General features: G+C 35.3%; 3 non-coding genes across 3 annotated transcripts; all 3 read left to right on the top strand.

Annotated features, from left to right (window-relative positions):
- Nucleotides 1–9,557: 9,557 nt before the first annotated feature.
- On the top strand, nt 9,558–9,630 carry Trnav-uac (transfer RNA valine (anticodon UAC)). The gene has a single exon. It is a non-coding gene; the product is annotated as a tRNA-Val (tRNA).
- Nucleotides 9,631–39,530: 29,900 nt separating this feature from the next.
- Nucleotides 39,531–39,603, top strand: Trnav-uac (transfer RNA valine (anticodon UAC)). The gene has a single exon. It is a non-coding gene; the product is annotated as a tRNA-Val (tRNA).
- A 30,508-nt stretch (nt 39,604–70,111) lies between these two features.
- On the top strand, nt 70,112–70,184 carry Trnav-uac (transfer RNA valine (anticodon UAC)). The gene has a single exon. It is a non-coding gene; the product is annotated as a tRNA-Val (tRNA).
- Nucleotides 70,185–72,089: the final 1,905 nt, after the last annotated feature.

Below are 72,089 nucleotides of genomic sequence, written 5' to 3'. Positions count from 1 at the left end.
TTCCATGAAATCGAACTGTGAAATTTTACCACGGAAATATATTTGATTTTATTAACGAAATAAGTAAAAACGATCCTGTATCAGTGTGGCTATTTCAACGTTCTGATGATGAAAACAATGATCAGTTTGTACGACCTAATGGCGTTATTTATCGTACAGAATCTCTCCACGAAGAAATGAAAAATCTTGCGTTAAATATACCGATGATGCTGAACGATTACCGAGTAATTGTTTTACTGTTTCGTCAGATGCGGCTCATTTTGCTAGAGAGAAAAATTCGTGGAAACCAACTCGATTTGATTTTCTCAATGATATAATATCGAATTGTGTCGAATACAGAAACGATGGATTGTGGAATAGTTAATATGATCACAGAGATGTTATATCGGTTGATATGATTGCCTGTTATCCCATATATACTTGATCAGACATTAAAGGTATCATCTGCACCGTCAGTGTATGATCCCGTAGCTAGACATAAAACAGTTTATCTTAATGGGCCTGGGGTTCTTGTAAAACAACTCGTGTGATTGAACTATTTCGGAAGTTTGATATGATCGTTTTAACCCATACACACAGACTTGCAAGGGAAATAAGAGAAAGAAATATTAGATCATGTACTTATCACAGCTTTTCTCGATAGAAAGGAGAAGCATGGACTCCTGATCGAATGGGCGAAAAATACATTCCAAATATTATCGTTTGTGATGAAATATGTACAGTGTCTAAAAAAACATTAAAAACATTTCTTGATTGGTTATTAACAAAAAATACTGCTGTTATAATGTGTGGCTATCATGGTCAACTGATAACTTTTGTTGAATTGTCTCCACATGAATGGTTAAAGAATTTTGTTGATTGTTATGAAGAAATAGCTGCTGATCATAGATCTCTTGATCCAGAATTAAGCGAGTTTAAGAAATTAATCAAACTACAGCCGAATAAAGTTCAATGTGAAATAATGCGTGATATAATTTCAGAAATCCTATGAGCAACGTTTGGAACTTATGGAGACCAAATGATTTGATAATGGCAAGTAGAAAGATAGTTCGTGATACACTTTAACAACAATTTTTTATGCTACATAAAGAAAGGTTTTCAAATCTACCCGTACCATTATGTTATCGACCGGTTGATACGCGATGGCAGAATATCGACGTTGATATACCAGGATCGTCAGAAAAATAAAATCTTGTATTAATTGATATTGTTTCGGTTCTTGTCAATGATGTTGAAGATGCGCTCAAAATGGAAAAGACTCCATGGACGCTAGCATACGCAATGACGATTCATTCATCTCAGGGGTTAACCATTTCTGATACGCGAGTTTGGATCGTCGATGATCGTATCGAATTGTCAAATTTAGTTTATCTCACAGTGTCTAGAGTTAGACAAATATCTCAGTTGCGGACGGTTATTATAGACGTTACAGAAACCACTGGCGATGTTATTGACAAAAATATAATAAGAAAAAAAAAAATAGTTATAAACAGTGTGCAAATAATAAGCGCGAATTTGACCTTAGTACTGAATTTATAATGATGCCGAAACAACAGCAAAATAATCATTGTGCGAGCTGTAATACAATAATGTTGTGGCGATACTCGAGTAATGATCCAAGACAATTTACCGTAGACAGAATTAATAGTAAGTTTGGTCATAAACGCGAAAATGTAAAGCTGACCTGTCTTGAATGTAACCGACGTCAAGGTGATAGTTTACAAAAGTGAATGCGGTGGTAATTGTGTGTCTTCAGGAATTGCTTGTAATTGTTCACTTTCAAATCCACGTTGAGGAGCAGTTGAATCTAATCTGTAGATTGCAGGTCTACCCGTTGATCGTACCACGCTAGATATTTAATGTGTCGTTACACTCAAATAGGATCAGTCGCTCTTATTTACCAACTTCATGTTCACCAGGTTCATATAAACATCTGACAGTAACCTTACCTAATACTGGTTGTTTTGAAAAATCATGTCGTTTTATTGGTATATTTCTCTTTGTAATTGCATTAATAGGTTTCATGGCGCTTGTTCGAATAATTTCATTATTTAATGCAGCTATCACATATGGTAATCTTGCAACCCATTCACGAGAACTCGTATCTTGAATTACTTCCTTCGCATACTGATATCCATATAACCGCTCAGCAAGTGTTCAATTAAATCGTTCAACAATTGCCTGATCACGATGAATTGCGGTATGTCCTCGTCTACTCTCGTATCGTGAATTACTTCCTTCGCATACTGATATCCAAATAACCGCTCAGCAAGTGTTCGATTAAATCGTTCAACAATTGCCTGATCACGATGAATTGCTGTATGTCCTCGTCTAATTATGGTATGTTCTTGTCTATTATGTTCGACATTATCTTTTTTCATCAGAGATGAGGAAATTCCTTGCCAGGATCAACCTGTAATAGTTGTGGCCATCGTAAGGGTCCTCGTTGATAAATTCGTTCAAAGCAGCTACAACTTCAGCAGCTGTTTTAGCTGATAATGGCTCTGCTTCCTTATATCTACATGCAAAGTCAACGACAGTGAACGCGTATTTGTATGTTAATTGACGTCTCCCAATTTTTGATAGTATCGTGTGGTAAAAATAGAATATCTGCTTGAAGAACTTCCTTAGGAGTGCTGACATCAAAACGTGCATGCTGATTTAGTTTAGGTGGTGGTATAACAATTTGCCATATTGCCTGTCGTGCTAACCATTTTGCAGCAGCAGAATGCGTTTTTCTCCTGGGTATTTAGCCCAAGGAGTTCCTGAAAATTTTGACAGCTTTTGTTGAATTGTCTCCATATGAATGGTTAAAGATGAGCTCAAGTGTGCGGATCTAACACCCACTCTTACTCCATCAAGTCGTTCCCTCGTAATTCTCGCGGAGGTGGAATTGCTGTCATCACAAAGAACTCCATGATAAAACGTCTTAACTACACCACAACATTTAATTTCGACGACACATCGTTTGAACTAGTCCAAACCACACTCACACTTGAGCAAAGGTCAGTCCATTTTGCTGCTTGAGTGCTTAGAGCCATTATTGCCTTCACTAACTGATGTTATTAATACCTCTCTCTCATCCGGGGAATTCCCATCATTTTTCAAAACTGCCATTCTAAAGCCTCTGCTGAAGAAACCAACACTAGACCATAACGATTTGAAGAACTACCGCCCAGTTTCTAATCTCCCAGTCATATCAAAAATCTTAGAAAACGTTGTTCTATCCCAGCTTGTATCTCATCTAAATTCAAACAGTCTTGTTAGCAATGTGCAATCTGCATGTCGCCCTTGCCACAGTACTGAAACTACTCTTCTAAAAGTGGTTAATGACATTCTCTCTGCTTTGGATAGCGGAAAGATTACAGTCCTCACCCTCCTTGATTTGTCTGCAGCATTTGACACAATAGACCATGATATATTACTTCACCGTCTCCAGAATGCATTTGGCATTCATGATACAGCCTTACCGTGGTTCAATTCATACTTGGTCAACAGGACACAAATTGTATCTGCAAATGGGATACACTCCAGCCCAGTTGATCTATGTTGTGGTGTTCCACATTGGTCTGTTCTTGGACCTGTTCTCTTCATTCTGTACACTCAGTCGCTCTCAAGTGTCATAGATCATCATCCAGTGTCTCTCCAATTGTACGCTGATGACACCAAAATGTACAAATCTAGCCATCCAACTGAAGTTGATGCTACCATCCAAGGTATAGAGAAGTGCATTTCTGATGTGAAATCATGGATGACATGTAACAAGCTGCAGATGAATGATGATAAAACTGAGGCCATTCTGATCACAACAAAAAGACTTTCTCATTCACATCCTTGACCTCAAACAATAAATATCAGCAAGGCCAACATTAAATTCACACAATCAGTACGAAACCTAGGTGTTACTCTGGACAGTACTCTCACATTGCACCAACATGTCATGAACATATGCAAGGCTGCATATCTTGAGTTGAGACGCATCAGCTCAGTTCGCAAATATCTTTCAGTTGATGCCACTAAAACACTTGTGTGTTCATTAGTACTTTCAAGACTGGACTATTGGAACTCAATTCTGTCTGGTTCATCTCAATATCTACTCCAGAAACTTCAAAAAGTTCAAAACACAGCTGCTCGGATCATACTTAGAGTATCACGATCAGAGCACACCTCCCCGCTGCTCTGTACCCTAAACTGGCTATCCATTCGATCCAGAACCAAACACAAAATTTGTTCTCTGTGCTACGTTTCACTGTCGGACTCTAGTACAACATACCTATCCGACCTCACCCATGTGTACACACCAGCAAGATACTTACGTCCCTCTTCTGACAATCGTATACTCATTATTCCCACTATGAAAACAAAGTCATATGGATAGCGTTCTTTTGCATACCAGGGCCCAGCAACGTGGAATGTATTGCCCACTGAACTTAGACACAAAGACACAGTGATCACATTCAAGAGGGCTCTCAAAACTCACTTATTTCGACTGCAAGAACAAACTTAAAGACCTAATAATGTTTCCTACTTGAAATATTCTCAGCATGTTTTTCATTTTTTAATGTTTTTCTAATTTCACGGTGTTTGTTTTTGTAATAATATTATTATATGTTTTTTATCTTATAGGTGTTTTCTAATGTTGTAAAGCGCTTAGAGCTTTTAAAGATTAGGCGCTATACAAAGTCCTCATTATTATTATTTATTATTATCCTTACGTTGAATTTTAGGTAAAAACGAAAAAAATATTCTGTTACTTATTGCACATTTTCTACCATATTCTATTTTTTCCATTTTTTTTGTTGTAACAGTGGCCAAATAAGTGGTTGCAGTTTTAACTCTACAACGTAAACAATATAGATTCATGTATATTTATAATATGGATGTAATTGATTCTCAGCGACACGAAAGCAAGAGCCAGTAAAACATATTTCAGCATTACCTTATTCTATCAGAATGATTATAATAGGTCCATCTGGGTCCGGTAAAACGCAATGACTGCTTAATCTTATAATGAGATGGTTAAAGTGGGACAAGTTGTATTTAGTTGCACCATTAGTCGATGATAAGAGATGTTATGATGTACTTAAAGATTTTAATGAAAATGCAAAATTGTTAAATGAAGATGGTGACGACATTATTAATTTTATAACCGATATTGATGAAGCGCTGAGTGTTGACAATTGATGAATTAGATTGATTTGAGAATTATCTCGTAGTATACGGTGATGTGATGCTGGATAAACAATCAAGTCCAGCTAGAATATTTTCCAGAGGCAGACATAAAAATACGGATAAAATTTATGTCACTCAACGATATACACAAATACCTAAAGTGATCAGAGATAACTGTAACATTTTAGTTGTATTTAACGGAGTTGATACACATACTCTGAGAAATATTCATCAGTGCAGACTATGTACACACACACACACACACACACGCGCGGCATGAATGTCTTTCGTATCGTCAATCTGTGACATAAACACGATCAATACATGAAAGGTGCGTGATTATTGGAATTTAAGCCGATACATTATACTGACTCAAAAGCGCACACTAAATATGTCTGTATTTATCGCTAAAAGTAGGCACAAAATCTTAATATATATTATGGTATATTAGGATATAGATAGTGTATACATACATACATACATACATCCATACATCCATTCATACATACATACATACATACATACATGCATTCTCTAACGCATGATCGGTACCATGTACTGTATTCTCAAATAACCCTAAATACAATGGTTATGAAAGCAAAATGTGTTAACGCATACATGTACAGTATTAATTTATGTGTGCTTTTGGTGTTCATCAATTAATAACTTGTGGTCCCTATGGTCACTGAGATTTTCTCCTGTAGCTGATTCGCAAACATTTTTAGAGATTACTTTCTTCGAATCTTTTGCACTGCATCATAACACAATGGAAGCCAATCTGTTTAAACAGGTGAGTTATCTCATCTTCAAACTGTGCAATTGATTCATCTAAATTGATTTAGATAATCTTAAACTGAAACTTCAAAATCACTATGACGATAAACAATCAATTTGTCAGGAATGATTCATTGACAGGCATCATATATATATATATGTGTGTGTGTGTGTGTGTGTGTGTGTGTGTGTGTGTATGTTTAGCAATAGCTCCAAAACGACAAGCTCAATATTCTAACAGCAATTGGCCACATCCAAGCCAGTAAACTGAGCGTTAGATACTAGTTGTACGTCTTTAAAAATTCTTAGAGCTGCACGAGTATCATTGTGAAACAGCCTTTTATTGTCACACTTACAGCAGCAGTTCTGATAGGTCATAGGCAACTGTAAGATTCCTTCATATTTGACCAGTTACACATTTCAATGTACAATTAAACAGAAGCTTAAAATTGTTAATAACGCTTTACAACAAGTAATCTATAATCTGAGGCAAATATGTCATAAATGCCTGACTAAATTAGAAAGGAAAATATTTTTGATATCCGAGATGAGTTATGTGAGGAAAAAAATCTCTTTAGATCGTCAATGTTTAACAGCGACCAGGAAAACCTAGCATCTACCTTAGAAGAGAGCACACCTTTTCATGATAACATTGCTTAAGTAAACGCTTCATACATCTAATGATTCCTACGTCAAATTATTCAGCGATTTCAGATATAAATCTATTTTCTGAGCATATTTTCAAATTGAACCAATATTAATATTTGACATATACAGATTCCCAGTCGTGGCTATCATATCGTAAATAGCAAACTATTAATATTCTAAGCAGGATAGATAGAAACGTCAAAAGTGTAAAGCTCCAAAAATTGCATTCCATAAATGGGTATCTGCTTCATTACCAAACAAATCCTACCCAGGCTGACCCCATTATCTGTTCTATTATTGCATTTCAAAATGGAAGAATGCTTCATGACCAAAACATTCGGTAAATTAGAAAATATTGAAACATTATGTAAAATAAAGGTAAGACATAATCCACGAAACTTTCATTTAAAAAAGGCTTCTATTCTTCACACACAGGCGCGCAAAAAGTACATCCATATATTTCCGGAATTTCTCACCATACCAATTCCCCATCAACTCACACATAATGGCTAAAGATGACAGTACTCCATAGTGAGTCATCAAACACTCAGTTTTACTTTAACTGGTATAGTTGTGACTAATACAACGAAAAAGCTGGTGGCGATATAGCTGGAAATAACCGTCTCAATGTTATTCCTTTATTGCCAACACTTTTACGTGTTACTTTCGCCATCTTGAATTTTTCCACTTTTATCAGCCATTCATCTGTGCGTGCCTGGCCTCGTGAGCGGAACATTATGGGAGGCCAAGGTAGCACGCTATCAATATCATAACTAAATTAAAAAAGAAAAGCCGCTGCATATAACGGCTTGTTGTATTTCTATTAATATTTCATGCATGGAATTCAATAGTGTTGGGAAACTCAAGATAAACTCGTGCCTTACATGTCCAATACAGACAAATAAATATACGTCATACAAAATATTACGTGAAAATTCCATTGAAAATAAATATCATTTTCCCGTAGAGTTGTACTGAAATTGCCTTATCGGAGCATCATAGGACGCTAAGGTACTAGGCTAAGAAGAATTTGTATTTTGAGCTCCAGGCTGTGAAATTGTATGACTGTTAGAAAATGAGGCAAATAACACCAAAATTGAACAATTTTATGAACAAAATTCCTAACTGATCGATGTTGTGTTTATTGTGAGTTTGATAACTTAAAATATAATGTAAAAAATGTTTTAAAATTGTTTCTTTTTTTCAAATCCATCTTGGCTATTTCCTTGTCCGCTTTCCGGCAAACATCGCCTCCAGACGGAGACACTATTTTAGTTCATCATACAGAGGATGTGTATAACGGTACCTGAGACGAAACCAGTCAGAAGAAAGTGCGTGTGATTGCCTTGATAAAATTTTCAACTGTAATGCAGTGACGTATTTACATTTAATGTTAGAAAGTTGTAGTAGCTTTGGATTTTGCTACTCTTTAATGAGAAATTTAACAAATCTGAATTTACAATGGACCCCTTTCACAATACCCTTTACGGACATGTTGCCGCTCCTGATATCGGACGCTAAAACTCAAAACGGGACTATCACTGTTTGATGAATGTTCTATATATTTACTTGGAAGTGGAGATCGGAGTTGGAAAGTCTGAATAATATCATGAAATCGTGTACATGTACTTTAATGTTGATAAAAAATATGAGCATTCAAAATAATACTAATAATAATGATAATAATAATAATAAATAATAACAATAGTATTCATGCAAGGGCGATCGCAGAATTATTTTTTGGGTGAGGAGGCAAACTTATAGTGATCAGCAATTAAGTTTTACGGATGTAGGCCAAATCTTCTTTCGCGATGAAATCCAGGGAGTGGGGACAATTTCCCCTTTTTGCGGGCGTCAATGCTATTTCCCCCAGTAGATTTATAAAAAATAACATACATAGACAAGCAAAATAAAAATATCTCATTGAAATTGATTTTATACGGAAAAAAAATTTTAAGAATGTATTTTATCTTCTTTTGCACCAAGCCAATTAAACAAGCTCTTTGAAGCTTTAGTAATATGCATCAAATCATCTTTTAGAGATATATACAGTTTGTCTATCAAGCGTGTTTAGTGGCATATACAATTTAGCTATTAATGCATGTTTAGAGGTATAGACAGTTTTGCTATCAAAGCAATGTTTCAGGTATGGAATTTAAATAAACTTTAACTAAATGCAGTGGGAAAAAAAAACACTTCTTGCAAATTCAGAAGACAGCAGACCTCACCTCCCACCCTTTCTGTTGAACTTAAATTAATATCCAATTTCCCCTTAGTCCCACTGGACTAAGACCAACTTTCGTCTTTAGTGATATCTACTAGTCTCCAATGTAATAATGTTAGTTTCAAAACCCTGAAAATGTCTACGTAAACCGATTTTCAGTATCCTGGATCTAAGTCTGACAATTATCTAAACAATTTTAATTTTAAAAAAAAATTTGTCCTATAGTTTTGACATTTAAATTTTAAAACAGTATTCGATTGTTTTTTCGTATTTTAATTAACTTAACATTATTGGATAGTTTCGGTATAATATTAGTCTATTGTATTGGAAGTTAATTTAAAGAAACTACAATATTCTATAGCTTTGATCGTTTAATTTAAAGTCAATTTATTCAATTTATTTTATTATTTTAATTTAAAATTAAATCATTCTTTTTTACAACTATGATGCATACTTTTCCTGCAAATTAGGGTGTACGTACGCGACACTATCATAGCCATTTGTCTGCTGACGCTAAACAGATTGAAGTTTTCTTTTAATTCTTTGACGTTTTAAACAATGTAAATCCTCCAGGCTAAGTTCTGACATTTTGATTGTTCTCTTACAAGTGACTGCATCGTTTTGGAAGTTCGAGATTTTGCGAGATAACCCGAGGGCGTTATTTTAAGGTATTCTGAATCTGGCCTTGTTAGGATTTACCAATATATATTTACCATCCCATGAGAGCATTAAAGCAAGGAGTTCCATGGTGTAGTGGTTATCACGTCTGCTTTACACGCAGAAGGTCCTGGGTTCAATCCCCAGTGGAACTATATTGTACTTTTGATGCGTAGGTCACATATTAATAATAACAATAAACAACTTATTTCCAAACAACGACAGCAGAATTTATTATTTTATTATACTTAGAAACGTTAAACAACAAGAAATAACAACACAACGTTGATTTATTTATTTATTTATTTATTTATTATTTAGTATGCATTAATTATTAATCATTATCTGAAAACTGTTTATTATGTATGTATTCATGATAAATTTATAAATGTTTAATGTATTATTTATTTGTTATTTAGTTTAATTTTTTATTTATTATTGATATATTATTTATTTAAATATCTATTTATGTACGTGTTTTATTTGTTAATAATTCATTTATTTATTTATTATTTATTTATCTATTTATTTATTTTTTTCATTTATTCTCATTTAGTTTCTTTTATTCTTATTTCATTTCTTCTCGTTTCATAACAATCTCATTGGGGATCAGAGATCTTTCAATCTCATCAAAATGGGATAATCTATACATAGACATAGATATGCTAATATATATGCACAGTGGAACCCCTCAACACCGAAACCCCTTTGGACATCCTCCCCAATGTTTCCGTTCATATAAGTATTAGGTTTACTGACGATATTGCAAATGTACGTGCAATTGTGGAGAGAGAGAGAGAGAGAGAGAGAGAGAGAGAGATGTTCATACAGAAATACAGTGTTCTTCACTTAAAACATCGGAAGAATGAGATACTTTTTAACTTTAATACAAGTCCTTTAAAAATACGAATGATACCCTACAACGTATAAATAAATACTCGGTATATTTAATATTGTTCACAGTTCAAGGTCTTCGTTTCAGAAATGTATGGAGCATTGTCTAGTTTGTTTCTTAGATATTTCTATAACTAATATGGTTGTATTAACAACTCCATCTCTTATACTGAAACCATTATGCTCATCCTTAGCACCTAAGGAAATTTTTAATCTCTGTACAAGAACTAAAACTCCAGGTTTTGTCATTGAGTGAATCTGACTTTTAGGATATTGTTGTGTCAGTCTCCGTCGGCAAAGCATTGAAAGCGAGGCCACATGCCTAGTTTTAAATTAAGCTTCGGTTTATGGGGGTTTTTAAGCGTAAAATTGAAATTTGGGATAGAAGTTTGTTCGATATTCGAAGTTGAGGAGTTTCAGTAGAACGACAACAAAAAACCACCCCCTTAGCAAACACCTGGAGCTTATAGAAATATATTTGTTAAAGATCATTATAAATTACTCAATGATCGAGGAGAGTCAGCAGGTATTGCTGATTTTTTTTAAAAAGGAGCGAAATTCGTGTATTAAGATTCTGTTGAACGGGTAAAACCTGAAAAATGGATTGCTACAGTATATGCCGCCCACAGAAATCGATATTCTTTAGATACTACTAGTCAGGATTTATTGACTTTAAACGAGAAGCAGTGATACATAGAGATGAACTATATGAAAAACTAGCTAAAGAAGCAAATGTGACCGTTGAAGAAGCTAAACAGCGACTTAATGACCCTGGTGAAATTAACGAACCTAAGTCAGGCGCTACAGGAAGTGGTTTTTCTACCCAAGGAAGCGGTCTTTTTGCTTGTCCTAACAGTGTTCTTTCTGACGTAGATAGATTAGAAGTTCGGATCGGAAGAAAACGCGCAGGAAACAATGCGCCGGAAATAATTAATGAAATTTCTGCTATTTGTCGAAGATTATTTACAGGCAGTATTATTGATCACAAAATGTATCGTTATCTTATTGATGAAATTGCTGATGATTATCACAGCGACTAAAATACAACTAATTAGTCAGTATGTAATTTAAAAATGATTATACATCATGCTCAACGTGGACCTGTAATGGTCAGGGTAGTGAACTCACTAGTACCAACTCACAAAGCGATTCATGGAGATACACTCGGTGATAATGTTATGAGTTTATTCAAAAGGATAGCTCCAAAGGTAATACCGATTGCAAAACAACTAGGAATGAAGGCTATTGATGCTGTTCGTGATAAAAGGTATTAATGATATTGGTAATCTTGTCGGTAAAGTATTTTCAACGGTCAAAGAAAGACACTGCTGATGCTGCGGTGTGGCCGATGTCTCATGGTGCTAATCAAGATTACAACTTTGGATTTTTAATGCTGAAAGATGTTCGTAGAAGATTTTCATGCGCTATTCCACTGTGACATATTTTTGGATTTTGCAGAAATGTTAGAAAAGTTATCTTTGGAGCTAGACATACAGTTGCACTTGTAATAAAGGCAACTGATGATGATGCAATTTGGCGACCTGCTGGTGATGCTGGTAAAGTAATACTAACAAAGCTTCGTTGTGGATGCCAATAATGACTCCAACGATTGCCGAAGAACAAAAACTACTTTCTTTGATGGATTCAGGTGGTCAGTCATTACTATCATGGTTGACAGTGACCACAGACAGTGTTCAAACTAGTGTTAGTGGTTTATTTACATGGTACATAGTATCACAGCAGGGTGTTTCCGCACCACGACATATATTTGTTGCTTTTCGAGATTTTGCGCGAATAAAATCACAAACACGTGGCCATATGATATTTGACAAACTTGGAGTTAATGAAGTTTCTTTACGGATAAACGGACATCAAGAATCAGCTGAGTATATATTGTTAAATTTTGATCAAACTCATGTAGCTCGTGCATATCATCATCTGATGATATTTATGGGACGTGATCAAAACATAGACACAGGGTTGCAAATATCACAATTAGATTTTACGACGCTGTATCCGATTTATTACTTTTCCCTGGATCATCTTGATTTATCTAGACAATTTGTCGTTGATACTCACTTTCAAGCTCAAGTAACATCTTGTTGCTGTAGTTGGTCGACCAATTTGCCATGAAGCTTACAGAGCAATTGCAGTTATTCTTTCAGATAAAGCAATTTTACTTGAAGGTGCTGGTGGAAGAATGCGACTGATTGATGCACCAGTAGAAAACATGTAATGAAATTGCTCACCATATTATAAAAGTTTCGTATAGTCACGTAAATGTTACTGGCTTCCGGTCAGGTGAAACAATTACAATCAAAACTCGCAAATAAATGCAGAATAGAAATATCACTGAAATAAGATCAAACTTCTGGTGGTGGTCCAAACAAATTATCATTAACCAAGACTCAACTCAAACATATCAATTAGGCCTTAAAATAACAAAAGTTCATCTTCATCTTTCTCCGAACGCTGTTAAAGACTCGAATAAAGCAGGTGGTATATTTCCACTTCTTGGAGCTATACCAGGTTTAATAGCCTCTCAAGCTCCACCCATGGCAAAAACAGTTGCACTCGGCGTTTTAAGCGGTACTGCCGGAAAAATTGTTAGTATGCTTGTTGATAAAATGGCAGGAAAGGGATGTAAAAAGGGAAGGGGTCTAAGATTACCGGGAACCCCTTATCGGTACGGAAAAGGTCTGAGACTTCCAGGAACACTTTGCTAATTCTTCCAATGCCTAACTTTGATTAACTTGATGCTGCTAAAAATTAAATATATAAAATGTCGGAGGTGTTTTTATGCGTGATCAGTTACCAAAACAACCAAACAATTTTGAAACAGGTATTATTAATCTTGATGATAATTAAGGGTCTGGTACTCATTGGATGGCATACGCAATTGATCCACGTGGAATCGTTTATTTCGATTCGTATGGGCTGGCTCCACCAAATGAATTTTTAAAATATATAAACACAATAAAACACTCTACTCTGGTATTCAACATTACCAATACAAACACTAACTGATCCACCGATATGTCGTCGTGAACTAATTAATGTACTTTACGCTATATCAAAATCTTCCAATGCATAACATCATAAAGTCGTGCATAATTTTACAAGTAACCGCGTCGTTTGAAACGGATCTCAAAGTAAAATGGTTGATATTTATGGAAGACCTTCTCTTAGTGGCACCACTAAGGGCAAGAAAAAAAAAGATGTTATTGATTTGTCAAATTACGCGACTAAAGATAAACTTGGCGATATTATGAACCTCTCTGGAGTTGACCGATGTGAAGTTGTTATTTTTCAGGATAAATGCGGTGTTTTAAAGACGAGCAACATCAAATGGAATGAGATAGTTCGTAGAGTTCTCAGTGCTACTAGGAATAACATTTACTGACGGTGGTAGAATCAGAGACTCAAATATATCATTCGCAACTATTAGAAATGAAATTGCATGAAGCGTTTCTAATCGTTCTCGGAACACCGGTGATACAATGATAGGCGAACTCAGCATGAATGTTTAAAGAGATCCAACATCTGATGAAGATGCTGCAACAAAAGATATGTAGAGACAGTAGATACTAAATTATCCACGCTACGAGCTGATTATGATTCCCACGTAAGCGCGTTTACTAGTACTTCGTAGAAACTGTCAAAAACGTAATGAAATCGCAGATGATTTATTTGGCACCCAGTTGACTGTTAACGTAAAACTCGTTCATATTAACGCAAAACTTGGCGATATTAAAACAGCTATATCAGATATTGAAACTATTAGACACAGACTAGAAAATGTTACAAGTGGGATTCCTGAGATCGTTAAAAAAAATTAATCTAATTAAAATCCTCCACGGGCAGATTACCAACATAGTATACACGGTGTCATCAAGATTCTCAACATGGTCACAGCAAAATAACAATCCCAGAGATACTGTAGCAGTCACTGGTGTGTATATACTGTCTGTGTTCAGCGCTGCAAAATTTCAGATATTTACTACGTAACCCTGGCGTCATTCAACCGATACTTTTTCTGGAGTTGTGTCTATTATCTTAAATAAAGGAGACGAAGAAACCTTTATACTGGAAGCATCTGATAAAAACGTAACCGCAACGTCTTACTGGTGGTGACTGGAATTTGTGGCTGAAACGCCTCAATTGGTTACTGTATAAAGTATAATTCAAAAATTCAGGTACAATCAAGCACGTGAATGGCAAACAAAATTGAAAAATATCGTTGACGAGAATGTAGTGAAAATAAATAAAAATATCGCAGACGCGTAGTTATTGTTGATATAATTTTTTATTCAGCGTCTGCTTTTATTGCTGCAACCGACGTGTTATTATCGACAATAACAATTATGGCACCAGCAGTTGTAACAATTTGTGTTTCAACTGCAACAACGATTGCCGGTATTCTTAATATCGTTGCCAAAAAAAAAAATATGCACGTGCACGAATGCAGAATTACATGATTATATAATAAAATTACATACAGCAACGCTAGCATACTCCAAATTATCCTCGTTATTATCAACGAGCCTTAGTGATGGAAAAATATCAGATTTTGAGTTCACGGAGATGATCAAAATCTACAAGAAGCAATGACAGTGATTGATTTAGAAAATCAGGATTTAAATAACAATGTCAATTCCACTAACATCGCCAAGCGAGCTACTACAACCAATCGTAACGAATATGACTCCGTCAAAAACATCAATGATATCGGTAAGCTCAACTAATCCAGAATTTAGTATTAATATTTCAACTGCGATTCCAGTAAAAGAAATCGCACTAGCACAATTACGAGTATATTATTACAGCTGACCAAATAACAGATCAAAATCATTTGGTGCATTACAGGCGAATAATTCACTAGTATTTGTAAATAAAAATAAAGATGATGGAACACCTGAATGGAATGTTGTTTCTATTCATACAGGAAGTTATCAAATCGAACAAATCAAGGATGAATTTCAACGCAGAATCAAATCAGTAACCGAAAGAGAATCGAAAATAGCTATTTCAGATCACGAACCAACACTATCGGCTACAATATAGATAAATTCTCCAGATTACATTGTTGATATTTATCAATCATCAATCAGAAATGTTTTAGGATGGCCTGAAATCCCACCAAAATATGAAGAACCACTAGAACCAGCGCGGGCTGATGTTTTCACCGACGAAGAGAAATACATAACGGAACCAGAATATCAGAGAAAATATCCGTGGATATATTGGGGGAGTAACTTTCCCACAATAATAGGTGATTTATATACCCATGATGATACATTAAATCCGACTGTCCATGAACAATTGATCAAGTCATGTTTCGATCCCATTAACTCTGAGTTTAAACGATCATTCAACCAATTACAAAATGTATTTTCTGGCGTTACACAATACTACAACGATGATATAAAACAACAGATTATTACAACGATACAACATCTGAATCAGGTTATATCAGATTTGGATTATATGAATAAAAGTATCATTTGGAATAGGAATCGCCTCTGTAGTGGATTTGTTGATTACCATGGACGACCCCGTACAATAACCCTTAAACAGCTGTTTCTAAGACAAGAGAGAAGAACAATTACCAACGTTTGTGATACCAGAATTTAGAACTGACGAGCTAAATAAATCACTCAACGATCTTATTAATGAAACCTTTCCCAAAATACTCGAGTCATGGAGAAAAATAGCACCACCTCCAACTATTCTTAAACACAATACTAATCCGTACGGTGAAGGTCGTCTTATTTCACCAGGAATCGTTAATAAAACTTCAACTATTGCAGTCAATCTTGTATGCGATGTAATTGTGGCAACTTTGAAATAAATCAGGCTCAGCGAGGATATATTTTATATAAATTTACACCGCAAGTACCTCCTGGATATTTGATTGTACAAGAACCTATTAATCCTGTTTATCTACGATGTCATAATCCGTTATTATCAAGAATAAATGTCCAACTTACTGACACTTAAATGATTTAAGAAATGAAAATCTGTATTTAAATTTATACGTAAGGTCTTAACGAGATATTTTTGCAGAGTGTTTTACAGTTAATCAAGAGATATATTATATAATGTACCAGCACGTGAGGGTTTTTATACACAGCAAGGGGGAGGTACTTGAAAATGTCATCAGAACAATAATGACACAGGCTCCGGTCAACTCAGAACAATTTTAGTGTTAATATAGTTATTGATGAATACGGCAACGAAGACTTTTTATTGACGCAGGAACAATTAAATCAACTACGGCGAGAACATATTTATATTATCACGTGTGATAGAGGTCAGATTCTGAATTATGCACATTCCTGTATTAAATTTGATCAGCATAAAATATCTTGTCTAATTCTGAACAAAAAACCTGATTTGGTATATTTTAAAAAATAAAAAATATATTATAACATAATTTTTAAAAAATATTGATTCTCACTAGTTTTCATTCATCGCTACTTTCACTTTTACTCTCGCTTTCATAAGTGACAGCAGTTTCGTTTTCACGATCTGATATAATCTTTTTTAATTGTCTTACGCATGTATTGATGATTTTTTGTTTCATATTCGTTAGATAATTTTGATCTAATGTTGTCAATAGCGATAGAAAGTGGTATGAATGTTTCCACTTCTATATCTTTCACTGCTGATAAAGATTGTAACATGATCTGCTGGATCGTTTTAATCAATCGATATTCGGTCGATAATGTGTATCCACTTTCAAACTACGATTTCGTAATGATTCAAAATCAGACATAATTTTTTCAGGATCAAGTTAAATCTTTATACCGTGTTTTTCTAATTCTTTTTTTGTAGAAATAATATCATTAATATTTTCAAAATTCATTTTATTATATATATCATAAAATATATATTTAAATTATATTCCTCAACCTGGACGATATAGTACAATTATGTAATATAGTGCAAACACAACATCTTGACTACTGAATAAATGTTTTACTTACCTGTTGTCTCCAATACAGCTGCAGTCGGACTGGGGATATAGATATTTTGGCTTCTTTTATAGTCAAACATTCTGGGAAAACCCATAAGTCCAGAATAATCGGGAGAATCATGTGATCAAGTCATTCTGGAAAACCCGTCTGGGAAAACCCACAAGTCCAGAACATTCTAGAGAATCATCTGATTAAGTCGTTCTGGGATATTGGGTTCTCCCAAAATGTTTGGCTATAAAAGTCCGTGAATCTCTCTGTCAGACTGGAAATTTGCATTTTGAAGTGGACAGGAGGTAAGTGAAATATTTTCTTAAATTACGTGTGTTAATTGTTACGCACATAGTTAAATTATTGCATGTTTACAGATCGAAAAATAACTTACATGTATCGCCTTGATTTCGTTGTAAGTTAGAAATCATAAATATCCCTTTACTAATTTGAACTGTTATATAATTATGTTACTTCACTGATATTAATTATGACACAGATGGTTAATTAATTACCTTGACAAAATGAATTTAGATCTACGCAGAAATATCTACTACAAAGTTATTTATCTTCCTTCAGGTCATGGACCTTAAGAAAGGAAGGAGCAGTACTATATGAATAGGGATTTTGAGCGCATTTTCATACCGAAGGTCTCAGAGTAACAGTATCATAATTATTTTAACAATGGTTATGATGATACCAAAAAACAAACAAAATAAAAAATAGTTTAATAAATATAAGGGGCACAACCAGGTAATACCTCTACCAGAGAGAGAGAGAGAGAGAGAGAGAAACGTTAAACAACAAGAAATAAAAACACAACGTTGATTTATTTATTATTTATTATTTAGTATGCATTAATTATTAATCATTATCTGAAAACTGTTTATAATCTATTTATTTATGACAAATTTATAAATGTTTAATGTATTATGCATTTGTTATTTAGTTTTAATTTTTTATTTATTATTGATATATTATTTATTTAAATATCTATTTATTTACGTGTTTTATTTATTTATAATTCATTTATTTATTTATTATTTATTTGTCTATTTATTTTTTTTTCTTCATTTATTCTCATTTAGTTTCTTTTATTCTTATTTCATTTCTTCTCGTTTCATAACAATCTCATTGGGGATCAGAGATCTTTCAATCTCATCAAAATGGGATAATCTATACATAGACATAGATATGCTAATATATATGCACAGTGGAACCCCTCAACACCGAAACACCTTTGGACATCCTCCCCAATTTTTCCGTTCATATAAGTATTAGGTTTACTGACGATATTGCAAATGTACGTGCAATTGTGGAGAGAGAGAGAGAGAGAGAGAGAGTGAGAGAGAGAGAGAGAGAGAGAGAGAGAGAGAGAGAGAGAGAGATGTTCATACAGAAATACAGTGTTCTGCACAAGAAACATCGGAAGAATGAGATACTTTTTAACTTGAATACAAGTCCTTTAAAAATACGAATGATACCCTACAACGTATAAATAAATACTCGGTATATTTAATATTGTTCACAGTTCAAGGTCTTCGTTTCAGAAATGTATGGAGCATTGTCTAGCTTGTTTCTTAGATATTTCTATAACTAATATGGTTGTATTAACAACTCCATCTCTTATACTGAAACCATTATGCTCATCCTTAGCACCTACGGAAATTTTTAATCTCTGTACAAGAACTAAAACTCCAGCTTTTGTCATTGAGTGAATCTGACTTTTAGGATATTGTTGTGTCAGTCTCCGTCGGCAAAGCATTGAAAGCGAGGCCACATGCCTAGTTTTAAATTAAGCTTCGGTTTATGGGGGTTTTTAAGCGTAAATTTGAAATTTGGGATAGAAGTTTGTTCGATATTCGAAGTTGAGGAGTTTCAGTAGAACGACAACAAAAAACACAACCCCCTCAGCAAACACCTGGAGCTTATAGAAATATATTTGTTAAAGATCATTATAAATTACTCAATGATCGAGGAGAGTCAGCAGGTATTGCTGATTTTTTTTAAAAAGGAGCGAAATTCGTGTATTAAGATTCTGTTGAACGGGTAAAACCTGAAAAATGGATTGCTACAGTATATGCCGCCCACAGAAATCGATATTCTTTAGATACTACTAGTCAGGATTTATTGACTTTAAACGAGAAGCAATGATACATAGAGATGAACTATATGAAAAACTAGCTAAAGAAGCAAACGTGACCGTTGAAGAAGCTAAATAGCGACTTAATGACCCTGGTGAAATTAACGAAGCTAAGTCAGGCGGTACAGGAAGTGGTTTTTCTACTCAAGGAAGCGGTCTTTTTGCTTGTCCTAACAGTGTTCTTTCTGACGTAGATAGATTAGAAGTTCGGATCGGAAGAAAACGCGCAGGAAACAATGAGCCGGAAATAATTAATGAAATTTCTGATATTTGTCGAGGAATATTTACAGGCAGTATTATTGATCACAAAATTTATCGTTATCTTATTGATGAAATTGCTGTTGATTATCACAGCGACTAAAATACAACTAATTAGTCAGTATGTAATTTAAAAATGATTATACATCATGCTCAACGTGGACCTGTAATGGTCAGGGTAGTGAACTCACTAGTACCAACTCACAAAGCGATTCATGGAGATACACTCGGTGATAATGTTATAAGTTTATTCAAAAGGATAGCTCCAAAGGTAATACCGATTGCAAAACAATTAGGAATGAAGGCTATTGATGCTGTTCGTGATAGAGGTATTAATGATATTGGTAATCTTGTCGGTAAAGTATTTTCAACGGTCAAAGAAAGACACTGCTGATGCTGCGGTGTGGCCGATGTCTCATGGTGCTAATCAAGATTACAACTTTGGATTTTTAATGCTGAAAGATGTTCGTAGAAGATTTTCATGCGCTATTCCACTGTGACATATTTTTGGATTTTGCAGAAATGTTAGAAAAGTTATCTTTGGAGCTAGACATACAGTTGCACTTGTAATAAAGGCAACTGATGATGATGCAATTTGGCGACCTGCTGGTGATGCTGGTAAAGTAATACTAACAAAGCTTCGTTGTGGATGCCAATAATGACTCCAACGATTGCCGAAGAACAAAAACGACTTTCTTTGATGGATTCAGGTGGTCAATCATTACTATCATGGTTGACAGTGACCACAGACAGTGTTCAAACTAGTGTTAGTGGTTTATTTACATGGTGTAACAAGATAACCGGGTGGGATATTTCGGATTAACAACAGAACACGTTTTGACGACACAGGTATATGATTTAATGTGGCGATTTATATGAATAATGGATTATGAAGATGTGTGCGTATTTATAATCCAAATATTGGATCTATTTAACATAAAAACGCACAGTTTCAAAGATGAAAAAAATATACAAATAAATTTAGTTCAGTAACCCTAAAATACAGGATAAATGATTTCACAAATGATTCAATAATGGAAAGATGAATATAGTTCACTCAAATAGTAAACGATGTAAGTCTTTACACATAGTAAAAAATGTATTCGCTCAGGTAGCGAAATTATGTCACTAAACAAGAACGGATATACAATCTATCCTTCCAGTCCTGAATAATACACTGGGTCTTACTAACCCAAAATTAGCATACAGCTAAAAATACATGTGTGGAGATGCACTCCGTCACCCGTGCACCTTATCCGCTCCACAGCTCCTCTGAATCAATTTCACAACCAATATAGACTCCGGACCCTCGGAATACTATGATCACTTGAAACATTAGACCCTCCGGACACTTGAAATATTAGACCCTCCGGACCCCCTGGTCCTTTGACGGCTCTACAGCTGGGTCACCTTAGTAACTCTTGACATTCCGGACGCTAGACATTAGACGCTCCGGCACCTTAAACGCTCCGGACACACGGACGTTTCTACCCTCTGACAACACCGGACACCCCGGATATTCCTACCATCAAAAACTCTCTCTCTCTCAGCCCTACAGCTGGAGTTGTGCGAATCCTTTAAGCAGGCCGCTTGCTCACAAAACCATTAGTATTGTAAAGGTCCTTTACATGTAGTAACGTATTTATACCTTTAGAATTTTCGTTATTCTTTATCAAGGCACCTTGCACGTGTGGCACAGGACGAATCGTACTCACGATTTCGAAATACACAGACCATATTAAAATCACCCTCGGGTATCGTTGTACAGAGAAAAGAAACGAAACCCGAGTACATGTATTTAATTAACGACATTTACACCATTCCGTGACACAAGGTACATAGTATCACAGCAGGGTGTTTCCGCACCACGACATATATTTGTTGCTTTTCAAGATTTTGCGCGAATAAAATCACAAACACGTGGTCATATGATATTTGACAAACTTGGAGTTAATGAAGTTTCTTTACGGATAAACGGACGTCAAGAATCAGCTGAGGATATATTGTTAAATTTTGATCAAACTCATGTAGCTCGTGCATATCATCATCTGATGATATTTATGGGACGTGATCAAAACATAGACACAGGGTTGCAAATATCACAATTAGATTTTACGACGCTGTATCCGATTTATTACTTTTCCCTGGAGCATCTTGATTTATCTAGACAATCTGTCGTTGATATTCACTTTCAAGCTCAAGTAACATCTTGTTGCTGTAGTTGGTCCACCAATTTTTCATGAAGCTTACAGAGCAATTGCAGTTATTCTTTCAGATAAAGCAATTTTACTTGAAGGTGCTGGTGGAAGAATGCGACTGATTGATGCACCAGTAGAAAAGATGTAATGAAATTGCTCACCATATTATAAAAATGTCGTATAGTCATGTAAATGTTACTGGCTTCCGGTCAGGTGAAAAAATTGCAATCAAAACTCGCAAATAAATGCAGAATAGAAATATCACTGAAATAAGATCAAACTTCTGGTGGTGGTCCATACAAATTATCATTAACCAAGACTCAACTCAAACATATTAATTAGGCCTTGGAATAAAAAAAGTTCAACTTCATCTTTCTCCGAACGCTATAAAAGACTCGATTAAAGCAGGTGGTATATTTCCACTTCTTGGAGCTATACCAGGTTTAATAGCCTCTCAAGCTCCAGCCATCGCAAAAACAGCTGCACTCGGCGTTTTAAGCGGTACTGCCGGAAAAAATTGTTAGTATGCTTGTTGATAAAATAGCAGGAAAGGGATGTAAAAAGGGAAGGGGTCTAAGATTACCGGGAACCCCTTATCGGTACGGAAAAGGTCTGAGACTTCCAGGGAGACTTTGCTAATTCTTCCAATGTCTAACTTTGATTAACTTGATGCTACTAAAAATTAAATATATAAAATTTCGGCGGTGTTTTTATGCGTGATCAGTTACCAAAACAACCAAACAATTTTGAAACAGGTATTATTAATCTTGATGATAATTAAGGGTCTGGTACTCATTGGATGGCATACGCAATTGATCCACGTGGAATCGTTTATTTCGATTCGTATGGGTTGGCTCCACCAAATGAATTTTTAAAATATATAAACACAATAAAACACTCCACTCTGGTATTCAACATTACCAATACAAACACTAACTGATCCACCGATATGTCGTCGTGAGCTAATTAGTGTACTTTACGCTATATCAAAATCTTCCAATGCATAACCTCATAAAGTCGTGCATAATTTTACAAGTAACCGCGTCGTTTGAAACGGATCTCAAAGTAAAATGGTTGATATTTATGGAAGACCTTCTCTTAGTGGCACCACTAAGGGCAAGAAAAAAAAAAGATGTTACTGACTTGTCAAATTACGCGACTAAAGATAAACTTGGCGATATTATGAACCTCTCTGGAGTTGACCGATGTGAAGTTGTTATTTTTCAGGATAAATGCGGTGTTTTAAAGACGAGCAACATCAAATGGAATGAGACAGTTTGTAGAGTTCTCGGTTCTACTACGGATAACATTCCAGTATATACTGACGGTGGTAGAATCAGAGACTCAAATATATCATTCGCAACTATTAGAAATGAAATTGCAAGAAGCGTTTCTAATCGTTCTCGGAACACCGGTGATACAATGATAGGCGAACTCAGCATGAATGTTTAAAGAGATCTAACATCTGATGAAGATGCTGCAACAAAAGATATGTAGAGACAGTAGATACTAAATTATCCACGCTACGAGCTGATTATGATTCCCACGTAAGCGCGTTTACTAGTACTTCGTAGAAACTGTCAAAAACGTAATGAAATCGCAGATGATTTATTTGGCACCCAGTTGACTGTTAACGTAAAACTCGTTCATATTAACGCAAAACTTGGCGATATTAAAACAGCTATATCAGATATTGAAACTATTAGACACAGACTAGAAAATGTTACAAGTGGGATTCCTGAGATCGTTAAAAAAAATTAATCTAATTAAAATCCTCCACGGGCAGATTACCAACATAGTATACACGGTGTCATCAAGATTCTCAACATGGTCACAGCAAAATAACAATCCCAGAGATACTGTAGCAGTCACTGGTGTGTATATACTGTCTGTGTTCAGCGCTGCAAAATTTCAGATATTTACTACGTAACCCTGGCGTCATTCAACCGATACTTTTTCTGGAGTTGTGTCTATTATCTTAAATAAAGGAGACGAAGAAACCTTTATACTGGAAGCATCTGATAAAAACGTAACCGCAACGTCTTACTGGTGGTGACTGGAATTTGTGGCTGAAACGCCTCAGTTGGTTACTGTATAAAGTATAATTCAAAAATTCAGGTACAATCAAGCACGTGAATGGCAAACAAAATTGAAAAATATCGTTGACGAGAATGTAGTGAAAATAAATAAAAATATCGCAGACGCGTAGTTATTGTTGATATAATTTTTTATTCAGCGTCTGCTTTTATTGCTGCAACCGACGTGTTATTATCGACAATAACAATTATGGCACCAGCAGTTGTAACAATTTGTGTTTCAACTGCAACAACGATTGCCGGTATTCTTAATATCGTTGCCAAAAAAAAAATATGCACGTGCACGAATGCAGAATTACATGATTATATAATAAAATTACATACAGCAACGCTAGCATACTCCAAATTATCCTCGTTATTATCAACGAGCCTTAGTGATGGAAAAATATCAGATTTTGAGTTCACGGAGATGATCAAAATCTACAAGAAGCAATGACAGTGATTGATTTAGAAAATCAGGAGTTAAATAACAATGTCAATTCCACTGACATCGCCAAGCGAGCTACTACAACCAATCGTAACGAATACGACTCCGTCAAAAACATCAATGATATCGGTAAGCTCAACTAATCCAGAATTTAGTATTAATATTTCAACTGCGATTCCAGTAAAAGAAATCGCACTAGCACAATTACGAGTATATTATTACAGCTGACCAAATAACAGATCAAAATCATTTGGTACATTACAGGCGAATAATTCACTAGTATTTGTAAATAAAAATAAAGATGATGGAACACCTGAATGGAATGTTGTTTCTATTCATACAGGAAGTTATCAAATCGAACAAATCAAGGATGAATTTCAACGCAGAATCAAATCAGTAACCGAAAGAGAATCGAAAATAGCTATTTCAGATCACGAACCAACACTATCGGCTACGATAGAGATAAATTCTCCAGATTACATTGTTGATATTTATCAATCATCAATCAGAAATGTTTTAGGATGGCCTGAAATCCCACCAAAATATGAAGAACCACTAGAACCAGCGCGGGCTGATGTTTTCACCGACGAAGAGAAATACATAACGGAACCAGAATATCAGAGAAAATATCCGTGGATATATTGGGGGAGTAACTTTCCTACAATAATAGGTGATTTATATACCCATGATGATACATTAAATCCGATTGTCCATGAACAATTGATCAAGTCATGTTTCGATCCCATTAACTCTGAGTTTAGACGATCATTCAACCAATTACAAAATGTATTTTCTGGCGTTACACAATACTACAACGATGATATAAAACAACAGATTATTACAACGATACAACATCTGAATCAGGTTATATCAGATTTGGATTATATGAATAAAAGTATCATTTGGAATAGGAATCGCCTCGGTAGTGGGTTTGTTGATTACCATGGACGACCCCGTACAATAACCCTTAAACAGCTGTTTCTAAGACAAGAGAGAAGAACAATTACCAACGTTTGTGATACCAGAATTTAGAACTGACGAGCTAAATAAATCACTCAACGATCTTATTAATGAAACCTTTCCCAAAATACTCGAGTCATGGAGAAAAATAGCACCACCTCCAACTATTCTTAAACACAATACTAATCCGTACGGTGAAGGTCGTCTTATTTCACCAGGAATCGTTAATAAAACTTCAACTATTGCAGTCAATCTTGTATGCGATGTAATTGTGGCAACTTTGAAATAAATCAGGCTCAGCGAGGATATATTTTATATAAATTCACACCGCAAGTACCTCCTGGATATTTGATTGTACAAGAACCTATTAATCCTGTTTATCTACGATGTCATAATCCGTTATTATCAAGAATAAATGTCCAACTTACTGACACTTAAATGATTTAAGAAATGAAAATCTGTATTTAAATTTATACGTAAGGTCTTAACGAGATATTTTTGCAGAGTGTTTTACAGTTAATCAAGAGGTATATTATATAATGTACCAGCACGTGAGGGTTTTTATACACAGCAAGGGGGAGGTACTTGAAAATGTCATCAGAACAATAATGACACAGTTTCCGGTCAACTCAGAACAATTTTAGTGTTAATATAGTTACTGATGAATACGGCAACGAAGACTATTTATTGACGCAGGAACAATTAAATCAACTACGGCGAGAACATATTTATATGATCACGTGTGATAGAGGTCAGATTCTGAATTATGCACATTCCTGTATTAAATTTGATCAGCATAAAATATCTTGTCTAATTCTGGACAAAAAACCTGATTTGGTATATTTTAAAAAAATAAAAAAATATTATAACATAATTTTTAAAAAATATTAATTTTCACTAGTTTTCATTCATCGCTACTTTCACTTTTACTCTCGCTTTCATAAGTGACAGCAGTTTCGTTTTCACGATCTGATATAATCTTTTTTAATTGTCTTACGCATGTATTGATGATTTTTTGTTTCATATTCGTTAGATAATTTTGATCTAATGTTGTCAATCGCGATAGAAAGTGGTATGAATGTTTCCACTTCTATATCTTTCACTGCTGATAAAGATTGTAACATATTTTGTAGAAATAATATCATTAATATTTTCAAAATTCATTTATTATATATATCATAAAATATATATTTAAATTACATTCCTCAACCATAATATAATATAGTGCAAACACAACATCTTGACTACTGAATAAATGTTTTACTTACCTGTTGTCTTCAATACAGCTGCAGTCCGACTGGGGATATAGATAATCTGGCTTCTTTTATAGTCAAGCATTCTGGGAAAACCCATAAGTCCAGAATATTCGGGAGAATCATGTGATCAAGTCATTCTGGAAAACCCGTCTGGGAAAACCCACAAGTCCAGAACATTCTAGAGAATCATCTGATTAAGTCGTTCTGGGATATTGGGTTCTCCCAAAATGTTTGGCTATAAAAGTCCGTGAATCTCTCTGTCAGACTGGAAATTTGCATTTTAAAGTGGACAGGAGGTAAGTGAAATATTTTCTTAAATTACGTGTGTTAATTGTTACGCACATAGTTAAATTATTGCATGTTTACAGATCGAAAAATAACTTACATGTATCGCCTTGATTTCGTTGTAAGTTAGAAATCATAAATATCCCTTTACTAATTTGAACTGTTATATAATTATGTTACTTCACTGATATTAATTATGACACAGATGGTTAATTAATTACCATGTCAAAATGAATTTAGATCTACGCAGAAATATCTACTACAAAGTTATTTATCTTCCTTCAGGTCATGGACCTTAAGAAAGGAAGGAGCAGTACTATATGAATAGGGATTTTGAGCGCATTTTCATACCGAAGGTCTCAGAGTAACAGTATCATAATTATGTTAACAATGGTTATGATTATACCAACAAAAAAATAAAATAAAAAATAGTTTAGTAAATATAAGGGGCACAACCAGGTAATACCTCTACCAGAGAGAGAGAGAGAGAGAGAGAGACAGATTTATCTCTCTTAACAATACTGGGAAATGATTTTATTTTGTTTATATTTCTTAGAGAAAGCAGATCTAGTGATATTATTTGTGACAAAATATACTGATTTTGATTGAAGATCCAAATATTTGGCAGCTGCATTCATTGATTGAAATATTGTTTCTTAATCAGTCTCTGCATGTGTAGATTTAACGCCCTTTTTCCATTTGTTTACATCTACCATGTTTCCAAATTTGCAATTTTGACTCTGCGTGATAGCTCTCAGATTAGTTAAATTATTATCGATTTTTATACCGTTGATATAAGCGATTACAAAACCATCTTCGAGTACTCGGTTGAAAAATTCGAAAATAAATTTATGGCAGAAGTACTATTTATTCCCATCATTAGGATAACCAGTATTAATGAGAATACCAACTGGTATTTTTCGTCGACAGTGTCTGATTACACCATCACGATTTGCTTCATCATTTTTAATAATGGTGTGTTTAGCAAAGTCTTACCTTGGATGATTGACAAAGTCTTTTTGGTTCATTTTTATATAATACCATTTGTTTAAATAATAATTTGGCTAAATCATTACTTTGAGAATCTTATCAGATAATCTTCTATATTTTATAACCCTGTCACTGTCATTAATATTTTTTTATCATAATATCTTTTCAGATCTCTGTATTGTTTACCATCACATTGCAAAGGCAATTGCGTTTTTCCTCTAAATCCAACATTGCATTTCAAACACGATTTTGGACCTAGACTTCCATTACAAACGCTTTGCAAATCATGTCCGCAGAATTCGTTTACGCAAGCTTTGTTACAAGGAGTCACGGAAACTATCATTAAAAATGGATGAATTTGAGAGAGTATCTACGATTAAGCCATCTAAAGATAAATTTAATCTTGACAGAATATCCCCTGACATACCGATAAAAGCTCAGGTTGATCCGAAGAATAAAACCTTGATTAATGAAATTCACGACGCCAAGATTTTTTTTTTTTTAGCAAAGATGGCGCATCTCATGTGTGGTCAACATTTAAAATCACAGATGGTGTCGATGCTAAGATGAACGACAAACGAGCTGCAACTATCATGAATTATCTCCACAATCGAAAATAGTTTTTGAAAGTAAAATTTGTTGTATTTGCAGAAACAGACAATTGGATTATCCGTGACAAATATGATCCCGTCCTTCATAATGAAAAAATTGCCATACTGAGTAAAAATTCCAAACCAAGAATGTTGACTGGTATTTACCAGTTTGTATTATGAAAGAGCGTATCCTGTAACTGCAGTTATTTATGGAATTTATCCGATAAATGATAACCCCAGCGTTAATAATCTAATAATTTTCAAGACTGAAATGTGTAACCGAACGAGTAACGGAACATTTTACCGTTTCGACTCGTGGAAACGGTCCAACGGATAAAAGACGTAAAATAATAAATGAGTGGGGAGAAATAGTTCAAGATATCGGAGCGTCTGTCAAAGATGTCGCTGAGCTAGAAAAGAAACTAATATTCCCAGGAAGACTAAAATCTATGACCGCAGAGATTTTGTACGAATCAAAATATAAATCAAAAGGAGCTTCGATTGAAATTATTGATCATAATGCGCATGCGTGGACTAACGAGTAACAATATTTCCATGAAATCGAACTGTTAAATTTTACCACGGAAATATATTTGATTTTATTAACGAAATAAGTAAAAACGATCCTGTATCAGTGTGGCTATTTCAACGTTCTGATGATGAAAACTATGATCAGTTTGTACGACCTAATGGCGTTATTTATCGTACAGAATCTCTCCACGAAGAAATGAAAAATCTTGCGTTAAATATACCGATGATGCTGAACGATTACTGAGTAATTGTTTTACTGTTTCGTCAGTTGCGGCTCATTTTGCTAGAGAGAAAAATTTGTGGAAACCAACTCGGTTTGATTTTCTCAATGATATAATATCGAATTGTGTCGAATACAGAAACGATGGATTGTGGAATAGTTAATATGATCACAGAGATGTTATATCGGTTGATATGATTGCCTGTTATCCCAGAAGTTTTCTTGGTATTAGAGAGTGTTCTGAGTATTTTGAGCGATTTGGTCATCCCACACACGAAATGACCAGAGTATCGATAAACGGACCATTACCGGATTTTGACCTGATGGATTCGCTTGTATCGAGTCATTCGAGTTTGCTAAAGGTCTTCATCCGATTTGTTATGCTTGGTTTGGCAAACAATTTCAGACATAATGTCGGTACCAACAGTATTATTACGATACATGCTCCAAGTAAAAATACTGATATTTCTGACAGTAAGTGAAGCAATTATATCATATCGTCCGCAGAAAGAAGTTGTTTGGTTACCACAACAAAAGAAATATTCTGATGATGAAAATCCTGATATAACCTATTATGAAAATAAAATTGCCAAAGATCTTGGCAAAAAAACAATCGGTAAATTCACCCAAGGAGGATCATATGATCATAAACGTCATTGCACAAGATTGATTATAGATGATGCTGAGTTAGATTTTATAATCGCTGATACAACGAAGAAAAATACATTTATAAGTCGTAGCAATGCTAACTTATAGGACGGAACCAAATTAGATACAATTGTGAGTTATATGGACGGTGAGTCACCACAATTTACTCATTTAAGATCTTCAATGCTCGTGTACATTTCGATACATCTATTATCGATGATAAATAGAGTTTCTAAGTTTGCTGTCAGAGTCGCTACAGATTCGTTTTATATCAATAAAAATATTCAGGATTGTTGGAAAAATTGAATATCGGCTATTATGAAGCATGGGGCGAATGGAGAATAAAACAGGAAAATATACTTGATCAGACATTAAAGCTATCATCTGCACCGTCAGTGTATGATCCCGTAGCTAGACATAAAATAGTTTATCTTAATGGACCTGGGGTTCTTGTAAAACAACTCGTGTGATTGAACTATTTCGGAATTTTGATATGACCGTTTTAACCCATACACACAGACTTGCAAGAGAAATAAGAGAAAGAAATATTAGATCATGTACTTATCACAGCTTTTCTCGATGGAAAGGAGACGCATGGACTCCTGATGGAATGGGCGAAAAATACATTCCAAATATTATCGTTTGTGATGAAATATGTACAGTGTCAAAAGAAACATTAAAAACATTTCTTGATTGGTTATTAACAAAAGATACTGCTGTTATAAGGTGTGGCTATCATGGTCAACCGCCAACTTTTGTTGAATTGTCTCCACATGAATGGTTAAAGAATTTTGTTGATTGTTATGAAGAATAGCTGCTGATCATAGATCTCTTGATCCAGAATTAAGCGAGTTTAAGAAATTAATCAAACTACAGCCGAATAAAGATCAGTGTGAAATAATGCGTGATATAATTTCAGAAATCCTATGAGCAACGTTTGGAACTTATGGAGACCAAACGATTTGATAATGGCAAGTAGAAAGATAGTTCGTGATACACTTCAACAACAATTTTTTATGCTACATAAAGAAAGGTTTTCAAATCTACCCGTACCATTATGTTATCGACCGGCTGATACCCGATGGCAGAATATCGACGTTGATATACCAGGATCGTCAGAAAAATAAAATCTTGCATTAATTGATATTGTTTTGGTTCTTGTCAATGATGTTGAAGATGCGCTCAAAATGGAAAAGACTCCATGGACGCTAGCATACGCAATGACGATTCATTCATCTCAGTGGTTAACCATTTCTGATACGCGAGTTTGGATCGTCGATGATCATATCGAATTGTCAAATTTAGTTTATCTCACAGTGTCTAGAGTTAGACAAATGTCTCAGTTGCGGACGGTTATTATAGACGATACAGAAACCACTGGCGATGTTATTCACAATGCTATAATAAGAAAAAAAAATAGTTATAAACAGTGTGCAAATAATAAGCGCGAATTTGACCTTGGTGCTGAATTTATAATGATGCCGAAACAACAGCAAAATAATCATTGTGCGAGCTGTAATACAATAATGTTGTGGCGATACTCGAGTAATGATCCAAGACAATTTACCGTAGACAGAATTAATAGTAAGTTTGGTCATAAACGCTAAAATGTAAAGCTGACCTGTCTTGAATGTAATCGACGTCAAGGTGATAGCTTACAAAAGTGAATGCGGTAGTAATTGTGTGTCTTCAGGAATTGCTTGTAATTGTTCATCTCAAATCCACGTTGAGGAGCAGTTGAATGTAATCTGTAGATTGCAGGTCTACCCGTTGATCGTACCACGCTAGATATTTTATGTGTCGTTACACTCAAATAGGATCAGTCGCTCTTATTTACCACCTTCATGTTCACCAGGTTCATATAAACATCTGACAGCAGCCTTACCTAATACTGGTTGTTTTGAAAAATCATGTCGTTTCATTGGTATATTTCTCTTTGTAATTGCATTAATAGGTTACATGGCGGTTGTTCGAATAATTTTATTATTTAATGCAGCTATCACATTTGGTAATCTTGCAACCCATTCAAGAGAACTCGTATCTTGAATTACTTCCTTCGCATACTGATATCCAAATAACCGCTCAGCAAGTGTTCGATTAAATCGTTCAACAATTGCCTGATCACGATGAATTGCGGTATGTCCTCGTCTACTCTCGTATCGTGAATTACGTCCTTCGCATACTGATATCCAAATAATAGCTCAGCAAGTGTTCGATTAAATCGTTCAACAATTGCCTGATGACGATGAATTGCTGTATGTCCTCGTCTAATTGTGGTATGTTCTCGTCTATTATGTTCGACATTATGTTTTTTCATCAGAGATGATACTGCACCAGGAAATTCCTTGCCAGGATCAACCTGTAATAGTTGTGGCCATCGTAAGGGTCCTCGTTGATAAATTCGTTCAAAGCAGATACAACTTCAGCAGCTGTTTTAGCTGATAGTGGCTTTGCTTCCTTATATCTACATGCAAAGTCAACGACAGTCAACGCGTATTTGTATGTTAATTGACGTCTCCCAATTTTTGATAGTATCGTGTGGTAAAAATAGAATATCTGCTTGATGAACTTCATTAGGAGTGCTGACATCAAAACGTGCGTGCTGATTTAGTTTAGGTGGTGGTATAACAATTTGCCATATTGCCTGTCGTGCTAACCATTTTGCAGCAGCAGAATGTGTTTTTCTCCTGGGTATTTAGCCAAGGAGTTCCTGAAAATTTTGACAGCTTTTGTTGAATTGTCTCCATATGAATGGTTAAAGATGAGCCCAAGTGTGCGGATCTAACACCCACTCTTACTCCATCAAGTCGTTCCCCCGTAATTCTCGAAGAGGTAGAATTGCTGTCATCACAAAGAACTCCATGATAAAACGTCTTAACTACACCACAACATTCAATTTCGACCACACATCGTTTGAACTAGTCCAAACCACACTCACACTTGAGCAAAGGTCAGTCCATTTTTTCTGCCTATACCGCCCTCATCCTAGTAGAAATAAACAAGCTGGCTGACTCTCTCTTTTTGGAGCAGTTTCCGAATCTCCTGGACTATGGGAATTCGATGGGTGGCAACCTGATTATTCTTGGAGATTTAAACTTTCACTTTGACTGTCCCGGAAACTCAAATGCATCAAAACTCATAGATTTCATTAATGTTTTCAACCTCAAACAGTCAGTTCACCAACCCACCCATAAACATGGTCACATTTTAGACTGGATTCTTCATAGACCTGATGATAACATTCTACGGTCCTCCCTGGTATCCCATGACCTTGCATCAGATCACCTCTGCATTATATGCCATCTTGATCTATCAGTCCCTAACCCTCCACCTTTATCTGCTACTAAGAGAAACCTCCGTATGATAAATAGAACCAAACTAATGCACGACATCCAAGCTGACCTAACAACTTGCTTACCTTCTACTGCAGAACAAGTCGATAACTGTCTGCGGTCATTGCTTGACAAACATGCCCCAGCTACCAAGTGCAAAGTATCAATTCAAAAGTGTTCTCCATGGTATAGCAGTGTAGGAACCAGCTTCGTACTGCTAAAAGAGACCGCCGTAAAGCTGAGAGGCTCTGGCTTTCCACCAGACTCACTATTCATAAGCAAATCTATGAAGTCGCTAAGAAGAATGTCACAAATATAGTCCATGCAGCGAAATCAGCCCACTATGCTACTAAGATCATGGAAAGTTTCAGCTGCAGAGAGCTCTTCGAGATTACTAACAAGCTAATGTCAAGGAACAAATCTACACCACTTCCAACTACCTTCTCTCCAGTCGACCTTCCGGACATGTTTGCAGATTTCTTCCATGACAAAGCACAAACCATTAGAGATAAGCTTGACACCACAATTTCAATTGACTCGTCGTCACCGTACAGTTGGGATACAGAATTTGAGCAGCAACCATTAGCAGCATTTGAACCTGTCTTTATGGATTGCGTACGTACAATTGTGATGAAGAGTGCACCAAAGTCATGTGAACGTGATCCAATTCCAACATCACTGCTGCTTGAGTGCTTAGAGCCATTATTGCCTTCACTAACTGATGTTATTAATACCTCTCTCTCATCCGGGGAATTCCCATCATTTTTCAAAGCTGCCATTCTAAAGCCTCTGCTGAAGAAACCAACACTAGACCATAACGATTTAAAGAACTACCGCCCAGTTTCTAATCTCCCATTCATATCAAAAATCTTAGAAAACGTTGTTCTATCCCAGCTTGTATCTCATCTAAATTCAAACAGTCTTTATATCAATGTGCAATCTGCATATCGCCCTTGCCTCAGTACTGAAACTACTCTTCTAAAAGTGGTTAATGACATTCTCTCTGCTTTGGATAGCTGAAAGATTACAGTCATCACCCTCCTTGATTTGTCTGCAGCATTTGACACAATAGACCATGCTATATTACTTCACCGTCTCCAGCATGCATTTGGCATTCATGATACAGCCTTACCGTGGTTCAAGTCATACGTGGTCAACAGGACACAAATTGTATCTGCAAATGGAATACACTCCAGCCCAGTTGATCTATGTTGTGGTGTTCCACAGTGGTCTGTTCTTGGACCTGTTTTATTCATTCTCTACACTCAGTGGCTCTCAAGTGTCATAGATCATCATCCAGTGTCTCACCAATTGTACGCTGATGACACCCAAATATACAAATCTAGCCATCCAACTGAAGTTGATGCTACCATCCAAGGTATAGAGAAGTGCATTTCTGATGTGAAATCATGGATGACATGTCACAAGCTGCAGATGAATGATGATAAAACTGAGGCCATTCTGATCACAACAAAAAGACTTTCTCATTCACATCCTTGACCTCAAACAATAAATATCAGCAAGGCCAACATTAAATTCACACAATAAGTAGGAAACCTAGGTTTTACTCTGGACAGTACTTTCACATTGCACCAACATGTCATGAACATATGCAAGGCTGCATATCTTGAGTTGAGACGCATCAGCTCAATTCGCAAATATCTTTCAGTTGATGCCACAAAAACACTTGTATGTTCATTAGTACTTTCAAGACTGGACTATTGTAACTCAATTATGTCTGGTTCATCTCAATATCTACTCCAGAAACTTCAAAAAGTTCACAATACAGCTGCTCGGATCATACTTAGAGTATCACGATCAGAGCACACCTCCCCGCTGCTCTGTACCCTAAACTGGCTATCCATTCGATCCAGAACCAAACACAAAATTTGTTCTCTGTGCTACGTTTCACAGTCGGACTCTAGTACAACATACCTGTCCGACCTCACCCATGTGTACACACCAGCAAGATACTTACGTTCCTCTTCTGACAATCGTATACTCATTATTCCCACTATGAAAACAAAGTCATATGGACAGCGTTCTTTTGCATACCAGGGCCCAGCAACGTGGAATGTATTGCCCACTGAACTTAGACACAAAGACACAGTGATCACATTCAAGAGGGCTCTCAAAACTCACTTATTTCGACTGCAAGAACAAACTTAAAGACCTAATAATGTTTCCTACTTGAAATATTCTCAGCATGTTTTTTTATTTTTTAATGTTTTTCTAATTTCATGGTGTTTGTTTTTTGTAATAATATTATTATATGTTTTTTATCTTATTGCTGTTGTCTAATGTTGTAAAGCGCTTAGAGCTTCTAAAGCTTAGGCGCTATACAAAGTCCTCATTATTATAATTTATTATTATCCTTACGTTGAATTTTAGGTAAAAACGAAAAAAATATTCTGTTACTTATTGCACATTTTCTACCAGATTCTAATTTTTCCATTTTTTTGTTGTAACAGTTTCCAAATCAGTGGTTGGAGTTTTAACTCTACAACGTAAACAATATAGATTCATGTATATTTATAATATGGATGTAATTGATTCTCAGCGACACGAAAGCAAGAGCCAGTAAAACATATTTCAGCATTACCTTATTCTATCAGAATGATTATAATAGGTCCATCTGGGTCCGGTAAAACGCAATGACTGCTTAATCTTACAATGAGATGGTTAAAGTGGGACAAGTTGTATTTAGTTGCACCATTAGTCAATGATAAGAGATGTTATGATGTACTTAAAGATTTTAATGAAAATGCAAAATTGTTAAAGGAAGATGGTGACGACATTATTAATTTTATAACCGATATTGATGAAGCGCTGAGTGTTGACAATTGATGAATTAGATTGATTTATTAATAATCTCTTAGTATACGCTGATGTGATGCTGGATAAACAATCAAGTCCAGCTAGAATATTTTCCAGAGGCAGACATAAAAATACGGATAAAATTTATGTCACTCAACGATATACACAAATACCTAAAGTGATCAGAGATAACTGTAACATTTTAGTTGTATTTAACGGAGTTGATACACATATTCTGAGAAATATTCATCAGTGCAGACTATGTACACACATACACACACACGCGGTATGAATGTCTTTCGGATCGTCAATCTGTGACATAAACACGATCAATACATGAAAGGTGCGTGATTATTGGATTTTAAGCCGATACATTATACTGACTCAAAAGCGCACACTAAATATGTCTGTATTTATCGCTAAAAGTAGGCACAAAATCTTGATATATATTATGGTATATTAGGATATAGATGGTGTTTACATACATACATACATACATACATACATACATACATACATACATACATACACACACAGATACATACATACATACATACACATACATACATACATACACACATACATGCATTCTCTAACGCATGATCGGTACCATGTACTGTATTCTCAAATAACGCTAAATACAATGGTTATGAAAGCAAAATATGTTAATGCATACATGTACAGTATTAATTTATGTGTGCTTTTGGTGTTCATCAATTAATAACTTGTGGTCCCTATGGTCACTGAGATTTTCTCCTGTCGCTGATTCGCAAACATTTTTAGAGATTACTTTCTTCGAATCTTTTGCACTGCATCATAACACAATGGAAGCCAATCTGTTTAAACAGGTGAATTATCTCACCTTCAAACTGTGCAATTGATTAATCTAAATTGATTTAGATAATCTTAACTGAAACTACAAAATCACTATGACGATAAAATAATCAATTTGTCAGGAATGATTCATTGACAGGCATCATATATATATATATATATATATATATATATATATATATATATATATATATATATATATATATATATATATATATATATATATATATATATAGATAGATAGATAGATAGATAGATAGATATATATATAGATAGATAGATAGATAGATAGATATATATATGTATCTGTGTGTGTGTTTGTGTGTTTAGCAATAGCTCCAAAACGACAAGCTCAATATTCTAACAGCAGTAGGCCACATCCAAGCCAGTAAACTGAGCGTTAGATACTAGTTGTACGTCTTTAAAAATTCTTAGAGCTGCACGAGTACCATTGTGAAACAGTCTTTTAATGTCACACTTACAGCAGCAGTTCTGATAGGTCATAGACAACTGTAACGTTCCCTCATATTTGACCAGTTACACATTTCAATGTCCAATTAAAAAGATACGTCATACAAAATATTACGTGAAAATTCCATTGAAAATAAATATCATTTTCCCGTAGAGTTGTACTGAAATTGCCTTATCGGAGCATCATAGGACGCTAAGGTACTAGGCTAAGAAGAATTTGTATTTTGAGCTCCAGGCTGTGAAATTGTATGACTGTTAGAAAATGAGGCAAATAACACCAAAATTGAACAATTTTATGAACAAAATTCCTAACTGATCGATGTTGTGTTTATTGTGAGTTTGATAACTTAAAAGATAATGTAAAAATGTTTTATAATTGTTTCTTTTCTTCAAATATATCTTGGCTATTTCCTTGTCCGCTTTCCGACAAACATCGCCTGCAGACGGAGACACTATTTTAAGTTTATCATACAGAAGATGTGTATAACGGTACCTGAGAGGAAACCAGTCAGAAGAAAGTGCGTGTGATTGCCTTGATAAAATTTTCAACTCTAATGCAGTGACGTATTTACATTTGATGTTAGAAAGTTGTAGTAGCTTTGGATTTTGCTACTCTTTAATGAGAAATTTAACAAATCTGAATTTACAATGGACCCCTTTCACAATACCCTTTACGGACAAGTTGCCGCTCCTGATATCGGACGCTAAAACTCAAAACGGGACTATCACTGCTTGATGAATGTTCTATATATTTACTTGGAAGTGGAGATCGGAGTTGGAAAGTCTGAATAATATCATGAAATCGTGTACATGTACTTTAATGTTGATAAAAAATATGAGCATTCAAAATAATAATAATAATCATAATAATAATAAATAATAACAATAATATTCATGCAAGGGCAATCGCAGAATTATTTTTTGGGTGAGGAGGCAAACTTATAGTGATCAGCAATTAAGTTTTACGGATGTAAGCCAAATCATCTTTCGCGATGAAATCCAGCGGGTGGGGGCAATTTACCCTTTTTGCGGGCGTCAATGCTATTTCCCCCAATAGATTTATAAAAAATAACATACATATACAAGCAAAATAAAAATATCTCATTGAAATTGATTTTATACTAACAAAAAATTTTAAGAATGTATTTTATCTTCTTTTGCACCAAGCCAATTAAACAAGCTCTTCGAAGTTTTAGTAATATGCATCAAATCATCTTTTAGAGGTATATACAGTTTATCTATCAAGCGTGTTTAGTGGCATATACAATTTAGCTATTAATGCATGTTTAGAGGTATAGACAGTTTTGCTATCAAAGCAATGTTTTAGGTATGGAATTTAAATAAACTTTAACTAAATGCAGTGGAAAAAAAACACTTCTTGCAAATTCAGAAGACAGCAGACCTCACCTCCCACCCTTTCTGTTGAACTTAAATTAATATCCAATTTCCCCTTAGTCCCATTGGACTAAGACCAACTTTCGTCTGTAGTGATATCTACTAGTCTCCAATGTAATAATGTTAGTTTCAAAACCCTGAAAATGTCTACATAAACCGATTTTCAGTATCCTGGATCTAAGTCTGACAATTATCTAAACAATTTTAATTTTTTTAAAAAAAATTTTTTACTGTAGTTTTGATATTTAAATTTTAAAACAGTTTTCAATTGTTTTTTGGTATTTTAATTAATTTAACATTATTGGATAGTTTCGGTATAACATTATTCTATTGTATTGGTAGTTAATTTTTAAAAAAACTACAATAATCGTTTAATTTAAAGTCAATTTATTCAATTTTTTTTGATTATTTAATTTCAAATAAAATCATTCTTTCTTACAACTGTGATGCATACTTTTCCTGCAAATTAGGGTGTACGTACGCGACACTATCATAGCCATTTCTCTGCTGACGCTAAACAGATTGAAGTTTTCTTTTAATTCTTTGACGTTTTAAACAATGTAAATCCTCCAGGCTAAGTTCTGACATTTTGGTTGTTCTCTTACCAGTGAACGCATCGTTTTGGAAGTTCGAGAATTTGCGAAATAACCCGAGGGCGTTATTTTAAGGTATTCTGAATCTGGTCTTATTAGGATTTACCAATATATATTTACCATCCCATGAGAGCATTAAAGCAAGGAGTTCCATGGTGTAGTGGTTATCACGTCTGCTTTACACGCAGAAGGTCCTGGGTTCAATCCCCAGTGGAACTATATTGTACTTTTGATGCGTAGGTCACATATTAATAATAACAATAAACAACTTATTTTCAAACAACGACAGCAGAATTTATTATTTTATTATACTTAGAAACGTTAAACAACAAGAAATAAAAACACAACGTTGATTTATTTATTTATTTATTATTTAGTATGCATTAATTATTAATCATTATCTGAAAACTGTTTATTATCTATTTATTTATGATAAATTTCTAAATGTTTAATGTATTATGTATTTGTTATTTAGTTTTAATTTTTTATTTATTATTGATATATTATTTATTTAAATATCTATTTATTTACGTGTTTTATTTATTTATAATTCATTTATTTATTTATTATTTATTTGTCTATTTATTTTTTTTAAATTTATTATCATTTAGTTTCTTTTATTCTTATTTCATTTCTTCTCGTTTCATAACAATCTCATTGGGGATCAGAGATCTTTCAATCTCATCAAAATGGGATAATCTATACATAGACATAGATATGCTAATATATATGCACAGTGGAACCCCTCAACACCGAAACCCCTTTGGACATCCTCCCCAATTTTTCCGTTCATATAAGTATTAGGTTTACTGACGATATTGCAAATGTACGTGCAATTGTGGAGAGAGAGAGAGATGTTCATACAGAAATACAGTGTTCTTCACAAGAAACATCGGAAGAATGAGATACTTTTTAACTTTAATACAAGTCCTTTAAAAATACGAATGATACCCTACAACGTATAAATAAATACTCGGTATATTTAATATTGTTGACAGTTCAAAGTCTTCGTTTCAGAAATGTATGGAGCATCTTGATTTATCTAGACAATCTGACGTTGATATTCACTTTCAAGCTCAAGTAACATCTTGTTGCTGTAGTTGGTCCACCAATTTTTCATGAAGCTTACAGAGCAATTGCAGTTATTCTTTCAGATAAAGCAATTTTACTTGAAGGTGCTGGTGGAAGAATGCGACTGATTGATGCACCAGTAGAAAATATGTAATGAAATTGCTCACCATATTATAAAAATGTCGTATAGTCATGTAAATGTTAATGGCTTCCGGTCAGGTGAAAAAATTGCAATCAAAACTCGCAAATAAATGCAGAATAGAAATATCACTGAAATAAGATCAAACTTCTGGTGGTGGTCCATACAAATTATCATTAATCAAGACTCAACTCAAACAAATTAATTAGGCCTTAGAAAAAAAAAAGTTCAACCTCATCTTTCTCCGAACGCTATTAAAGACTCGATTAAAGCAGGTGGTATATTTCCACTTCTTGGACCTATACCAGGTTTAATAGCCTCTCAAGCTCCAGCCATCGCAAAAACAGCTGCACTCGGCGTTTTAAGCGGTACTGCCGGAAAAAATTGTTAGTATGCTTGTTGATAAAATAGCAGGAAAGGGATGTAAAAAGGGAAGGGGTCTAAGATTACCGGGAACCCCTTATCGATACGGAAAAGGTCTGAGACTTACAGGGACACTTTGCTAATTCTTCCAATGTCTAACTTTGATAAACTTGATGCTGTTAAAAATTAAATATATAAAATTTCGGAGGTGTTTTTATGCGTGATCAGTTACCAAAACAACCAAACAATTTTGAAACAGGTATTATTAATCTTGATGATAATTAAGGGTCTGGTACTCATTGGATGGCATACGCAATTGATCCACGTGGAATCGTTTATTTCGATTCGTATGGGTTGGCTCCACCAAATGAAATTTTAAAATATATAAACACAATAAAACACTCCACTCTGGTATTCAGCATTACCAATACAAACACTAACTGATCCACCGATACGTCGTCGTGATCTAATTAATGTACTTTACGCTATATCAAAATCTTCCAATGCATAACCTCATAAAGTCGTGCATAATTTTACAAGTAACCGCGTCGTTTGAAACGGATCTCAAAGTAAAATGGTTGATATTTATGGAAGACCTTCTCTTAGTGGCACCACTAAGGGCAAGAAAAAAAAAGATGTTATTGATTTGTCAAATTACGCGACTAAAGATAAACTTGGCGATATTATGAACCTCTCTGGAGTTGACCGATGTGAAGTTGTTATTTTTCAGGATAAATACGGTGTTTTAAAGACGAGCAACATCAAATGGAATGAGACAGTTTGTAGAGTTCTCGGTTCTACTACGGATAACATTCCAATATTTACTGACGGTGGTAGAATCAGAGACTCAAATATATCATTCGTAACTATTAGAAATGAAATTGCAAGAAGCGTTTCTAATCGTTCGCGGAACACCGGTGATACAATGATAGGAGAACTCAGCATGAATGTTTAAAGAGATCCAACATCTGATGAAGATGCTGCAACAAAAGATATGTAGAGAGAGTAGATACTAAATTATCCACGAGTCATTCGAGTTTGCTAAAGGTCTTCATCCGATTTGTTATGCTTGGTTTGGCAAACAATTTCAGACAAAATGTCGGTACCAACAGTATTATTACGATACATGCTCCAAGTAAAAATACTAATATTTCTGACAGTAAGTGAAGCAATTATATCATATCGTCCGCAGAAAGAAGTTGTTTGGTTACCACAACAAAAGAAATATTCTGATGATGAAAATCCTGATATAACCTATTATGAAAATAAAATTGCCAAAGATCTTGGCAAAAAAAACAATCGGTAAATTCACCCAAGGAGGATCATATGATCATAAACGACATTGCACAAGATTGATTATTGATGATGCTGAGGTCGATTTTATAATCGTTGATACAACGAAGAAAAATACATTCATAAGTCGAAGCAATGCTAACTTATAGGACGAAACCAAATTAGATACAATTATGAGTTATATGGACGGTGAGTCACCACAATTTACTCATTTAAGATCTTCAATGCTCGTGTACATTTCGATACATCTATTATCGATGATATATAGAGTTTCTAAGTTTGCTGTCAGAGTCGCTACAGATTCGTTTTATATCAATAAAAATATTCAGGATTGTTGGAAAAATTGAATATCGGCAATTATGAAGCATGGGGCGAATGGAGAATAAAACAGGAAAATATACTTGATCAGACATTAAAGCTATCATCTGCACCGTCAGTGTATGATCCCGTAGCTAGACATAAAACAATTTATCTTAATGGACCTGGGGTTCTTGTAAAACAACTCGTGTGATTGAACTATTTCGGAATTTTGATATGATCGTTTTAACCCATACACACAGACTTGCAAGAGAAATAAGAGAAAGAAATATTAGATCATGTACTTATCACAGCTTTTCTCGATGGAAAGGAGAAGCATGGACTCCTGATGGAATGGGCGAGAAATACATTCCAAATATTATCGTTTGTGATGAAATATGTACAGTGTCAAAAGAAACATTAAGAACATTTCTTGATTGGTTATTAACAAAAAATACTGCTGTTATAAGGTGTGGCTATCATGGTCAACCGCCAACTTTTGTTGAATTGTCTCCACATGAATGGTTAAAGAATTTTGTTGATTGTTATGAAGAATAGCTGCTGATCATAGATCTCTTGATGCAGAATTAAGCGAGTTTAAGAAATTAATCAAACTACAGCCGAATAAAGATCAGTGTGAAATAATGCGTGATATAATTTCAGAAATCCTATGAGCAACGTTTGGAACTTATGGAGACCAAATGATTTGATAATGGCAAGTAGAAAGATAGTTCGTGATACACTTCAACAACAATTTTTTATGCTACATAAAGAAAGGTTTTCAAATCTACCCGTACCATTATGTTATCGACCGGCTGATACCCGATGGCAGAATATCGACGTTGATATACCAGGATCGTCAGAAAAATAAAATCTTGCATTAATTGATATTGTTTTGGTTCTTGTCAATGATGTTGAAGATGCGCTCAAAATGGAAAAGACTCCATGGACGCTAGCATACGCAATGACGATTCATTCATCTCAGTGGTTAACCATTTCTGATACGCGAGTTTGGATCGTCGATGATCATATCGAATTGTCAAATTTAGTTTATCTCACAGTGTCTAGAGTTAGACAAATATCTCAGTTGCGGACGGTTATTATAGACGATACAGAAACCACTGGCGATGTTATTGACAAAAATATAATAAGAAAAAAAATAGTTATAAACAGTGTGCAAATAATAAGCGCGAATTTGACCTTAGTACTGAATTTATAATGATGCCGAAACAACAGCAAAATAATCATTGTGCGAGCTGTAATACAATAATGTTGTGGCGATACTCGAGTAATGATCCAAGACAATTTACCGTAGACAGAATTAATAGTAAGTTTGGTCATAAACGCTAAAATGTAAAGATGACCTGTCTTGAATGTAATCGACGTCAAGGTGATAGCTTACAAAAGTGAATGCGGTAGTAATTGTGTGTCTTCAGGAATTGCTTGTAATTGTTCATTTCAAATCCACGTTGAGGAGCAGTTGAATGTAATCTGTAGATTGCAGGTCTACCCGTTGATCGTACCACGCTAGATATTTTATGTGTCGTTACACTCAAATAGGATCAGTCGCTCTTATTTACCACCTTCATGTTCACCAGGTTCATATAAACATCTGACAGCAACCTTACCTAATACTGGTTGTTTTGAAAAATCATGTCGTTTCATTGGTATATTTCTCTTTGTAATTGCATTAATAGGTTTCATGGCGGTTGTTCGAATAATTTTATTATTTAATGCAGCTATCACATTTGGTAATCTTGCAACCCATTCAAGAGAACTCGTATCTTGAATTACTTCCTTCGCATACTGATATCCAAATAACCGCTCAGCAAGTGTTCGATTAAATCGTTCAACAATTGCCTGATCACGATGAATTGCGGTATGTCCTCGTCTACTCTCGTATCGTGAATTACGTCCTTCGCATACTGATATCCAAATAATAGCTCAGCAAGTGTTCGATTAAATCGTTCAACAATTGCCTGATCACGATGAATTGCTGTATGTCCTCGTCTAATTGTGGTATGTTCTCGTCTATTATGTTCGACATTATGTTTTTTCATCAGAGATGATACTGCACCAGGAAATTCCTTGCCAGGATCAACCTGTAATAGTTGTGGCCATCGTAAGGGTCCTCGTTGATAAATTCGTTCAAAGCAGATACAACTTCAGCAGCTGTTTTAGCTGATAGTGGCTTTGCTTCCTTATATCTACATGCAAAGTCAACGACAGTCAACGCGTATTTGTATGTTAATTGACGTCTCCCAATTTTTGATGGTATCGTGTGGTAAAAATAGAATATCTGCTTGATGAACTTCCTTAGGAGTGCTGACATCAAAACGTGCATGCTGATTTAGCTTAGGTGGTGGTATAACAATTTGCCATATTGCCTGTCGTGCTAACCATTTTGCAGCAGCAGAATGTGTTTTTCTCCTGGGTATTTAGCCAAGGAGTTCCTGAAAATTTTGACAGCTTTTGTTGAATTGTCTCCATATGAATGGTTAAAGATGAGCCCAAGTGTGCGGATCTAACACCCATTCTTACTCCATCAAGTCGTTCCCCCGTAATTCTCGAAGAGGTAGAATTGCTGTCATCACAAAGAACTCCATGATAAAACGTCTTAACTACACCACAACATTCAATTTCGACCACACATCGTTTGAACTAGTCCAAACCACACTCACACTTGAGCAAAGGTCAGTCCATTTTTTCTGCCTATACCGCCCTCCTCCTAGTAGAAATAAACAAGCTGGCTGACTCTCTCTTTTTGGAGCAGTTTCCGAATCTCCTGGACTATGGGAATTCGATGGGTGGCAACCTGATTATTCTTGGAGATTTAAACTTTCACTTTGACTGTCCCGGAAACTCAAATGCATCAAAACTCATAGATTCCATTAATGTTTTCAACCTCAAACAGTCAGTTCACCAACCCACCCATAAACATGGTCACATTTTAGACTGGATTCTTCATAGACCTGATGATAACATTCTACGGTCCTCCCTGGTATCCCATGACCTTGCATCAGATCACCTCTGCATTATATGCCATCTTGATCTATCAGTCCCTAACCCTCCACCTTTATCTGCTACTAAGAGAAACCTCCGTATGATAAATAGAACCAAACTAATGCGCGACATCCAAGCTAACCTAACAACTTGCTTACCTTCTACTGCAGAACAAGTCGATAACTGTCTGCGGTCATTGCTTGACAAACATGCCCCAGCTACCAAGTGCAAAGTATCAATTCAAAAGTGTTCTCCATGGTATAGCAGTGTAGGGACCAGCTTCGTACTGCTAAAAGAGACCGCCGTAAAGCTGAGAGGCTCTGGCTTTCCACCAGACTCACTATTCATAAGCAAATCTATGAAGTCGCTAAGAAGAATGTCACAAATATAGTCCATGAAGCGAAATCAGCCCACTATGCTACTAAGATCATGGAAAGTTTCAGCTGCAGAGAGCTCTTCGAGATTACTAACAAGCTAATGTCAAGGAACAAATCTCCACCACTTCCAACTACCTTCTCTCCAGTCGACCTTCCGGACATGTTTGCAGATTTCTTCCATGACAAAGCACAAACCATTAGAGATAAGCTTGACACCACAATTTCAATTGACTCGTCGTCACCATACAGTTGGGATACAGAATTTGAGCGGCAACCATTAGCAGCATTTGAACCTGTCTTTATGGATTTCGTACGTACAATTGTGATGAAGAGTGCACCAAAGTCATGTGAACGTGATCCAATTCCAACATCACTGCTGCTTGAGTGCTTAGAACCATTATTACCTTCACTAACTGATGTTATTAATACCTCTCTCTCATCCGGGGAATTCCCATCATTTTTCAAAGCTGCCATTCTAAAGCCTCTGCTGAAGAAACCAACACTAGACCATAACGATTTAAAGAACTACCGCCCAGTTTCTAATCTCCCATTCATATCAAAAATCTTAGAAAACGTTGTTCTATCCCAGCTTGTATCTCATCTAAATTCAAACAGTCTTTTTAGCAATGTGCAATCTGCATATCGCCCTTGCCTCAGTACTGAAACTACTCTTCTAAAAGTGGTTAATGACATTCTCTCTGCTTTGGATAGCGAAAAGATTACAGTCCTCACCCTCCTTGATTTGTCTGCAGCATTTGACACAATAGACCATGATATATTATTTCACCGTCTCCAGCATGCATTTGGCATTCATGATACAGCCCCACCGTGGTTCAAGTCATACGTGGTCAACAGGACACAAATTGTATCTGCAAATGGAATACACTCCAGCCCAGTTGATCTATGTTGTGGTGTTCCACAGTGGTCTGTTCTTGGACCTGTTTTATTCATTCTCTACACTCAATGGCTCTCAAGTGTCATAGATCATCATTCAGTGTCTCACCAATTGTACGCTGATGACACCCAAATATACAAATCTAGCCATCCAACTGAAGTTGATGCTACCATCCAAGGTATAGAGAAGTGCATTTCTGATGTGAAATCATGGATGACATGTCACAAGCTGCAGATGAATGATGATAAAACTGAGGCCATTCTGATCACAACAAAAAGACTTTCTCATTCACATCCTTGACCTCAAACAATAAATATCAGCAAGGCCAACATTAAATTCACACAATAAGTAGGAAACCTAGGTTTTACTCTGGACAGTACTTTCACATTGCACCAACATGTCATGAACATATGCAAGGCTGCATATCTTGAGTTGAGACGCATCAGCTCAATTCGCAAATATCTTTCAGTTGATGCCACTAAAACACTCGTGTGTTCATTAGTACTTTCAAGACTAGACTATTGTAACTCAATTCTGTCTGGTTCATCTCAATATCTACTCCAGAAACTTCAAAAAGTTCACAACACAGCTGCTCGGATCATACTTAGAGTATCACGATCAGAGCACACCTCCCCGCTGCTCTGTACCCTAAACTGGCTATCCATTCGATCCAGAACCAAACACAAAATTTGTTCTCTGTGCTACGTTTCACAGTCGGACTCTAGTACAACATACCTGTCCGACCTCACCCATGTGTACACACCAGCAAGATACTTACGTTCCTCTTCTGACAATCGTATACTCATTATTCCCACTATGAAAACAAAGTCATATGGACAGCGTTCTTTTGCATACCAGGGCCCAGCAACGTGGAATGTATTGCCCACTGAACTTAGACACAAAGACACAGTGATCACATTCAAGAGGGCTCTCAAAACTCACTTATTTCGACTGCAAGAACAAACTTAAAGACCTAATAATGTTTCCTACCGGAAATATTCTCAGCATGTTTTTTTATTTTTTAATGTTTTTCTAATTTCATGGTGTTTGTTTTTTGTAATAATATTATTATATGTTTTTTATCTTAGAGATGTTGTCTAATGTTGTAAAGCGCTTAGAGCTTCTAAAGCTTAGGCGCTATACAAAGTCCTCATTATTATTATTTATTATTATCCTTACGTTGAATTTTAGGTAAAAACAAAAAAAAATATTCTGTTACTTATTGCACATTTTCTACCATATTCTATTTTTTCCATTTTTTTGTTGTAACAGTGGCCAAATCAGTGGTTGGAGTTTTAACTCTACAACGTAAATAATATAGATTCATGTATATTTATAATATGGATGTAATTGATTCTCAGCGACACGAAAGCAAGAGCCAGTAAAACATATTTCAGCATTACCTTATTCTATCAGAATGATTATAATAGGTCCATCTGGGTCCGGTAAAACGCAATGACTGCTTAATCTTATAATGAGATGGTTAAAGTGGGACAAGTTGTATTTAGTTGCACCATTAGTCAATGGTAAGAGATGTTATGATGTACTTAAAGATTTTAATGAAAATGCAAAATTGTTAAATGAAGATGGTGACGACATTATTAATTTTATAACCGATATTGATGAAGCGCTGAGTGTTGACAATTGATGAATTAGATTGATTTGATAATAATCTCGTAGTATGCGGTGACGTGATGCTGGATAAACAATCAAGTCCAGCTAGAATATTTTCCAGAGGCAGATATAAAAATACGGATAAAATTTGTGTCACTCAACGATATACACAAATACCTAAAGTGATCAGAGACAACTGTAACATTTTAGTTGTATTTAACGGAGTTGATACACATACTCTGAGAAATATTCATCAGTGCAGACTATGTACACACACACACACACACGCGCGGCATGAATGTCTTTCGGATCGTCAATCTGTGACATAAACACGATCAATACATGAAAGGTGCGTGATTATTGGATTTTAAGCCGATACAAGCAGCAGAGAGGGTGAACAGACCACTTAGGGGAATGGTCACCCTTGTGTTTTACCAAAAAAAATAGTGACCACTCATAGAGGTCAATTACCACGTCTACGATTATTGTTTGTCCCAAACAGAACCGTAGACGCCCCTCTCTGCTGCTATCAATATTGGGAATCATCATCTGAATCATGGGAATCTTCATCTGTTTCATCTTCATCTGAATCTTCGGAATTTGTTCTATGTTTCAAGTAATATTCAAGTTCTGATGGTGGTTTTTCTATTTTTGGATTTATGTTCTTTCTGTGTTTATAATATATCATCAAACTTCTGTATCGATCTCCACCGCAATTTTTACAAATCTGATATAATCCTCTAACGCCGTTGTTACATCCAACACATCTTCGTGGACCAGCATGAGGATTTTTCTTTATAAGATAATTATGTTTCTTGCAATATTCTCCACGGCACTTTTTGTTGCATTTATCTGTTGTTCCTTGACGTAACCACGCACAGTTGTTCATTATATTAATGATATCTATTTAATTCAATTTAATTTTATCATCACCCCTGTTACCCAAATATTTTATCAATACCCACACGATATCTTGTTCTTGGATCATGTAAATTTATTGTTATAAATCCATGCGGGGTAGCTTGCGCTCGTGAGAAGAAATTTCTGAATTTAATTATATCCATGTCACCACCACACCAAGTTTGATGAATATTTCGCAATGTGTGTGTGTCTACGCCATTAAACACAACTAAAATGTTGCAGTTGTCTCTGATCACTTTTGGTATTTGTGTATATCGTTGAGTAACATAGATCACGTCTGTATTTTTGTGTCTACCTCGGGAAAATATTCTGGCTGGATTTGATTGTTTATCTAGCATCACATCGTCGTATACAACTAAATTATTAATAAATCCGTCTATGGAATCTACGGATGGTGCTTCATCAATATCGGTTATAAACTCTATAACATCATTATCTTCATCCAGTAATCGCGCGTTTTCATTGAAATCTTTAAGTACATCATAACATCGTTGATCATCAACGGATGGTGCTACTAAATACAACTTATCCCATTTCAACCATCTCATTATCAGATTAAGTAATAATTGCGTCTTACCCGATCCAGATGGTCCTATGATAATCATTCTGATGGAGTTCGGTAGCGCAGGATGATGCTTAACTGGCTCTCGCTGCCGAGTTGCTGAGAAATCAATTATATCCATATATATTATAACATGAATTTATATTGTTTACGCTGTAAAGTTAAAACTCCAACTATTGATTTAGCTACGGTTATAACAAAAAATAAAAAAATAGCGTACGGTGGAAAATGTTCTGTATGCGGTAGAAAGAAATTTTCGTTTTTACCTAATAAGCGCGGTGGTGATATTGCTAATTTGATGTCAAAGTTTCCAGGTGCTCCATGGGCTAAATACAGCGGAGAAAAACATCTACCGGGATATAATTATTGCGGTCCTGGTACTCGACTCGATATCAGGCTCGATAATCAAGATCAACCAAAACCAGGCGAGGAACCAATAAACGCTATTGATCGAGCTTGTCATGCTCATGATGTAGCTTATAAAAGTAAAAATCTACAAGATAGGCATATTGCAGATGTAAAATTAATTCATTCATTAAATTCTATAAAAAATAAAAATATTAGAGAATCATTAGCTAATTGGTTAGTAAGATCCTCGATGAAAGGTAAATTAGCGATTGGGGCTGGTAATTAATAATGGAATCAATTTATTATTCACCGAGAGGATACTGGAGAGGCAAAGCAGCAATTGGTAAACTCGCTGATGCAGCATCGGTTAAACATTCTACTGCTAAAACGTGGTTATCTAAACAAGCAATATGGCAAATTTATCTACCACGTCCTAAACAAATTCAGTACTCGTATTTCGATGTCAGTGTTCCTAATGAAGTTCATCAAGCTGATATTCTGTTTTTACCGCATGATACTGTGCGTGGAAAAACGTACAAGTACGCGCTAACCGTAGTTGATGTTGCAAGTAGATATAAAGAAGCAGAGCCGCTATCGGCGAAAACATCATCTGAAGTAGCCGATGCGTTTGAACGAATTTATCAACGAGGACTCGGACCACGAGGTGGTCTGCGATGGCCGCAGCTACTACAGGTTGATCCTGGTAAGGAATTTCTTGGTCCAGTATCATCGCTGATGAAACAACATAATACCAAAATACGACGAGGTCATACTGCAATTCACCGTGATCAGGCAATTGTTGAGCGATTTAATCGAACACTTGCTGAACGGTTATTTGGATATCAATACGCGAGGGAATTTATTCAGGATAAAAGATCTCGCGAATGGGTTGCAAGATTACCAAACGTGATAGCTGCATTAAATAATGAGATTACACGAACAACCAACATGAAACCCATTAGCGCGGTCACAAAAAAAAATATACCAACACAACGGAAAGATGCTGGAAAACAAAAAATATTAGGTGATGTTACAGTCAGATATTTATATGAGCCTGGTGAACTTGAAGGTGGTAAAGCGAGAGCGACCGATCCTATTTGGAGTGTTACCACACACAAAATATCTACCGTGACAAGATCCTCAGGTAGACCTGCAATCTACAGATTAGATTCGGCTGCTCCTCAACGTGGATTTACACGTGAACAACTATAAATAATTCCCGTGGATACACAACTACCACCGCGATCACTCCGGTGATTTCGATCACTTAACTAGTGCCTCTACGTCGATTACACTCCAGACAGGTCAGCATGGTATTTTCTCGTGTATGACCGCGACTATTATCTTTTCTATCTACGGTAAATTGTCTTGAATCATTACTCGAATATCGCCATAACATTATACAATTACAACTGATGCAATGATTGTTCTGCTGCTGTTTTAACTCAATAATAAATTCAACATCAAGATCAAAGTCACGTTTATTTTTTTTATCAGATTGTTTGTATCCGATTAATTTTTTTCTTATTATATCATCATCGATGATGTTAAATTTATCAACGATTTCAGGAATTATAATTCTACGTAATTGAGATATATTTCTGACCCTCGATACCGCTAAATAAACTAAATTTGACCACTCGATGCGATCGTCTACAATCCAGACTCGTGTATCAGAAATAGTTAATCCCTGAGACGAGTGGATCGTCATAGCGTATCCCAACACCCATGGAGATTTGTCAGCGCGTAATGCATCTTCGACCACACCGATATCAACAGCGACAATATCATTTAATACGAGATTCTGTTTCCTTGACTCTGTCTGTCCTGGAATATCAACATTAATATTCTGTTTTCGTGTATCTGATGGTCTATAACACAACGGTACGGGTAGTTCTGAATATTGTTCTTTATGTAGTTGAAATAACTGTTGTTGTAAAGCGTCTCTGATTATTTTTCTACTTGCTACGATCAAATCGTTGGGTCTCCATGAGTTCAAAAAATCACTCATTGATGTCTCTGAGATCACTCCACGTATTATTTCACACTGAATTTTGTTTGATTGTAATCTGATTAATTTTTTAAACTCCTTCAAATTTGCATCAAGAGCTCTATGATCATCATCTATTTCCTCGTAATAATCAACGAAATTTTTTAACCAATCATGTGGAGATGGTCCAACAAAAGGCGGCGGTTGACCATGATCGCCACACATTATTATAGCGGTATTTTTTGTCAACAACCAATCAAGAAACATTTTTAATGTATCCAATGACACCGTGCATATCTCATCCCAAATAATTATTTTAGGTATATATTTTTCTCCCATCCGTTCAGGAGTCCATGTATCTCCGCGCCATCGGAAGAAACTATGATACGTACACGATTGTACTTGCCGCTGTTTCATCTCACGTGCAAGTCTATGTGTGGGTGTCAGCACGATTATATCTGAATTTCTAAAAACATTAATCGTTCGAGTTGTTTTGCCGCATCCACCAGGTCCATTGAGATATACTGTCTTATATCTGGTTATTGGATCACTCAACGATGGTGCTTTCGACATTTCTGATATTTTATTACCCTCACGATAAAAATCTCTCACTGGAACATCTGCTGATTCTACATAATTGTGTAATAGTTCCTTTTTTATTCTCCACGAACCCCATCGTTCATCATTACTTGTAAATTTCATAACAGGTTCTAAATATTTACTTGAAATATAAAACGAGTCCGTTGCGACTCTGACTGCGGTCTCAGGAAATCTATTAATCATCGATAATAAATTTATAGAAACATAAGCCAACATGGAAGATCTTAGATGAGTATATTGCGGGGATACGTCATTTATGTAACTAACGATCGTACCTAATTTTGTTCCGTCGGATAAATAAACACTCTCTCGATTTACAAATGTATTTTTCGCCGTTGTATCAGCGATTATAAAATCGTACTCGGCATCATCTAAAATTAATCGTGCGTGATGTCTTTTATAATCATATGCACCACCTTGAGTAAATTTACCTATAATTTTTCTACCGAGATCTTTTGCGGTTTTGAGTTTATTAGGAATATCGTCCTTAAACTCGCTGATAACTTCAGAATCTGACATGGGCAACCAAACTTTGGTCTGTGCATGATATGATATAATTGCCTCACTGACAACCAACGATATCAGTATCATACAATCTAGCATATATCGCAACAAAACTATAGGTGCCCAACGTTTTTCACAAAAATGTCTGCCAAACCAAACATAACAAATCTTGTGAAGATTTTCGTTAAACTCGAACGACTCAATACAGGCGAATCCAGTCAGATCAAAATCAGGTAATGATCCATTAATTGCCACTCGCGTCATCTCGTTTGTAGGGTGACCAAATCTTTCAAAGTACGTAGAACAATCTCCGTATCCCAGAAAACTTCCTGGATAACATGCAACCATATCAACCGAAATAACATCATTGTAATTGTATTTGGTATTCCATAATCCGCCATGTCCATATTCGACGCAACTTGCGCGTACGTCCTCGAGTAAATCAAATCGTGTTGGTTTCCATGAATTTCGTTCTCTGGCGAAATGAGCCGCAACAGATGGAACGGTAAAACAATTAGTTAGTAATTTGTCAGTATTTTCCGCGTGCTTGCACTGTAAAAACGTCGCAAGATTTTTCATCTCGTCATGGAGGGATTCTGTGCGATATATTTCACCGTTCGGTTTGACAAACTGATCAAATTCACCCTCCTCATTACTTTTGAATAACCATACCGATACAGGATCGGTTTTACTTATTTCGTTGATAAAATCAAACATACTCATATCTGCCACAGATAATTCTGTGGGGTAAAATCTAACAGTTCGATCACGTGGAAATATTGTTACCGCGTAGGTCCATGCGTGCGCGTTATGATCGATAATATTTATTGGAGCTCCCTTCGATTTATATTTCGACTGGTACAGTACTTCTCCCGTTATTGTCGCCACAGTTATTGGAAATTTTAATATTTTTCCTAACTCAGCACCATCTTTTATTGTAGCACCAGTATCCTTAACTGAATCAGCCCACGAGTTTATTTTTTCACGCCTTAAATCAGTTAATCCATTTCCACGCATCGCGTTTGTAAAGTGTTCTATTACTCGTTCAGCTACACAATTTAACCTTGAAAATTTCATCGGTGCTAGTTTATCAACGTTAGGTTTTTTATTTATCTCATAGATTCCATAAATAACTGCTGTTACAGGATATGCTCGTTCATAATACGGTTTATCAATACCAGTCAATAGACCCGGTCTGGAATTTTTACTTAATATGATAGTTTTATTATTACCAAGGACAGGATCATATTTGTCACGGATAATCCAACTATCTGTTTCTGTTAATACAATAAATTTTACTCTGAAGAAATATTTTTGATTGCCCTCGTATTCAGCGATGTAGTTAATGATAGTTGCCGCTCGCTTGTCGTTCATTGTAGCGTCCGTGACAGTGTTGCGTATAATCTTGAACGTTGACCATGTATGAGATGCACCATCCGTGTAAAATTCTTTCTTAGCGTCATGAATTTTCGAGACCAAACTTTTATTTTTCGGATCAACCAGATCTCGTACTGGCAAGTCAGAAGATAATCTGTCAAGGTTGAATTTATACTTAACAGGCCTAGTTTGGGATAATCTCTCAAACTCGTTCATATAATTAAAACAAATATTTAAATAAAGAAAATTATATATATATATACAATGTCCCAATGTAGATGGTTGATGATCGGCTCAGTAAATCGATGCAACAAATCCTGTAGAAAGGAATTTTGTTGGATGCACTCACAAAACATACGACGAGGAAGTCTAGGACCAATACCATGTCTACGGTGTGGTATTGGAGTACGAGGAAAGACAGAATTATGTGGAAAGTGTGGCGGGAAACGGTTCAGAGAGCTTAAAAGATATTATGACAAAAAAAATAATAGCGGTGAAAACGCTATAAAATCCGTGAAGGATTATATATCAAGATTTCAGACAAACAATGATTTAAACATATAATATTATTATAATGGAGCAAAATATATTTGTCCCACATCCTGTCATAACAAACTATGAATCAAATATTAATGGTATCATCAGACACCGCAAGTTGAAGAGACAAGTTGGCTGTATTAATAATGTTGGTTATCTTAGATTTACAGTTGGGAAAAAACATTATCTATGTCATAGATTTACGTATGAATGTTTCTTCGGAGTGATCAATGATGGTCTTGTTATTGATCATATTGACGGGGACACTCAAAACAATAATTTATCCAATTTACAAGCTATCTCTCACAGCGAGAATAATACACGCGGTAATACAGGAAGATGTAAGACAATCGGAAAGAGGGCGGTAATTTCTACAAACATAGAAACCGGTAAAATAATTATGTTTCGTTCGATGCGTTCAGCTGCGACATATTTTGATATTAACTCGCGTTCAGTACAAAAAGTAGCAGATAATATAACCAGATCTGCTCTCTCGAAAAAATATAAGCAGAAAATTACATTTCAGTATCAATAACTATCATCACCACATTATTAACTATCATCACCACATTATTAACTATCATCACCACATTGAATTAATTTTTTTAATTTATGTCACAGTAGGTCCTCCATACACTACTGAATTTTTGATTACATAAGGGAGATTACTTTGTAATATATAGTTTTCTTCGTAGATGGTTGGTTTTTTATGATTGTAATTAGTCAGTTTAACTAATTACATCGTATTGTGCCGACGAACCTAACTCATTAGACTCATAAGTATTATTTATGGTTTTTAAATATTTCCCCATCATACAACACATGATAATATTATTGATCCGTAGGAAGCTGTGTGTGAAACAGAAACCGTTACTCATTGTAATTGACCTGCAGTTGTGTGTTCACTGAACTTACAATTCTGGAAAGTTCTTTGACTGGTGCATTAATGCTACTGTTATTATTGATTTTCGGTCTGCTTAGGAAACCAGCTACAAATACAGAAACTATTATTCAGAAACTGTTATAAATACAGAAACTATTATTCAGAAACTGTTATAAATACAGAAACTGTTATTATTCAGAAACCGCTACAAATACAGAAACTGTTATTATTCAGAAACCGCTACAAATACAGAAACTGTTAAATACAGAAACCGTTATTATTCAGAAACCGCTGTTTAGTGTAAATATTGGTTCCTTAGCTATATATTAACTTCCGAAACATATGTTCGTAACAATGTTTGATAGCTCGATCAGTATGGTATTGGACTGTGGCGCTCGCGGTCCAGGATCAAACCCCCATGGCTGACAATTTGTCGGTGGTGCGCATAAATTGCGATTTTTATAATAGTGGGGGGAACCGCAAGAACCCCTCCGCTCAGCAAATTCACAAACCACAATATTGACTTGTGGTTGATACATATTTTCGTATCACCCACTGGATTAATTATTGTGGTGTGATTTTGCTGAGCGTATATGTTTGTACTGTCCTTAGTTAAGTTATATGTTTGTACTTCATTCATAATCTGAGCTCGCTAATACACTCGATAGGGGCTCTTCATTCATTGTATATAACCATTTCATTGTATATCATTCATTTCATTGTATATATCCATTTCCTTAGTTAAGTTATATGTTTGTACTTCATTCATAATCTGAGCTCGCTAATACACTCGATAGGGGCTCTTCATTCATTGTATATAACCATTTCATTGTATATATCCATTTCATTGTATATATCCATTTCCTTAGTTAAGTTATATGTTTGTGCCGTCCAAGCATAATCTGAGCTCGCTAATACACTCGATAGGGGCTCTTCATTCATTGTATATAACCATTTCATTGTATATATCCATTTCCTTAGTTAAGTTATATGTTTGTGCCGTCCAAGCATAATCTGAGCTCGCTAATACACTCGATAGGGGCTCTTCATTCATTGTATATAACCATTTCATTGTATATATCCATTTCCTTAGTTAAGTTATATGTTTGTACTTCATTCATAATCTGAGCTCGCTAATACACTCGATAGGGGCTCTTCATTCATTGTATATGTTGTGCTGTCCCTGAAACATCCCGACGAACTCGCTAATACACTCGATAGGTGTTCTAGGGATATTTTTTTTATTTTAAAGATTTATATATTATATAATGAACCATGAAAATATCAATGATGTAATTGTCGCTATTAAAAAATTAAAAAAAGATGGAATTAATATATCTGATGAACTTAATCCTGAAAAAATAGTTTCTGACTTTGAGATTTTACAAGAACGTAAAACCATGGGGACACACACACTATCATCTGAATACAGGCTCACGAAACGGATTCAATCGGCAATGTTTCAGTCGCTAGCTACCGTAGAAGATGATCATGTGAAGGAGTTCGTTCCTCTTTCTACCGCCGTAGAAAGAATTAAGTCGTTATTATCCCACGAGTATGAGGCAAAGAAAACGATTAGTACTCGCATAAGACTATTAAGAAAAATTATGTTAGATCGTGAAACGATCCAAGGTAACCCCGTTACTGGTGAAACGATCCAAGGTAACTTCGTTACTGGTGAAACGATCCAAGGTAACTTCGTTACTGGTGAAACGATCCAGAGTAACCTCGTTACTGATGATAATGAAAATGAAAGTTTTGGTAACTGGGGTCCAAGTCAACGCTGACCACGTGTATTGGTAGTCAAAATCAAGAAAGTTCTAACCTTGTCAAATTTGTTCCTAATAAATTTTATTTATCATAAATTTTATTTATTAATAATATTATTTTTACTGAATTAATTTATTTTTTTTTTACTAAAATCAAGAAAAATGCACGAACTACTTGATTTTGACGGGGTAGTTGGTAGTCAAAATCAAAGAAAAATGCACAAATTACTTGATTTCTGACGGGGTAGTTGGTAGTCAAAATCAGGAAAATTGAGCAATTTCGTTGTATTTTAGTAAAAATAAAATAAAAATCTCAGTAAAAATAATATTATTAATAAATGAAATTAATTTATAATAAATAAAATTTGTTAGGAACAATTTGACAAGGTTAGAACTTTCTTGATTTTGACGGGGTAGTTGGTAGTCAAAATCAAGTAGTTCGTGCATTTTTATGTTTCTGACGGGGTAGTTGGTAGTCAAAATCAAGTAGTTCGTGCATTTTTATGTTTCTGAGGGGGTAGTTGGTAGTCAAAATCAAGTAATTTGTACAATTTCAGTAAAAATCAGGAAAATTAATAAATATTATTTTTTTTGTGATAGAAATTTTAATTTTACTTTCATCGACTAGCTTTTTTAGTTGCCTGGGCCGATTAATTTGTACCAAACACAAATTTGTGCCAGTAATAATAAAATATTTTTTTAAGTTGATCGAATTTGATTCTGAAGATCTACGACAAATGTCCTTAGACAGAAATCCTTAAGACGGAAGTCTTTACGACGGAAGTCCTTACGACAGAAATCCTTAAGATTTCACATACAGATTTATTACAAGCTCTTCTTCACGTATGTCAATCAAGCGATTAAGGTGGTCTGTGAGTTTAAAATTGATTCGTGTTAACATATTATTGTGACACCGCAAATACACGGGATTAGTTGGTTCTTGCACGATTAAATTTCCAGGGGGAACCTGTGGTGTGAACGTGTACAGGATGTATCCTTGCTGAGCCTGATTTGATCTTCCGAGATCTATTTGATAGATGCCATCGATTACGTCACAAACCAGATTGACCGCGACCGTCGGTGTTATATTAACGATCCGCGGGGATACGTGCCTTCCACCGCCGTGTGGATCATTATCATATCTGAGAACAGTTGAAGGCGGAATTAATTTTCTCCATGCATCGAGTATTTTAGGAAAAAACTCATCAATGACATCACTGAAAGATTTTCTTAACTCGGTTACACTATACCCGGGAAATTTATAATTTGGTACATCGGCTTCTGTTATTTTATATTTTTCTAACCATGCCTTTGCATCAGAATTTTTATGTGATTTTAAAAGACTAACCATCGCCTGAACTATTCGGTTATTAAAATATTCCATGTCTGATATAAGCCGATTTAATCTTTCCACACGCGTGATGATTTTTTCACGCGATGACGCTGATATGTCAAAAATATGTTCGTTAAAATATTGATTTAGTTGATCTAGTTGTTTTTTACACTCTTGATTGATTTCCTGAAAATATGCAATAATATCACTCCGATCAAACCTCACATCATATCCCCACTCCCCCTGATTTATAAAAGACCATGTCTCAATATCTTCGCGAAAGTAAAACTCGCCAAGCATCGATTTACTTTTTAAAATACTTAGTAACACCTCGTATGATGGATAAATTTGATGATATAATTGTCTATCCGTGACATAATCAGACTTTTTCGGTTCTGGTGGTATCGGTGTTATCGGTGGTGATATTTCAGGCCATCCTAGCACGGATCTGATTGAAGATTGATAAATATCAACGGCATAATCAGGCGAGTTTATTTCAACCGTCGAGGACAACGTCGGCTCATGAACGTTTATTGATATTTTTGATTCCTTTCCCGTTATTGATTTTATTCTACGCGCAAATTCCTCACCGATCTCTTCAATCTGGTAACTGCCGGTTGGTATTCCAACAACAACCCAGTCAGGTGTTCCATCGGGTTTGTTCTTGTTAGTAAATACGAGCGAATTATTTGCTGGTGTACCATTAAATGATTTTGATCTGATATTTGGCCAGCTGTAATATACTCGTAATTGTGCTAGTGCTATTTCTTTTACTGGAATTGCAATAGGAAAATTAACACTAAATTCAGGATTAGTTGAACTTACCGAGATCATCGTTATCTTTGGCGGAGTTGTGTTGGTCACGATCTGCTGGAGTAATTCTGTCATTATTGATACTTGTATCTTTAATACCTTCATCGTATATTTTGGTCATCATTGAAAATTCGAAATCAGATATAATTCCATCACTGAGACTCGCTGATAACAACGAGGATAATTTCGAGTATGCTACCGTCGCTGTATGTAATTTTATTTTGTAATCGGATAATTTTTCGTTCGTACAGGTACATATTTTTTTTGTGATGATACCAAGCACACCTGCAATAGTTGTTGCTGCTGAAATACAGATAGTTACAGCTACTGGTGCCATCGTTGTCAACGCTGATAATATTACACCGGTTCCAGCAACAACAGCGGATACTGAATAAACAATCACATCAACGATAACCAATCGTCGTCGATATTTTTTTACTTTTACTGTATATTGATCAACTTGATCTTTTAGCGCAGCTTGCCATTCACGCGCTTGATTGTATCTGTATTGTGCACCGTCCATATATATTTTTATGCCGTAACCAATTGAGGTGTTTCAGCTACAAATTCCAAACACCACCAGAAGGATGTTGCGGTTAATTTCTTATCAGCTGCTTCCAGAATAAATATTTCTTCAGTTCCGATATTTAATATAACAGATACAACCCCGGAAAACCTGTCGGTGGAATGACGCCATGGAAACGTTGTAAATATTTCAAATTTTGCAGCACTAAACACAGACAACCTGTACACGCCAGTGACTGTTGCGGTATATTTGATAGTATTATTTTGCTGCGACCATGTTGCAAATCCCGATGATACCGTGCATACGATGTTTGTGATATGCCCGGGAGTTATTCCAGCTGGAATTTTAATCAAATTGGTTTTACTGACAATCTCAGGAATTCCCGCTACGACGTCTTGCTGTCTTTGTTTGATCGTGTCTAGGTTATTTTTGATATCAACGAGTTTCATGTCAATGGCGCGTGGAGTACCGAAGAATTTATCTATGGTATCATCGGTTTTTTGAAAATTTCTTCGAAATCTTCCAAAAGTTCCTGCGTGAACGTCATACTCAGCCCGTAACGTGGATAATTTACCGTCTACGGTGTCGACGTATTTTTTTGTTGCTGCGTCTTCGTCAGATGTTGGATCTCTTAAAACTACTATTTTGTTCCCGTTCATGCTAAGTTCACCCATCATTGTGTCACCGGTGTTTCTCACGCGATTAGCAACACTTTTTGCAATTTCATCTCTGATGGTTTTAAGTGACATACTTGAATCTCTGATTCTACCACCGTCAGTAAACACGGGAATATTATCTGTAACTGCACCGAGTACTCGCCGGACTATATCATTCCATTTGATATTGCTGGTTTTTAGTTTACCATATCGATCTTGAAAAATAACAACTTCATCTGGGTCAACTCCAGCCAGGTTCATGATATCAGCGAGGTCATCCTTAGTCACATACTTCGACAGATCAACGTCGCCGAGCTTTTTCTTAACGCGTGAAGAAGATCTTCCGTAAATATCAACCATTATAATAAGATCCGTTGTTTAAAATGCTTTACGCGCAACATATCGGTTGCTTGTATAATCGTGCACGACTTTATGTGGTGGCCTGGATGATTTTGATATAGCATCGAGTACATTAATTACTTCACGGCCGCATATTGGCGGATCTGTCATTGTTTGTGTGGGTAGCGTTGAATACCAAACTTTGGAACCTCTAGTTGTTGCGTGGAGTGGTGCGACATACTTGATAAATTCAACAGGTGGAGCTAACCCGTACGAATCAAAATAAACAATTCCACGCGGATCAACCGCGTATGATACCCAATGAGTACCGGGTCCGGAACGTTTGTCAAGATTAATAATACCTGTTTCTAGTTTGTTTGGTTGTTTCGGTAATTGATCTCGCATAAAAACACCTCTAAAGGCGGATATTTTTAATTTTTTAGCAGCATCAAGTAAATCAAAATTTGATGCTGGAGCATCTAACGAAATGATCCTGGAAGCCTTAGGCCTCTCCCCCAACGAGATCCCGGTAATCTTAGACCGCGTCCCTTTTTTTTGTATCCCTGCCCTGTTGGTTTCTTTAGTGCCATTCCAGCGGCTGTTCCAACAGCACCTAACACGGCCGCTTTTGCTACGGCTGGAGCAGCTGCAGCTATTAATGCCGGAATGGCCGCAAGTAGTGGAAATATACCACCCGTTTTAACCATGTCCTTGATGGCGCTCGGAGAAAGATGGAATTGAACTCCGGTTTTTGATTCTAGGGCTTTATTGAAATGTTTAATCTGATTATTTGTCAACGATAATTTGTTTGGACCACCACTAATATGATCTCGTTTTAGTGATATTTTAGTTCCGCATTTGTTGGCGGTTTTTGATTGAAGCTTTTTTACCTGACCCGGGGTCAGAGTAACATTAACATGACCATACGACATTTTTATATAAAATATGTTTTTCTAAATAGCACGATTAAAGATTTTCCACCGGTGCATCAACGACCCTCATTCGACCACTGCCACCTTCAAGTAACATGGCCTTGTCGCTAAGTATGACCGCGATCGCTCTGTAATCAACACCAGCAGTATTTAATGTTGCTTTGAGATGTATATCAACGACAGATTGTTTTGATAGATCAAGATGTTCTAATGAAAAATAATAAATCGGATACAATTTTTTAAAATCTAGTTGTGATATTTGCAACCCGGTATCAACATTTTGATCACGTCCCATAAATGACATCAAACGATGATATGCACGTCCTATGTGATTTAATGCATAATTTAGTTGTACATTTTCTGTTGGTTCCTGTTGTCCGTTTATCCGTAAAGAAATATCTGTGAGACCTAGTTGGTCAAATATCATATGAGAGTGAATTTGTGAGTTTAAACGATCACGGTTCTGAAACGCAATAAAAATATGCCGTGGTGCAGAAACACCTTGTTGTGATGCTATATGCCATGTAAACTGACCGTTAACGTCAGTTTGCATGCTATCCGTACTTGTTGTTAACCATGACAACAAGGATTTACCACCTGCATCCATGAAAGAAATTAATCGCTGTTCTTCTGCGATCGTTGGAGTCATTACCGGCATCCACAATGAAAGTTTTGATAATATTACTTTACCAGCATCACCAACGGGTCTCCACAGAGCATCATTATCATCGTTCTTTCTTACAAGAACAACCGTGTGTCTAGCTCCAAAAATAACCTTTTTAACATTCCTGCAAAATCCAAAAATATGCGATAGTGGAATTGTACATGAAAAACCTCTATTGCCTCCTAGCAACATATTTCTACGTGCTGCAAATCCCAAGTTGAAATTTTCATTAGAACCATGAACTACTGGCCACACAAGAGCATCAGCGGTATCGGTTTCATTTCTTGGTCGTCTTATATTATACGGATCACTTTCAGGGTTATTGGTGTTATCTTTCACAAACATCATTGTGGGACCTGCTGATCTTGTATAATCATCAGAATATCTCGCCAGACCAATTATTGTTGTAGCAACGTCGACATCATTCTGAATTGATTCAATATTTTTTCCATCAATCATGTATGTGGCGCCACTAAATAATGCTATGATCCCGTTGTTGACAAAACCAATTTTTACTGGATCTAAGTAATTAGTATCATCCGTTTTTATAATTGTACCTTCTACCTCAAGAAAGGCATCAGCGGGTAAAAAGTATCTACTTGTGTCATGAACTTGTAGTTCAATTCTTCCACGTTGATCTGGTTGTTTTGCGTCATAGGAATAAAATTGATAATCACGTACAGATTCATCCTTAAGGACGGGTGCTTCCATGTCAAATGCTGTGTCGGATACGCGCTTGAACATTTTATTATAATTATTTTTCGTCTAACACGTTGATCACCGCCGCCGGAAAGTTCCACCTCGGAAAGTTCCACTTCCTGATATCAAACTTGAGATATTATTTCCAGATTCACCGAGTCCTTGATCTGCTAACGCCGCTAGTTTTTGATTTGCAGCTTGATTTATTATTTTACTGACATCTGCCGGCATCACCTCAGTACTTGCCAGTTTCACCGGTGATTGTTGTTTTCGTCGCAATAATCGTGATAATCTTTCTTTGATCGCCGAGAACGCCTTACCAGCAACATTGACAATTGCACCAGGAGTTTTATCACGAACAATATCAATAGCCTTCATCGATAATTGTTTTGCGACGGGTGCTACTTTGGGAGCTATCCTCGTGAATAATCCTCGAATGACATCACCAAGTCCATCTCCGTGAATTGCTTCATAGATTGGTAATCGTGAGTTTACCGCTCTAACCTGTGTGGGTTTACGATGATTATCATGCACAATCATCTTATTTTATTTACCATTTATCTAACAACTAGTCATCAACGAGCTCATCAATAAGTTCTCGGTAAACGCCAATATCCATGATACCACCTTGAAATAGTCGCCGACAAATATCAGCTGCTTCATTGGTTATTTCTGGTGAATTATTTCCAGCACGTTTTCCTCCTATGAGAACCTCTAACCGTGACACGTCATTGATGATATTATCAGGACATAAACCACGTCCTGTTTTAGGTTCATCTTGAGGTGTTTTAAATACTGGTGGTTGCATTACCGGAGTAAGTACTTCAGTGGTGTCCGGGGGTGAACCTTCTCGAAATCCATGTGGTGAACCTGTCGGTGTAAATGTCATTTTCGGTGCAGGAATTTTCTTCGAGGAGGGTGATTTAAGTGACTCTTTAGCCTTTTTAATTTCCGACATCAACCTTTGCTGTGGCGAAGAAGATTGTTGTTGTTGTTCTATTTGTTGCAGAGGTGGAGGAAGCTGATACTGGGAGGACTCTCCTTGTTTTGGTTGTTCCCGTCCCCCTCTAAATCTTTCTACTTCTTCTTTAAGTCTTTTAAATTCTTGACCTCTAGCTTGTTTTTTATTGTAATATACGCGATATATCCATTTAATGAAATCATCATCATTTGTTTTTCCATAAAAGGGTTTTAAAAAAATAGATTTATTAGATATATTTTTTGATATCAACTCAGGTAATCTCTCTCTTTCAGTGTTTCTAATTTCCTCAACAACTCCTTCGTTAAATCTTGCAATTAATCTTAAGCTCTCCTCTGCTGATTTGGGTTCAGATGCAAGTTTTTTTCTCACATCGGCGACTTCAGTACGAAGTTCTTCAATACCTTCACGTATTTCCTCATCAACACGTGGAGGCTGAGCTGCAGCTATATTAGTTGGAAGATTTCGTAAAATCTCCATTGTCTGTTCAGTCAGCGCTGCAGCTTGTTTTGATACCGGAAGAAGATCTTCTTTGATGACAGTTCTAACTTTCTTAGTAGCTGCAGTGACGGGCTTAAACAGTTTTTTAGTGTCCTCTTCATACTCAACTTTTGCTTCTTGCTGCGCTTGTAGATTTTTTCTAAATGAGTCTTTGACAGGAAGAAATTTTTTAATTGCTTCTAATCGTTCTCGTGCTGTTCTTGCAGTATGAGATTCTGGATGTACCATTTTTATAATAACATAATAATTTAATTAATATCAGCAGAAGAGGAATACAGAAGTTTGATGAACTATTACAGAAAAAGAAAGAACATAAATCCAAAACTAGAAAAACCACCATCAGAACTTGAATATTACTTGAAACATAGAACAAATTCCGAAGATTCAGATGAAGATGAAACAGATGAAGATTCCCATGATTCAGATGATGATTCCCAATATTGATAGCAGCAGAGAGGGGCGTCTACGGTTCTGTTTGGGACAAACAATAATCGTAGACGTGGTAATTGACCTCTATGAGTGGTCACTATTTTTTTTGGTCAAACACAAGGGTGACCATTCCCCTAAGTGGTCTGTTCACCCTCTCTGCTGCTATACATTATACTGACTCCAAAGCGCACACTAAATATGTCTGTATTTATCGCTAAAAGTAGGCACAAAATCTTGATATATATTATGGTATATTAGGATATAGATGGTGTTTACATACATACATACATACATACATACATACATACATACATACATACATTCACACACACATACATACATACATACATACATACATACATACATTCTATAACGCATGATCGACACCATGTACTGTATTCTCAAATAACGCTAAATACAATGGTTATGAAAGCAAAATGTATTAACGCATACATGTACAGTATTAATTTATGTGTGCTTTTGGTGTTCATCAATTAATAACTTGTGGTCCCTATGGTCACTGAGATTTTCTCCTGTCGCTGATTCGCAAACATTTTTAGAGATTACTTTCTTCGAATCTTTTGCACTGCATCATAACACAATGGAAGCCAATCTGTTTAAACAGGTGAATTATCTCACCTTCAAACTGTGCAATTGATTAATCTAAATTGATTTAGATAATCTTAAACTGAAACTTCAAAATCACTATGACGATAAAATAATCAATTTGTCAGGAATGATTCATTGACAGGCATCATATATATATATATATATATATATATATATATATATATATATATATATATATATATATATATATATATATATATATATATATATATGTATGTATGATGTATATGTGTGTGTGTCTGTGTGTTTTGTGTGTGTGTGTTTAGCAATAGCTCCAAAACGACAAGCTCGATATTCTAACAGCAGTAGGCCACATCCAAGCCAGTAAACTGAGCGTTAGATACTAGTTGTACGTCTTTAAAAATTCTTAGAGCTGCACGAGTACCATTGTGAAACAGTCTTTTAATGTCACACTTACAGCAGCAGTTCTGATAGGTCATAGGCAACTGTAAGGTTCCTTCATATTTGACCAGTTACACATTTCAATGTACAATTAAAAAGAAGGTTAAAATTGTTAATAATGCTTTACAACAAGTAATCTATAATCTGAGGCAAATATCTCATAAATGCCTGACTAAATTAGAAAGGAAAATATTTTTGATATCCGAGATGAGTTATGTGAGGAAAAAAATCTCTTTAGATCGTCAATGTTTAACAGCGACCAGGAAAACCTAGCATCTACCTTAGAAGAGAGCACACCTTTTCATGATAACGTTGCTTAAGTAAACGCTTCATAAATCTAATGATTCCTATGTCAAATTATTCAGCGATTTCAGATATAAATCTATTTTCTGAGCATATTTTTCAAATAGAACCAATATTAATATTTGACATATACAGATTCCCAGTCGTGGCTATCATATCGTAAATAGCAAATTATTAATATTCTAAGCAGGATAGATAGAAACGCCAAAAGTGTAAAGCTCCAAAAATTGCATTCCATAAATGGGTATCTGCGTCATTACCAACCAAATCCTACCCAGGCCGACCCCATTATCTGTTCTATTATTGCATTTCAAAATGCAAGAATGCTTCATGACCAAAACATTCGGTAAATTAGAAAATATTGAAACATTATGTAAAATAAAGGTAAGACATAATCCACGAAACTTTCATTTAAATAAGGCTTCTGTTCTTCACACATAGGCGCGTAAAAAGTACATCCATATATTTCCGGAATTTCTCACCATACCAATTCCCCATCAACTCACACATAATGGCTAAAAATGACAGTACTCCATAGCGACTCATCAAACACTCAGTATTACTTTAACTGATATAGTTGTGACTAATACAACGAAAAAGCTGGTGGCGATATAGCTGGAAATAACCGTCTCAATGTTATTCCTTTATTGCCAACACTTTTACGTGTTACTTTCGCCATCTTGAATTTTTCCACTTTTATCAGCCATTCATCTGTGCGTGCCTGGCCTCGTGAGCGGAACATTATGGGAGGCCAAGGTAGCACGCTATCAATATCATAACTAAATTAAAAAAGAAAAGCCGCTGCATATAACGGCTTGTTGTATTTCTATTAATATTTCATGCATATATTTCAATAGTGTTGGGAAACTCAAGATAAACTCATGCCTTACACGTCCAATACAGACAAATAAATATACGTCATACAAACTATTACGTGAAAATTCCATTGAAAATAAATATCATTTTCCCGTAGAGTTGTACTGAAATTGCCTTATCGGAGCATCATAGGACGCTAAGGTACTAGGCTAGGTAGAGTTTGTATTTTGAGCTCCAGGCTGTGAAATTGTATGACTGTTAGAAAATGAGGCAAATAACACCAAAATTGAACAATTTTATGAACAAATTTCCTAACTGATCGATGTTGTGTTTATTGTGAGTTTGATAACTTAAAATATAATGTAAAAATGTTTTATAATTGTTTCATTTCTTCAAATATATCTTGGCTATTTCCTTGTCCGCTTTCCGACAAACATCGCCTGCAGACGGAGACACTATTTTAAGTTTATCATACAGAAGATGTGTATAACGGTACCTGAGACGAAACCAGTCAGAAGAAAATGCGTGTGATTGCCTTGATAAAATTTTCAACTGTAATGCAGTGACGTATTTACATTTGATGTTAGAAAGTTGTAGTAGCTTTGGATTTTGCTACTCTTTAATGAGAAATTTAACAAATCTGAATTTACAATGGACCCCTTTCACAATACCCTTTACGGACAAGTTGCCGCTCCTGATATCGGACGCTAAAACTCAAAACGGGACTATCACTGCTTGATGAATGTTCTATATATTTACTTGGAAGTGGAGATCGGAGTTGGAAAGTCTGAATAATATCATGAAATCGTGTACATGTACTTTAATGTTGATAAAAAATATGAGCATTCAAAATAATAATAATAATCATAATAATAATAATAATAATAATAAATAATAACAATAATATTCATGCAAGGGCGATCGCAGAATTATTTTTTGGGTGAGGAGGCAAACTTATAGTGATCAGCAATTAAGTTTTACGGATGTAAGCCAAATCATCTTTCGCGATGAAATCCAGCGGGTGGGGGCAATTTACCCTTTTTGCGGGCGTCAATGTTATTTCCCCCAATAGATTTATAAAAAATAACATACATAGACAAGCAAAATAAAAATATCTCATTGAAATTGATTTTGTACTAAAAAAAGATTTTAAGAATGTATTTTATCTTCTTTTGCACCAAGCCAATTAAACAAGCTCTTCGAAGTTTTAGTAATATGTATCAAATCATCTTTTAGAGGTATATACAGTTTATCTATCAAGCGTGTTTAGTGGCATATACAATTTAGCTATTAATGCATGTTTAGAGGTATAGACAGTTTTGCTATCAAAGCAATGTTTTAGGTATGGAATTTAAATAAACTTTAACTAAATACAGTGGAAAAAAAAAACACTTCTTGCAAATTCAGAAGACAGCAGACCTCACCTCCCACCCTTTCTGTTGAACTTAAATTAATATCCAATTTCCCCTTTGTCCCATTGGACTAAGACCAACTTTCGTCTGTAGTGATATCTACTAGTCTCCAATGTAATAATGTTAGTTTCAAAACCCTGAAAATGTCTACATAAACCGATTTTCAGTATCCTGGATCTAAGTCTGACAATTATCTAAACAATTTTATTTTTTTTTAAAAATTTTTTTACTCTAGTTTTGATATTTAAATTTTAAAACAGTTTTCAATTGTTTTTTGGTATTTTAATTAACTTAACATTATTGGATAGTTTCGGTATAACATTATTCTATTGTATTGGTAGTTAATTTTAAAAAAACTACAATATTCTATAGCTTTGCTCGTTTAATTTAAAGTCAATTTATTCAATTTTTTTTATTGTTTTAATTTAAAATAAAATCATTCTTTTTTACAACTGTGATGCATACTTTTCCTGCAAATTAGGGTGTACGTACGCGACACTATCATAACCATTTGTCTGCTGACGCTAAACAGATTGAAGTTTTCTTTTAATTCTTTGACGTTTTAAACAATGTAAATCCTCCAGGCTAAGTTCTGACATTTTGGTTGTTCTCTTACCAGTGAACGCATCGTTTTGGAAGTTCGAGAATTTGCGAAATAACCCGAGGGCATTATTTTAAGGTATTCTGAATCTGGTCTTATTAGGATTTACCAATATATATTTACCATCCCATGAGAGCATTAAAGCAAGGAGTTCCATGGTGTAGTGGTTATCACGTCTGCTTTACACGCAGAAGGTCCTGGGTTCAATCCCCAGTGGAACTATATTGTACTTTTGATGCGTAGGTCACATATTAATAATAACAATAAACAACTTATTTTCAAACAACGACAGCAGAATTTATTATTTTATTATACTTAGAAACGTTAAACAACAAGAAATAAAAACACAACGTTGATTTATTTATTTATTTATTATTTAGTATGCATTAATTATTAATCATTATCTGAAAACTGTTTATTATCTATTTATTTATGATAAATTTATAAATGTTTAATGTATTATGTATTTGTTATTTAGTTTAAATTTTTTTATTTATTATTGATATATTATTTATTTAAATATCTATTTATTTACGTGCTTTATTTATTTATAATTCATTTATTTATTTATTATTTATTTGTCTATTTATTTATTTTTTCATTTATTCTCATTTAGTTTCTTTTATTCTTATTTCATTTCTTCTCGTTTCATAACAATCTCATTGGGGATCAGAGATCTTTCAATCTCATCAAAATGGGATAATCTATACATAGACATAGATATGCTAATATCTATGCACAGTGGAACCCCTTAACACCGAAACCCCTTTGTACATCCTCCCCAATTTTTCCGTTCATATAAGTATTAGGTTTACTGACGATATTGCAAATGTACCTGCAATTGTGGAGAGAGAGAGAGAGATGTTCATACAGAAATATAGTGTTCTTCACAAGAAACATCGGAAGAATGAGATACTTTTTTAACTTTAATACAAGTCCTTTAAAAATACGAATGATACCCTACAACGTATAAATAAATACTCGGTATATTTAATATTGTTCACAGTTCAAGGTCTTCGTTTCAGAAATGTATGGAGCATTGTCTAGTTTGTTTCTTAGATATTTCTATAACTAATATAGTTGTATTAACACCTCCATCTCTTATACTGAAACCATTATGCTCATCCTTAGCACCTACGGAAATTTTTAATCTCTGTACAAGAACTAAAACTCCAGCTTTTGTCATTGAGTGAATTTCACTTGTAGGAGATTGTCGTGTCAGTCTCCGTCGGCAAAGCATTGAAAGCGAGGCCACATGCCTAGTTTTAAATTAAGCTTCGGTTTATGGGGGTTTTTAAGCGTAAAATTGAAATTTGGGATAGAAGTTTGTTCGATATTCGAAGTTGAGGAGTTTCAGTAGAACGACAACAAAAAACACAACCTCCTCAGCAAATACCTGGAGCTTATAGAAATATGTTTGTTAAAGATCATTATAAATTACTCAATGATCGAGGAGAGTCAGCAGGTATTGTTGACTTTTTTTAAAAAGGAGCGAAGTTCGTGTATTAAGATTCTGTTGAACGGGTAAAACCTGAAAAATGGATTGCTACAGTATATGCCGCCCACAAAAATCGATATTCTTTAGATACTACTAGTGAGGATTTATTGACTTTAAACGAGAACAATGATACATAGAGATGAACTATATGAAAAACTAGCTAAAGAAGCAAATGTGACCGTTGAAGAAGCTAAACAGCGACTTAATGACCCTGGTGAAATTAACGAACCTAAGTCAGGCGCTACAGGAAGTGGTTTTTCTACTCAAGGAAGCGGTCTTTTTGCTTGTCCTAACAGTGTTCTTTCTGACGTAGATAGATTAGAAGTTCGGATCGGAAGAAAACGCGCAGGAAACAATGCGCCGGAAATAATTAATGAAATTTCTGATATTTGTCGAAGATTATTTACAGGCAGTATTATTGATCACAAAATTTATCGTTATCTTATTGATGAAATTGCTGATGATTATCACAGCGACTAAAATACAACTAATTAGTCAGTATGAAATTTAAAAATGATTCTACATCATGCTCAACGTGGACCTGTAATGGTCAGGGTAGTGAACTCACTAGTACCAACTCACAAAGCGATTCATGGAGATACACTCGGTGATAATGTTATGAGTTTATT

This window comes from Sinohyriopsis cumingii, chromosome 12 (assembly GCF_028554795.1).
Source record: "Sinohyriopsis cumingii isolate HCF-2022 chromosome 12, ASM2855479v2, whole genome shotgun sequence".
In the NCBI taxonomy this organism is placed as follows: Eukaryota; Metazoa; Mollusca; class Bivalvia; order Unionida; family Unionidae; genus Sinohyriopsis; species Sinohyriopsis cumingii.
This window is presented reverse-complemented; position numbering and strand designations above follow the sequence as displayed.